The 68,854-nt window shown below is 48.2% G+C and overlaps 1 protein-coding gene across 1 annotated transcript; it reads left to right on the top strand.

Moving 5' to 3' along the window:
• Nucleotides 1-16,277: 16,277 nt before the first annotated feature.
• On the top strand, nt 16,278-66,449 carry ANKRD24 (ankyrin repeat domain 24). Its single transcript, XM_029613558.1, has 19 exons — nt 16,278-16,343; nt 17,058-17,188; nt 18,249-18,337; nt 19,036-19,100; nt 20,223-20,280; nt 21,050-21,120; nt 21,798-21,904; nt 22,129-22,316; nt 41,452-41,480; nt 43,901-43,996; nt 44,672-44,782; nt 54,034-54,069; nt 54,249-54,347; nt 54,774-54,846; nt 57,530-57,651; nt 58,002-59,558; nt 63,761-63,940; nt 64,591-64,656; nt 65,057-66,449. Exons 1-19 carry the CDS (start codon nt 16,278-16,280, stop codon nt 65,132-65,134), a joined length of 3,222 nt encoding a protein of 1,073 aa, XP_029469418.1. The 3' UTR covers nt 65,135-66,449.
• The last annotated feature ends 2,405 nt before the right edge of the window (nt 66,450-68,854 follow it).

Below are 68,854 nucleotides of genomic sequence, written 5' to 3'. Positions count from 1 at the left end.
ACATCAGGAAATCAAATAAAATCTCAAGGTGTCAGATTATAACATATAATGTGCCTCTCCATGAGTCAACACAATCTAACAATATCCCGATACATCTCATCTTCCCAACACAATGCAGTATATCCTGACATAGCGCTACATAGCAGCTTGACAAACCTCAATGTATATCCCAAAGTGAATGAGTTGTGACATATTCAGGCACCATCCAATGTGTCTTATAATGAGCTACACTTATCGTGAATGTCCGGCAGCGGTCATGCGTTCCATGAGCTCAGCATTAACCATTCTCTGGGCAGGCGTTAATTTCTGAGCATAAAAATATGTGGGTCGGGCACCATTTTTTTTTTGATTGAGGGAGAATAATTAATAGCCTCATTAACATGAATTTGCATGTGATGAGTGCTATTAGTTTTGCGGGGGGGGGGGGGGGGGGGTTTGTGTGTGTGTAGGGTTGCGCGTCCAACTGCGGGTTAAACAGTGCACACTATATTGGATCGGCCTGTGGGTTTGCCCAGCAGTGAACTGCATATGATTCATGGTGCTGGGGGGGAGAGAGGGCTGTGGCCTCCATTTTTTTTGACCAATTACTGAAAACAAGAAGAACAGGAAAGGAAAGATGCGCTGATATAATTCATTTGGTTTTGTTTCCCTTCATATTGAAAGTGGGGGCCTGTTCCCAGAATGAAGACCTTGAGAACCAAATTTAAGAAGACTGAGGTGAGTGTATCAGTCTAGTCCAGCCCTGCCCTCAACAACCACAAAATGTTTTTTATCTTCCGAGTCTTGACTGTTACTGTCAGCTTGTTATTAACAACACTGATGCAGGCCCTTTTTCCTCTGGGGTCACCTTCCCAGCTTTGGGGAGCACTGGGGTAGCTCTCCCAAGGTGGGGGAAAGTGTCTCTCGGGCCATGAGCTGGGGGCAGGATAAACTGCAGGGCCAAACCAGGCAATGGACAACACTAGCAAATAAAGAAAACTGTGCTTCAGAAATATACAGCTCACTGATAGAAGTAGATTTAAAGTCCACAACAGAAGGATCAGTTCACAGATCTCAGTTTAGGATAACAATACATAAATAAATAACTTTTCCTCCTCTGCTCGTTCTCAGTTTGCCTGCCCACACAGGCCCTTATTCGCAGTTTCAGTTCAGTTTTGCAGTACTCATAGATCATCCAGAACGGCTGCAGGCAGAAACCTCCCGGGCCCTGCACTGAGCCCCAGACAGGCACAGCTTCCCTCCTGGTCCTGTCAGTCCCCAGCTTCAGTATTTCTCTACTTCTTGCCCTCACAGGTATCCAGCACAGCTCTAGGCAGATTCACACCGTTTCTCTTCAGCCACGAACTCCTCCGAGCCCCATGAGAAGTTCCAGTCAGGCACAGTTTACTTGCTGATCCTTGCCAGTTCCCTCCTCGGTTACAGATCCTTCTCCAACTGCTTCCCACTTCCATTCACCACTTGGGCACCTCACTCTCAGGACTCCGGGATACTTGGGGGAAAATCCCAACTGGCTTCCCTAGCTGTCACTCCCCGGGAGGGGGTAGCAGCTACATCTTTCTCTTACTTGGTCACTCTGGAGAAGCCCAGGTTCCACTGTAATCCTATTCTAAACCATGCCCAAAGGGACTGTGCCAGGCTGACACTCACTCTCTGTCCTCAGATTGAACCACACTCGCTGGAACCTTCCCATAAACACAATGACACAACCCTTACAGGACTGCACTACTTTAATATAACACATCCTCTTTACCTTAACCCTTGCATTCACTTTGTGGCACACAGGTGCCACACTGAAACCTCTCTTCCTCTGTCTTCCCCCCATCTAGAAATGTACTTACAAAATTTGGAGGAGGGTGGGCTTTGAGTGCTGCTTTTGCAATTGTACTCCAGGGAGCCAAACTAGCAAGGCCCAGTTCATATGAATCCAAAATCTTCATGTATTTATTGATTGATGGAGATTAATGTCTTGCTCCATTCAAAACTGATGCTTGAAGCGAGTCACAAAGTGGGAATTTATTATACCAAAAGACCCATGAAATAAGACAAAAAAACAAAACAAAACTGGCAACCATTTACAAATATTTAAAAGCCAGCACCCAATGGGGCTGATGCAATACAGTGTGCTCAGCAGAGCGCACTGTATAACCCACAGTCGGACACGGGATAAGTAGGCGCTAATCCACCCCCTAATGCAATAGGGAGATTAGCGCCTATTTAATGTGCATCCGACACGGAGTGAATGAGATAGCGCTCATTCACATGCAAATGCATGTGAATGAGACTGTTACTCATTCACTCCGAATGCAAAAAGATAAATGTGCGTCTCAGATGCACATTTATTGCTCAGCTATTAACGCCTGCCTGGAGCAGGTGAAACCCACCAGAATTACATGGCTGTTCACAGTAAAGGCAAGCAGGAACAGAAATGTTTTTGCTGATTTTCCTAGACGTCAGATCTTTTAGTATCCTAACCTCCCCAGAAAGATCACTTCAAGATTTAAGGCCTGCATAACAGAAGGCCTATTTCCTAGTGCTTTGCAGTTTAACTACCTTAACTGGCAGCAGCTCTAACATGGCATCTTGGGATGAGCGCAGGCTTCTGGCTGGCTCATACAGGGATAGTTACTCCCTCAAATCATGGAAAACCTTGAAGACTAGTGTCAGTGACTTGAACAGCGTGTGAAACCGGTCCGGGAGCCAATGCAAAGCTTTTAGTGTTGGGGTGATGTGCTTGTAATTAACCTGACAGTGCTATCTGCGGTCAGTGGAACATTCGCTTAGGCAGGTCCATAATGCAGCGCATTGCAGTAATTTCTTTTTTAAACAACAAAGGGTTAGATCCATAGATCATCTGCAGGCAGAAACTTGCAAATGTGCCTAATCTGATGCAGGGCAAAGTAGCAAGCAACCTTATTCGACAGAGGAGATGCAGTATGTGAGTCCAGGATTAGACAGGAGCACTTTTCCAGCAATTCATCAGACTCTTGGACTACAGATCTGGGACATAGCCAGAGCGCTGCACCTGTAGCATAATATACCTTAAAACTCAGAGAATCCCAGAATCTGCCAGCATATAATAACTCTATGGACATAGTAACTGTTGTCTTCGTGGACCTTAGACTGAGGTGGGATTGGCGCAACCTGCAGGGAGGAGCCCTGCAGGTTCCCACCATCAGCAGGCGGATCCAGACAAAGCAGAGACCTAGCTGGAGCTTCACCTATCCAGCCCTCGTTTCCCTTGGGTTGAACTTTCAGGTGCCGGGACTGGCAGGTCTTAGGTGGGGTCTCTGCTGTGGGCTGGAGAGGGGTCCTTGGAAAGCAGGGTCGTAGGCGGGCAGCAACCAGGTGGATCAATTGGCAGGTACTGACTGGTGGCAGGCAGTGGTCGGTGGCAGTCAAGCATGATGAGAAGCAGGCAGTGGTTGGTGGCAGGCAGTGGACAAACATATTTCAAGGTCAGTCTGAGGTCAATTCAGGTATCCATCTGAAGGGAAGAAGGGACAGATAGGCAGGGAAGTCAGTTCAGGAGAAGCATAGAAAGCAAGGAGCACTGAAGACAACACTGAACCTGAGGATGAGACACTGAAGACAAGGTTGGGCTGAAGACAAGACACTGAAGACGCTGTGGCAACATGCACTACACTTGGTAGTGAGACCTGTTACTGAGGCATATTGTAACAGGAACGATGTCCTTATACAGGGCTCTGCCATTGACGTCATCAAGAGGGGCCATGGGAGATTTCCTGCTGGGGTCCCTTTAAATGCAGAGGAGAGAGGCTTGTGCCTAAAAAGGACACGTCATGCAGGGGTTTGTTGGCGGCATCCCTGCTGTGAATGCCCCCTAGTCCTTCTATTATCCGTTCTAGATCTCTCATGATTTTAAAGACCTCTATCATATCCCCCTCAGCCGACTCTTCTCCAATCTGAACAGCCCTAACCTCTTTAGTCTTTCTTCATAGGGGAACTGTTCCATCCCATTTATCATTTTGGTTGCCCTTCTCTGTGCCTTCTCCATTGCAACTATATCTTTTTTGAGATGCGGCGACCAGAACTGTACACAGTATTCAAGGTGTGGTCTCACCATGTGTTGGATTCGTGGACCCTTGGACCGATCGGAACCGGATGGCGAGCCGCTGAGTGAGGTGGCAGCGGAGGTCCCGATCGGAAGGCGGCAAGGACCGAGTTCTGAGTGGCTGAAGTGGGATCCCGGAAAGCCCTATGCGACCAAGGGCTGTGGCAAGGAAGGACGAAACGGTGAAGCCGGTACGATGGTGAGAAGATCTTCGCCCTGGAAGCCGAGCCTCCCCCAAGAGGAGCTTGTAGGAGTTCGGCCGCTGGGACTTAGGAGATTCACCCTGGAAGCCGGCGTCCCCCCAGGAGGAGCCCGTAGGGACCCGGCCGCTGGGACTTAGGAGAGCCCACGGGGGCGGAGTCGGATGGAGTCCAAGGTAGTCGCTCACCAGTCCAGAGTCGGGTGCCAGGGAATCGTCGCTTGCCAGTCCGAGATCTGAAGCCAAAGGATCACTGTAAGCCACACCGGGGTCCGAGAGCCGGGAGTCGTCCGAGATCAGAAGCACAGGAAATCAAGAGGATCAGGAAACGCAGCAACTGGAGACAGGGTAAACCTGGGAACCTCGTTGCAAGGCAATGTCTCGGCTGGACTGCAGGGTATAAATACCCTGCAGCGTCTGACGTCACCCGGAGGCTTCCCCTGCCATTTTCCCGTGCTGGCCCCTTTAAATTTAGCTTAGAGACGCGCGCGTGCGTCTAGGGGGCGGGGCCAGCCGCCGAGGAACGCCGACGGAGCAGCAGAGGCTGGGACGCGGTGCCAGAGGGCCCTGCAGGCCCGAGCGAGGTCGGGACGCGCCGGGGACGCAGCACCCGCGGTCCCTGCACCCCTGGGAGACCGGAGCCCGAGACGCTACCGCCGCGGGGTGAGTGCCGATCCCGGGAGCGCCCCGGGATCGCAACACCATGGAGCGATACAGAGGCATTATGACATTTTCCGCTTTATTCACCATTTCCTTCCTAATAATTCCTTACATTCTGTTTGCTTTTTTGACTGCCGCAGCACACTGAGCCGACGATCTCAATGTATTATCCAGTATCCACTATGATGCCTAGATCTTTTTCTGGGTGGTAACTCCTAATATGGAACCTAACATTATGTAACTATGCATGGGTTATTTTTCCCTATATGCATTATCTTGCACTTATCCACATTAAATTTCATCTGCCATTTGGAAACCCAATTTTCCAGTCTCAGAAGGTCCTCCTACAATTTATCACAATCTGCTTGTGATTTAACTACTCTGAACAATTTTGTATCATCTGTAGATTTGATTACCTCACTCATCATATTCCTTTCCAGATCATTTATAAATATATTGAAAAGATCTGGTTGACGTACAGATCCCCGAGGCACTCCACTGTTTACCCTTTTCCACTGAGAAAATTGACCATTTAATCCTACTCTGTTTCCTGTCTTTTAACCAGCTGGTAATCCACGAAAAGGACATCGCCTCCTATCCCATGACTTTTTAGTTTTCTTAGAAGCCTCTCATGAGGGACTTTGTCAAACGCCTTCTGAAAATCCAAATACACTACATCTACTGGTTCACCTTTATCCTCATGTTTATTAGTCCTTCAAAAAAATGAAGCAGATTTGACTATGTTACATTAAACCATGTCTTTCTATATGCTCTATGATTTTGATCTGGAGAATAGTTTCCACTATTTTTTCCGGCATTGACGTCAGGCTCACTGGTCTATCGTTACCCGGTTCGCCCCTGGAGCCTTTTTTAAATATTGGGGTTACATTGGCCACCCTCCAGACTTCAGGTACAATGGATGATTTTAATGATAGGTTACAACTTTTAACTAATAGATCAGAAATTTCATTTTTTAGTTCCTTCAGAACCCTGGGGTGCATACCATCTGGTCCAGGTGATTTGCTACTCTTTAGTTTGTCAATCTGGCCTACTACATCTTTCCAGTTCACAGTGATTTGGTTCAGTTCGTCTGACTCATCACCACTGAAAACCATCTCCGGAACTGGTATCTCCCCAACATCCTCATTAGTAAACACGGAAGCAAAGAATTAATTTAGTCTTTCTGCAATGGCCTTATCTTCCCTAAGAGTCTCCTTGGTATACTATTATCTCATTTATGGGTTATTCATAAATTATTTGCTGATGATGTACAATTATTTATCCCTAGTATGACCCTTGGAGAGGGCTCGTTAGAACAGTTTAATGTCTGTTAGGTCAAGTTCAATCATGGCTGACAGAAAATAGGCTGCTTCTTAATTGCAGCAAAACTTCATTGGGTGGTTAGAACCCCCCCTCCCCCCCAACCGAGCATGCACTGAATATTTCTGTAGACAATTCTACTGTTGAGATTAAAAAGGAATCTATTACACTGGTGGTGATTAGATTATTGGTTGTCATTAAAGGCTCAGATCTCTTAAAGTGGCTAGGACAGCCTTCTATAAGTTGCAAACTGTTAGGCACCTAAAGAACTTGCTGTCATTTAAAATGATTTTAAATTAGTGGTACAAGCAGGTGGAAAATTCTCTAAAGATCAAAATCGTAGAGCATATAGAAAGACATGGTTTAATGGAACACAGTCAACATGGATTTACCCAAGCGAAGTTTGCCTCACAAATCTGCTTCATTTTTTTGAAGGGGTTAATAAACATGTGGATACAGGTGAACCAGTAGATGTAGTGTATTTGGATTTTCAGAAGGCGTTTGACAAAGTCCCTCATGAGAGGCTTCTAAGAAAACTAAAAAGTCATGGGATAGGAGGCGATGTCCTTTCGTGGATTACAAACTGGCTAAAAGACAGGAAACAGAGTAGGATTAAATGGTCAGTTTTCTCAGTGGAAAAGGGTAAACAGTGGAGTGCCTCAGGAGTGCCTTGGACCGGTGCTTTTCAATATATATATATATACATGGAAAGGAATACGACGAGTGAGGTTATCAAATTTGCGGATGATACAAAATTATTCAGAGTAGTTTATTTATTTATTTAATTAAATCACAATGTTGCGTCTGTCGGTCTCAGACGGCTTCGCCCCGTATGCCTCACCTTGTTCTCGGCTCCTCCCGCATACCTTAGGAAAATGGCTACCTCCGCATCTGCAAGCCGCTCTTTCCGGTGTCCCCGGAACGGCTATGGCGTTGCCTCCCGCCATGTTCCTCCCAAGGGCCTACTAGGGTGCGCGCGCAAGAGCTACCCACGTCTTTATTCCAGCAATGGCGCGAACCTCGGAGGCATCCCCCTCAAGTGACATCACGCCATCCGGGTATATAGCCTGTACTTGTTTGCTAGCTCATTGAGTTAACAAGGATTGGAATCGTCCGGTCTAAGCTACTCTGCCACTTCCTTCCTGTCACTGGAAGCTCTCTCTCTACCCTTCGGGGTATTGTCTAACCTGGGTGCCTGCTCCTTGGGGGCCCTCTGCTTTATTTCAGGTGCCTTACTGAGATCAGGTACTCACTCCTCGAGGGCCTGCTCTCCCAGCCTCGCTGCCAGTACCATCTACTTCAGCCTGGTGGAATCGCCAACCTACAGCTACCATCCAGTGAGTAATCTAACTCTCAGTCTTCTCATCTACATCATTGCCTTGCCTGGGAAACCTACACTGGAATCCCCTATACCAACGTGGTGAGAAGGGTTCCCTCTGCCGAGGGTCCCGGGACTGCTACCTCTTGATAACCTCAAGCTGTATAATAAAAGACCTAAATTCTGTGTTTGTGCATCCTGACTCTAGCCCAGTACTGTGACTCCCCACGGGGCTCCTCCCCATGGGCGTGGTCATCTGCCACAGTACCCAAGAATCCACCCAAACACCACGCAAGCGGATTGTGATACATTACAGGAGGACCTTGAAAGACTGGAACATTGGGCATCCAAATGACAGATGAAATTTAATGTGAACAAGTGCAAGCTGCTGCATATAGGGAAAAATAACCCTTGCTGTAGTTACACCATGTTAGGTTCCATACTAGGAACTACCACCCAGGAAAAAGATCTAGGCATCATAGTGGATAATACTTTAAAATCATCAGCTCAGTGTGCTGCAGCAGTCAAAAAAGCAAACAGAATGTTAGGAATTATTAGGAAAGGAATGGTGAATAAAATGGAAAATGTCATAATGCCTCTGTATCGCTCCATGTTGAGACCGCACCTTGAATACTGTGTACAATTCTGGTCGCCGCATCTCAAAAAAGACATAGTTCTGCTCTTATCAAAGAGAATGGGTACAAAGTGTTATACCGATGGTACCTGGCTCCGACCCGTATGCATAGGATGAACCCCAAATTTAGTGATCTATGTGGGAGACACTGTGGCGAGAAAGGGACATTTTTCCATATGTGGTGGCTGTGTCCCAGGATACAAGGGGTTTGGGAGCTGGCATCGGGTTTTGGGACTGCAGTACTGGGTACCACTATTCCATTGAGCCCCAAGGGTTGTTTGCTTAATTTAATAGAAGGAGAGCTCAACGACAAGCAGCGTATGTTAGCTCTACAGATCTTTATAGCCACACGGTGCGAAATAGCTTACCGGTGGAATAAGACAGATGTGACCACCTTACTAGATATTCGTACCAGACTTGATAAGGTGTATCGCATGGGGTATCTTACCGCGCTCCGGCAAGATCGGATTCGTAATTTTCAATCCATCTGGGAACCATATTGTTCGTGGAAAGGCAAGCAGATATGATGATGAACAGGGGACTTCGAAGGTAAATGAAGCATGAGTACAGGGGGGGGGAGGGGGGGGAAGAGGTGATGAGCCTCATGGGAAATTATAACTTATAAACATATTGTACTACGCTACTGTCATTCTGGAGGGAAATTTTTGGCATTTTGTTCCATGGCCACTGTTTATAGGTGGATAGCCATATGCTGTACTAGAGATGTACTAGTCACGGATGATGGTGATTTGTGTCTTTTCAGTCTGTGACGTGATCAATTACAAGTTACTTCATTTGTATTAAGAGTTTTCAATATGTTTCAATAAATAAAAAATTTCAAAAAAAAAAAAAGACATAGTTGCGATGGAGAAGGTACAGAGAAGGGCAACCAAACTGATAAAGGGATGGAACAGCTCCCCTATGACGAAAGGCTGAAGAGGTTAGGACTGTTCAGCTTGGAGAAGAGATGGCTGAGGGGGGATATGATAGAGGTCTTTAAAATCATGAGAGGTCTTGAACAAGTAGATGTGAATCGGTTATTTACACTTTCGGATAATAGAAGGACAAGGGGGCACTCCATGAAGTTAGCAAGTAGCATATTTAAGACTAATCGGAGAAAATTCTTTTTCACTCAACGAACAATTAAACTCTGGAATTTGTTGCCAGAGGATGTGGTTAGTGCAGTTAGTGTAGCTGGGTTCAAAAAAGGTTTGGATAAGTTCTTGGAGGAGAAGTCCATTAACTGCTATTAATCAAGTTTACTTAGGGAATAACCACTGCTATTAATTGCATCAGTACATCAACCAACCTCTTCCCTCCAATAGTAATTCTTCAACATACTCCGATACAAGGGACCACTTGTGCTCTGGTGTTACTTATGTACGGTGGCTATGTTAAAGGACAGCCCATTTGGTGGGTGCCCTTGTGTTTCGCCCCGTCTATTATTCTTTATTATCTTAATTCTGTGAAACCTTTTTTTTAAATTTCTGCAACGTCAGTCATTTTCTTGAAAAACCCCCAATTGCCCGTTTTCCGAGGCGACCCGTCAGACGCGTACCCGTGAGAAGAAGCTGAGATGGTTGCCTTGATAAGTATATATACATCAATAGCGGGTCGCCTCGGAAAACGGGCAATTGGGGGTTTTTCAAGAAAATGACTGACGTTGCAGAAAATTAAAAAAAAGGTTTCACAGAATTAAGATAATAAAGAATAATAGACGGGGCGAAACACAAGGGCACCCACCAAATGGGCTGTCCTTTAACATAGCCACCGTACATAAGTAACACCAGAGCACAAGTGGTCCCTTGTATCGGAGTATGTTGAAGAATTAATTGCATCAGTAGCATGGGATCTTCTTAGTGTTTGGGTAATTGCCAGGTTCTTGTGGTCTGGTTTGGCCTCTGTTGGATACAGGATGCTGGGCTTGATGGACCCTTGGTCTGACCCAGCATGGCAATTTCTTATGTTCTTTAAGCCATTTAGATTATGGCAATGCTGTTTATTTGGGGTTACCTGCTTATTTGTTAAAAGCTTTGGAGCTTGTGCAATATGTCTCTGTTCAGACCAGTTTTGGTCTGCGGTGGGGGTGAGAGTTTGATGCCTTCTATGAAGGAACTTCGCTGGCTACCAGTATCACAGAGGAAACAATTCAAGATGTTTTCTCTGGTTTATAAGGCTATTAATTTCAAGTCCCAATCCTTGCGGGGAAATCTGAATGGTATAAGCCTTCTTTACTTTTTTCTTCATAAATGTTGCTATATGTTCCCTCTATTCATTATTACCATTTTCAAGGCACTAGGTTAAGAGCTTTTTCAATCGCTGCACCCCTGCTTTTGAATACATTATCTTTAGAGTAAGGCAAGAGCATGGATTATTTAAAATTTCAGAAACAAGTGAAAACAGTTTTGTTTAACCAGACATTTGGAGAAACAAAGAGTACATTTTGAGTACATTTGGAAGGACATTATGGGTCTTATTAATATATGGATATATTTGTTTTGTTTGTATATCTGAGTTTTTATATTTTGCTTATATATATTTTATGTAAAATTTTATGCATCTGGAGTTCTAATCTGCATTGAGTGTTTAGGATTTGTGGAATGTAAATTGTTTTAAATAAAATAAAATAAAATAAATAAATGGTCCATCCAGTCTGCCCAGCAAATTTTGTATTTATTTATTTATTAATATCTTAGTTTTGATTTATGGTAGCAGCAGCTGCCGGTTCACGCAGGCCACCCCAAGTCTTCTTTAAGGGTAATAGCAACCTCCACTCCATACAGGCCACCCACAAGTCTAAATGTAAGTTATAGATATAGCAGAAAAGTTACCCCAATCCTTCATGTTCATTCTCAAGCCAGCAGGGATCCTCTGAAATTTGTCCCTCGCCCTTTTGAATTCCATTACCGTTCTCATCTTCGCCATGTTTTCCAGGAGGGCATGTCATATACGACCACCACCCCTTTGGTAAAGGAATATTTCCTGACATTGTTCCTGAGTCTTCCCCCTTAGAGTTTCATATTCTGACCTCTAATTTTACAGCTCCCTTCCCATCGGAAAAGATTTGATTTTTGCACATCATTAATTCCTTTCAGGTGTTTGAAGGCCTGTGTCATATCTTCCCTGTCTCGCCTCTCTCTTCCGAGGTGTACATGTTAAGCTCCTTTAGTCTCATCTCATAAGGCTTTCCGTACAGAGCCCACACCGTCTTGGTTGCCTTTCTCTGGACCGCTTCCATTCTGTCCTTATCCTCTTTGAGATGAGGTCTCCAGAACTGAACGCAGAACTCAGGCGAGGCCTCACCAAGGACCTGTACAGAAGTATCTCCTCCTCCCTCTTCCTGCTGGCTATGCCTCTTTCTGTGCAGAATCAGCATCCCTCTGGCCTGAGCCACCCCCTTGTCACATTGCTTCGCCACCTTCAGATCATCAGACCCTCTCACCCCGAGGTCTCTCTCCCACTCCATGCCCTCCCAGTACATACAGCTCTTTTGGATCTCTGTACTTCAGAGGCATGGCTCAACGCTTCTTGGCAGTGAATCCCAGCTGCCAAACCTTCAGTCACTCCTCGAGCTTTCCTAGGTCACTTCTCATTCTCTCGACACCTTCATGTGTGTCCACTCTGTTGCAGATCTTTGTGTTATCCGCAAAAAGACAAATGTTACCTTCTAATCCCTCTGCAATATTACTCCCAAAGATATTGAACAGAACCAGTCCCAGAACCGATCCCTGAAGAATTCCACTTAGCACTCTTCTTTCTTCAGGATAGGTTCCATGTACCATTACTGCTGATACCCGTCAGTCAGCCATAAGAAAAGCTTTACTGAAATCCAGGAAAAACTACATTGAGTGCTCTTCCTTGATCCAGTTCTCTAGTCACCCAATCGAAAAAAAAAATAGATTTGTTTGACAGGGACCTTCCTCTGATAACCATGTTGTCTGGGATCCTGTAACCCATGGGATTTCAGACAGTTTCTTATCCTTTCCTTAACCATCTAGTCTGCTCAATTTACTTCCTGTTGCAAATAGCAGAGACCCCACTTGCTCTCTAGTTTTTCCCTCAGTTCTTCGCAGCTAAGGATCCTCTCTGCTTAGCCCAGGCTTTCCTGAATTCTGTTCCCGTTTTGGCCTCCACCACCCTGTCCGTGTTCTCTGAGGTTACTCCTGAATCTACTCCCCTTTGAGAGGCCGATGCAGTAAAACGCATGCTGAAAACAGGTGCTAAGTATCGAGCGCCCTGCGTAGTGAGCGCAGCCACATCCCCTGGGCGCCCGATGCAATATTTAAATGAGAGGCAGCGTTAAAGAAGGTGCGGTAAAGGAGAATTACGCGTCCATAGCGCTCAATAGTTTATTGCATCGGGTGCCCAGCTGCAACGGGCATTCAGTACTAGTGTCTTTTTTCATCCTGTTTCCTTTTTTTGTTATAATACACTTCAGGAACCTCAGCCAAAATATTAGGCGTCCCTTGCTATGGACATCTAAATTGTGTGGCCTAGAAGAAAAGTGTTTTGGGGGTTTTTTTGTAATCAAGTCACAATATACAATTATTTTTCTCCACCGCAAGCAGCAAATTAAAGTGGCACAACGATTCTAAGGAGAAGGAAAAACCTATCACAACACAGAGAATCCTATTTTTTGAATTTTTTTTCGGGCGAGCTGACTGTACTCCACCTCCAAGGCTGGGGTTAAATTTGCCGCGTTATAAAAGTGTGCGTTGGGCGTCCAGTGCTTTCCTGCATGGGGAGGTAATAGGTAATGCCCTCATCTACATGGAATTTACATCTGACGGGTGCTATCAGGTACGCATTTGTTAGGGCGCACTTTTTGGAAGCGCTAATCTCCTTACTGCATCGGGCGCGAGTCTAGCGCGTCCAAACAGCGTGCCCAACCGCATGGAAACCCCCGCGCGCGCTTGGCTGGGCGCACTTTATCGCCTCGGCCCCTGAGCCTCTTGTTATGATCTCTGGCTCTGGCCTAGAGCATTCGTTCCACTGGAAAATGTTTGCTGGAAAAGGGCAGCCAATACTGGGACCAGAAGTGGGATGGGGGTCTATGGTAACTGCACGTGTTCCTCGTCATAAAGGACGTAGCAAACGTCATCTCTTAGGGAAAATCCAAAGTGCACTACTAGCAAGTGGACAGAAATGAGATGTCCAGGTCAGACGCCGCTGCGGTGTGACCTATCATCCTGACTAGCGCACACCGCGCATGTAGTCACCCAGCTTAATGACAAAGCTGACAAGGAAACAAAAGCAAGATGGGTCCACCCCCTCGTCCCCCCCCCTTTCAATCCTAAATAAGTGAATGCTGTGGGAAGCTATGGGTAAAAGTGAGTACAATTCTTTGTTAGAAACCAGACAGTCGCGGAGTAGCGAGGGACTCTTGTCTTGACCCTCGGTGTCTAGCCCTGATGGGTCTCAGAACTCGCGCCCTCCTTCCTGCAGCATCTCACGTTCCCATCCTGAATACATGTCCCAGAAAGAATCACATTTCCAGAGAGAGTTAGATTTCCATTAGGGCTGAATTAGCCCTGGGAGAGAGAAGGCAGATCCAGCACTGAATTATTTACCAGCCAGGGCCCTACAGCCAACCTTCGCCTGCTGTGTGCTCCGTGTTTATATTGGATACTGACAATTTAGAAGCTGAAAGGAGATAATGTAAAGAGCTCTCCAGGAGAGCGAGGGCAAGGGAGGAGGGAGGCTGCTGAGAAGCTGCAGGGTGGGGGTCTCCGGGGTCCTTCCCAGCCTGCAGGTACCCACTCCTCCTCTCTCTGTCTCCCATTCCATCCTTCGCTCCTTCATCCTTCATCACTCTCACTCCCTTCCTTCTGTAGAGAGATATAGATAGATATTTAAAAAATACTCAGGCACTCTCTCTCTAATGCCTCTTTCTTTCTTCCTTTCTCACCTTTCTTCGATCCCTCATCCTCCAGCATTGTGTCTCACCCTTTGTTGTGTCTCTGGTACTGTTCTCTCTCTCTCGCTCTCTCTCTTTGAGTTCAAGGTTTTCGGTCTGCTCATGATTGGTACTAAAGATTTGTTTCTTGGCTGAGCTATTATTGTCAGGGTTTTAGACCGACCCAGGGCTGTACACCAGCATTTACTGAAGCAGCATGAAAGCACAGATCACCCAGCAACACATCAGCAAGCAGATTCAGGAGGCCATGGTATCCCCAGGCTATATGTCTTGCAGACTATAAAAGACAGGAACAAGTGGCAGTTCCTGCGCCAAAGAGCTTACAGTCACAATCTAGACAGAGTGATGCGCCTTCTCCACAGGGCTGGCCTAATAAGGGTGCAGCGGCCCAGGGTAAATTAACTGCAGCGGGGCCCTGGCCCACGGGCTGAGAGGAAATTAAAGTGTTAAGCGTGAGGCTACCATGGCCGTGTGAGGCTCAGGGTGGTTGCCCCTGTTCATCCCCCACCCAAGGACAGCTCTGCTTCTCCATTGCAGACGCATTTAGTACAATATCCAGAGACTGGAGGCTCTTGACAGAGAGCAGAACCTCCTCCTGCTGACAGAGAGAAAAAGTAGGGCCCACACCCATTAAACCCAACACTGAACCTGGGTGCTGTACTGGTCCTTTAAAATAAGATTCTAAGAACAATTCAGTCCATAAAACTGACATAGGACTGAAGTCTATACAGGGGTCAGATGATCCATTTCTGTATTAAGATACAATATTACTTAGTCCCAGCTCACTCTGAGCTTCTCCCTGAAGCAGTATTGGCCACATGGTGTTATAGTTCAATGCTTGAGACATTGTGATGTTATTTAGGATTCTCATATGAAAGGAAGAAAGTAAACCAGAGGTTCCCAAACCTGTTCTGGTTCCCCTGCAGCCAGTGTGGTTCTCACTAGGGATATGCATTCGTTGGCTTTCGTTTCATTCATTTCATTGTACATACTTATCTGTGGCACAGATGTGCATTCGTTGGCATTCGTTTCGCTGTACATGCTTATCTGTGCTTGTATAATGCCATTATACAAACACAGATAAGCATGTACTGCGAAACGAATGCACATCCCTAGTTCTCACCATAGCTACAATTATTATGCATGAAATACATTTGCATATTCTGGTTTTCTACTATATGCCATTGTGGATATCCTGAAAACCAGGCTGACAGGAGAGGTAGGAAATGTCATCAGGGCAGGCTTGGCTTGGGAAGCCTCAGGGGAAGCAAAGGTATATTCCTGCTAAGCTCAACTACAGAAACTTAGTAACTTAGTAATGACAGTAGATACAGATCAAATGGTCCATCCAGTCTGCCCAGCAAGCTGCTTAAGGTAGTAACTGCCAATCCATGCAGGTTATCCCATGCCTTCTGTTAAGGATAGTAACTGCCGCTCTGTGCAGGTTATCCCCATGCCTTTGGATAAGGGTAGTAAGTGCAGCTCCATGCAGGTTATCCCCATGCATTCTATTAAAGGTAGTAACTGCCATTCCATTCAAGATACCCTGATGCATTCTGTTAAGAGTAGTAACTGCCGCTCCATGCAGGTTACCCCATTCTGTTAACAGTATTAACTGTCGCTCTGTGGATATTACCCCATGCCTTTTGTTAAGGATAGTAACTGCTGCTCTGTGCAAGTTATCCCATGCGTTTTGTTAAGGATAGTAACTGCCGCTCCATGCAGGTTACCCCATTCTGTTAAGAATATTAACTGTCGCTCTGTGGGTGTTATCCCATGCCTTCTGTTAAGGATGATGAGTTCTCTGTAATAACCCAATTAAACTGAAAAAGTCTACATAAACCCTGATGGAGAAAAGGAGAGGGAACAAGAAGAAGGAAGAGAGATGTAAAGGAGAGATGGAGGCAGATTCACCAGTCGGAAGGTGGGGGCTGGGTAGAGAGGGGAGTTAGGTCAGGGAGAGAAGGAGGAGGAAAAGAGAGACAGATAGAGAAGGCAGATATAAAAAGATGTAGAGAGAAAGAGAACAGAGACTGATTTGCAGCCAGAAAGGCATTGGCTGCAGTCCTGATTGCAGAGAGTGAGAGAGAGGAGGGGCAGGGGGTGATCTAGCTAGAGGAAGGCTCAGGGAAGGAACCACAGCCCCAGCTGGAGAGGATGGCAGCAAGTCAGGAGTTTCTGAGGAGCCTGAGGAAGGTCTGCCTCTGTGCCTCCCATGACTCGGTATGTGTGCCCACCTCTCTCACTAACCTCTTCTCTTTATGCCTGCGAGCAAGACTGGGACAGGGCAGAACCACACATGCCTGGTTCCAACATTTGGCTAACTTCTGAGTCACCGGAGGCTAGAGACATTCAGATAGCTCATGTGCCACCGTCCTAAGGGTGTGCTGGGACTGGAGGAGAATATGGGTGCAGGAGGAGGGAATATGGGCGCATGCACGTTTTTCCTTCCCCTCCCCTCACAGGTCCACAGGCTGTCCTGTATCTACTGGCTGTAATTGCTGATGCTGTAGGTAGAGCAATTACTGACTTTAAAATAATCTTTTAGACTTGTTTAATTATCTTTAACCACGTGGCCCAGGTGATACCACGCGAAAAATCTCATCCTTCCACAGTGATTTATCCTTCCTCCCTTTCTCTCTCCCCAGCTGTTTCTCTCTCCTGTCTGTCTCCTTGTCTTTATCTTTCTCGCTTTTCTTCTTTTTCTCATACTGTTCACCTCTCTCTCTTTCTCCATTTCTCTCCCTCTCTGCTGTCCTATGCCTTTCATCCCTTCTCCTAATACGGCATGGTCAGTGGGTCTGGAGTCCCAGCTCGCCATCGGTAGAGGTTACAAGTGCTGCCTTCCTCCAAGCATGGGCCCTCTCTCTGGCTTGAGGCTCCCACATGAATGTCTCTTTGTTGTTTACTGTTCCCGTCTCCCTGTCTGGGCTCCAGAGCCAGGACTGGAGTAAGTACGATGAGAAGCTGATGCAAGCTGTGGATTATAACGACCCTCCGAGGGTGTCCTCACTGCTCAGGAAGAAGAACCTGGTACCCACCAAGCTCGACTCGGAGGGCAAAGCTGCGTAAGTTCTCTTCCCCCACATCCCGTCCCTTGCCATTCTCTCTGATAGCCTGTGTAGTTAACTTTCCCCAGATCAGCACGGATGCTAAGGTTCCTTGCCATGCATGCTAAACCATTTTAATATTCATAAGCTACTGTGTATGCATTTGCATGTGACTTAGCTCAGGAATGTTTTACTTGCGTTGTACCATATTGTCAACACTCATGAGCATTTCCAACACGGTATGTTAATTCAGCATTTAACACATTATTACATTACTGCAGCTTAATAAATAGGCCCTATTGTAACACAGTACTTGATGGCAGAGAAAGACCAACTGACCCATCCAGTCTTCCCAGTTATCTCTGTCCACACTAATAAGGATATATCCCAGCTATCAGCCATAGAGATGGCCACATGTAAGATCCTACTCCTTATAATTTATTAATAGTAATAATTTATTATTGGTATTCTACTACCTTTTGTGACACTTCAAAATGGAACACATTCAGTTACTTTTGGTATTTCCCTTTCCCTAGAGGGTTTACAATCTAAGAGGATTATTTATTAAAGTTTTTTCCTCATTTTACATCTATGGGAAAAATGCTTAGTAAATAGGGCTGTAAGTTTGTACCTGGCTAAATTCCTGGCTTCCCAGGTTCGCACTCTAACCATTAGGTGAATGTATATAGCCACGTGTTTTGTGCACATGGTATATACACCTAGGATATTGCATACCTGCAATGTACAATGTACCTTCGTCACCTGCATGAGGCACATGAAGCAGATATGGACTGGAGACCCAGTGTGCCAGAGTGATGCTCTGTTAGGGTTGCCAACTGGCTCCAGATTTTCAGGACAGTTTGATCCAGTCTTGGTTTTACTCCCCTGCATGCAGGCACTTATAGTCTTGCTTTTCTTAGGGAATACAATAGGGAAATCAGAATAAGTTCCAGAATGCAATGGGGCAAAACCAGGACTGGATCAACCTGTCCTGAAAATCTGGAGCCAGCTGGCAACCCTATGCTCTGTCTCTGGCCTGGTGTCAATGCTGCTGCTGCTGGTGTCTGGCTATTGACAGGTTTCACTTGGCGGCAATGAGAGGGAACCTGGAATGCATGGAAGTGATTCTTGCTCACAGGGCGGACATGATGGTCACCGATAGCTCAGGTAAGAAACACCAGCTCAAGGTAAGCGTTTCCACCAGTCTCCTGTGAACACATTAATGCCGCTAGTCCCTGTCCCAGGTGATGCCCACTGTTGAGCTGCAACAGAATCAGAAAGTTCACTGCCGTCTTAGAACAATCCCCAATTGGATGCTCACATACCAAAATCCAACATCATGGCTGGCTCCAGTGCCACACACTGCCATGTAGAGGGACCTGAGTTAGGTTCTTGAACTGGGTCCTCAGCTCCAGTTGGACCAGGGCTTGGAATGCTGCGGAGGAAGCATTCACAGCCCCTGGGGGAGGAGAAGGATTTACAGTCACCTCACAATGGCGACACCTAGAGGCTGGATTCAGGGCCTGTGATTGACCCTGGCTGAGCACTGTTGCTACAATGACGGGGCTAAGCGAGTTGGAAGGGGGAGAATCAAATAGATGCAAATAAAAGCTTGTGACACCAGATCCAGGTTCCAATTAAGCTGGAATCCCAAAGAAGCACGAGGATACTGCTGGGGGGAAAAATCCAGAATCCCTATCTAATTAATTGGTAATGTTGGCAGAACGGCGAGGGATTTGTGTCTCACTTTTTACAGAGGAGGAAGTTGGCACAGGCACTGCTTTCACTGTATCTGTCCTGTGGTTTACTTTTCCACCAAGCTCTGTCTGCGTGTGCCCTGATATGGCTGTCTTGTTACTCCCCAGGCCTCAATGTTCTGCATCTGGCAGCCAAGCATGGCCACCCTCCATGTGTCAGGAGACTGCTTCAGGTAAGCTGAGTTCATGGCCACCCTCCATGTGTCAGGAGACTGCTCTAGGTAAGCTGAGTTCATGGCCACCCTCCATGTGTCAGGAGACTGCTTCAGGTAAGCTGAGTTCATGGCCACCCTCCATGTGTCAGGAGACTGCTTCAGGTAAGCTGAGTTCATGGCCACCCTCCATGTGTCAGGAGACTGCTCTAGGTAAGCTGAGTTCATGGCCACTCTCCATGTGTCAGGAGACTGCTCCCGGTAAGCTGAGTGCATTGCCACCCTCAGTGTGTCAGGAGACTGCTCCAAATACATGGCCACCCTCCAGGTAAGTGCATGGCTAGTCTGAGCGTGTCAGGAGGCTGCTCAGTGGCGGCTCCAGAAATATTTTTATGGGGAGGCATAGATAGGGCACAGTGAAGTAAAGGATGGGCAAGCACCAACTGCCTTTCCCTCCAACAGCCAGACTGGTGGGGGCAGCTGAGGAGGTTAAGCTCCTTTTCGGGGGGGGTTGCCCTTCTGCCCCCCTCCCCAGGAGCTACCCCTGAGACTGCTCCAGGTAAACTGAGTGCATGGCTAAAGGTTGGTGTGGTAGATAATATACTGGTAGTAATATGTGGCCAGAATACAGCAAATAATGCACTACACAGTGACATACTGTACCTTAGTTTTTCTATAATTAACTGTAATTTGCTGTTCTTAGACCTTTCCAGCTAAGCTCAGAGGTCACCTGCTGTTAGCACAGAATACAGCAGCAAGCATAGACATATGGGAATGACAAACATTTCCCATTTCCCTGCGTTAGTCCAGTTATGCAGCAGAGGGCTTCCAGGTTCTGCTCATAGCACCAGAGGTATTAAGCATTGTTCCCATAGGCCCAAAATGGGAACAAAACCCTTTTTAGTGCATCAGTTCCTTTATTAGTTCCTTTTTAAATTATTCTCACTGCACGGTGACAGTGAAATAGGAGGGCTGTCTCTGCAGAGGTCGCCCGGCCGTGGCCAGGGAGAATATTAGGATCTCAAGGCGGACTCTTGTCTAAGACTGTGCCTCCATCAGGCCAATCCTAGCAGGATGATAGCGAGGCTGGTACAGGAGGTAAAAGATGTGGTAACCTCTCTCTGTGGGTATTTTATTTTTCAGGAAGCCTGCCCGGTCAATGTGGCGGACTGCGATGGGAGGACAGCTTTACACCATGCAGGTTGGCAGAAACATTGAACTCTGAACAGAAGAGAGAGAGAGAGAAAACTGTAAAATAATATTATATATTACAGTATGTTGCACCCCCTGCACATGATGAAATAGACATATGGCCTCTTGGAAGGCCTAATTTATATATAGTGTCACAGTGTTGATGTTACAGGTGCGAAAGACCAATGAAAGCAAACTCAAGCTGGCACCGACAGCCACTTCCATGGGCACAGCACCCAGTTGTAAAGGATGGATGCCCCATCGAGGCACCTGCCAACCTGGTAGTTATCAGTGTTTGCCCCCCCCCCCCCCGATGGCTCCTGAGCTCCAGCGGTTGGCTTTCACTGGGATAGACTGAGAATGGATCTGGGAAGCATGATTTTGCTTGGCTCACTTAAGTTCCCCCCTCAGTCTCCCAAATCTCTCTTGCTCCCACCCTATGGGGATCTCATGCTGCTGCTGAATCTCTGCAAGCAGCCCATGGAGCTGTCAAAGAGCTCTGGTGAGCATGAGGAAAACTCTGATAGAAATAATCCTAGATTTTGAATGAGATCCTTGCATGGGCTCAGAGACCTACAGAGGCCTGGGATTCCGCCTGCCACTGATTCTGTTTTCAATATATTCTCTTTCTTTTCTCCTTCCATCATCTTCCTTGTGCCTTCTCACTCTCCCTCCCTCTTCTCTTTCCCTTTCTCATGCTTTCTTCCTCCTTTCATGTTCATCTTGGGCTGTCTCGCTCATGGATTGGCCCACTGGACCTCCCTGGTGTCACTCCTTAGCTCTGAGCGGCTGCATCTCGTGCACAGAGCTCCTGTGTGATTTCAAGGCAGCGCTGAACAGCAAAGACCGAGTAAGAATCCTTTAGGACTTTAAAAAATAAAGTTATGCCTAAGTAACTGCTGTCGAAGCAGCAAGAGGGCAGGCTTCTGCTAGTTCTCGGTATAATGTGTTCTTGTTTCGTTACAAGAGAAACCTTTGGAAACTGGAAAAATAATCCAAGGACAGATGCATTTAGACTGCTGGGGTGTTGACTGTACTGGCAGATTCTTGGTGAGGTACAAGGAAAGAAGGGAGCAGGTCTTATTTCAGAAAAATAACGGCTCCCACATCGCTTCCTCTTCTGTTCCTTTCTCTTCTTTTTTTTGTTAGGATCTGTTTGTCCGATCTCCTGGCTGCATCATCTTCCTAGAGATGCCCTCATGGAGTGAGGCAAAGGAGAACTTTCTACACTTACAGTGTTTACAGTGGCAGAGACCCCGCTCAGTCTTGTGTTTGAAAATCTAACATGTTAAATAGTTTAAGAAATATCGCCTGGGGAATATCAGCTGCTAGGCTCAGAGAATCAAGAGCAAAAGCTTCCTCTCCCTTGGTTCTCTGCCTTCAAATGCTGTTGAGTTCAGAGAGAGGTCTCTGGTTTCAGCCTTCCCGAGCTTTGCAATCCCCTTGCCACCCTATCTTTTCTCTTCTCCTTTCCTTCTTGTCACCATTATTCTCTCTGTCCGTATGGCTTACTTTCTCTCTCTGTAGGATGGATCCACCCCTTTGATTCTTGCAGCCCAGATGAGCCATTCAGAGTTATGTCATTATCTGCTGCATAGAGGAGCCAAAGTGAATGCTAGAGATCTTCAGGGTCGGTGAGTTCCATCATAAAGAAGCATGTGGGCCCCAGAAGGTACGTGAAGCATAAAGGAATCCTCCTATTAGGATTCCCTGGAGCACAGACGATCCCTCCCTTCTGTAAAGAGGGAAAAGATCATGTCTGCAGATGGTTAAAGGCCAGAGGGCCAACCATGGTTTGTACAGCAGGTCCTGCATCTCCTGTCACACTGGACCTTAAACATGTGCACTTGTGTTTTAGAACAGCACTGATGTTGGCCTGTGAGAATGACAGTGTGGAGACAGTGGAGGTCCTGGTCCACAGTGGAGCCAGAGTGAGCATTGTGGACTCCCTTGGACATGATGCAGTTCACTACAGCATTGCTTCAGGAAATGCCCTTATCCAGCATTTCCTGCAGGACACATCCCATCGGAAGTCCTGGGCTAGCGGTAAGTAAAAACCATGTCTGTTTTTGTCAGAATGGTGTCCTTATTTATTTATTTTGAAAATTTGTATTCCACTAATCCACAGATATCAGTGAATAACAAACTCACATGCATAACAGAGTACAGCAATAATTTAAAAACAAAATAAAAATAATGTACAGTTACAGTAAAACAATCAGTATATAAAACTTAACACATCAGGAAAAACACACAACACTGTGACACTTATACCATCTGCAGACTTCAGTCTAAGCTGGACATCCTTAAAGCAATGATTCTTCAAAGTTATTAGAACCCATGATCGTTAGGGAAAGAAGAATGCACTTTAGTAACCTAATCCCTGACATCAGAACATCAATCAAAATAATAAGTACAAAGTCATGTTATTTGGCAATCAAGTGGACATAATATGGAGACCCTATACTTTTGGGTTAATATACATATTAATAGCACATACAGGCTACTGAAGATAATTTTTAGCATATGTGCTAAAAACAATTAGTACGATACACTTTAAGTGACATTTAAGCCTGGAAGTTAACAGGTTGATTTTAAATGCATTCCTTGCACAAAAATGCCTACAGTTTTAGGCCGTGCACAAGCAATATGGACTTTAAAAAGCCACAAAATGCACACGTATGGACCTGTGCGCATATAAGGAATAAGGGGGCAGAATAGGGGCGGCGTATAGGTGAGGCATGTGTGTTCCGGGATGGGGCTGTTACGCTTGCCGGCCGCGGCAGCCCCGCGGCGCGGCCCTCTCACCTTTTCAGACGGACTCCAGTTCCTGACTCCTCTTCCCTGGTGGCAATGGGCCGCCAGCTCTGACCTCGGGTTCCCTCCAGTGCCTCTGGCCCTGCCATGCTACCCAGTGTTGCCAGCCAAGATGTCCCTGCTCATCAGGCCTCTCCGCGTGGCCTGCAGAGAGACGCCGCCATCAGCACCATGCCTCTTCCTAGGTGTGCACGCGCATCACTTGTTCTTTTACAGGGCCCGCGGCGGGAACCTGGCCGCGAACCCGGATGCTGACATCAGACTCTTAAGCGTATAAAAGCTCAGGCCTCGCTCTATAGCATTGCCTTTGCAACAGGTCTCTTTGTACTCCGAGTACTCGTTGCTGATCTGAGAATCGTCTCTTTGTTGTGTTCCTGTTTCCTGTGGTTCTCGGTTCCTGTTCTCCTTGTTCCTGTTTCGTCTATGTGTTGGACTGACTCTTTGGATTTGACCACCGCTATGCCTGACTACTCTTCAGCCTCTCTCCAGCCCCTGACCTTTGCTACACCTGACTACTCTTCAGCTTCTCTCCAGCCCTGGACCTTAGCTACGCCTAACCACGCCTGCCTTCTCCTTGTCCTGACCATTGCATTGATTGACCATGCCTGCCTTCTCCGTGCCCTGACTGTTGCCTTGATTGACTACGCCTGCCTTCGCCATGTCCAGACCCTTGCTTTGAACGACTAATGCTACAGACTTTCCTGTGTCCAGTGCTCTACATTGCTTGCCACAACTTCCTCTTGCTGCTGGCTCTGATCTTCGCCTGTCAGTAACGCCTCCCCTCGCCTGTCCTCTGGACTTACAAGGCTTAGGCCTTCTTTTGCTTAATCACCTCCAGTTACTTATTGTTCCTTTGGTGCCTGAGTTCTAGTACCAAATCCTGTCCAGGATAAGACTACACCATCTACTGGCTGCTGTCTCTGGGCTGAATCACCTTCTATCTCTAGCTAACCTCGAGGCCCACCTAAGTCCTGCCGGCCCCAGCACCCAAATGCTCAACCCGAGGGGAACGAAGGCTGGTACAGGTGAAGCTTCAGCTCACTCCACCTGCTGACGGTGGGGACCCGTAGGTCCTTGCCTACAGGTTGCGTCAACCCCACCTCAGCCCAAGGGTCCACCTCCGTTGCGACAGATTGCAAAGGCCATGGACTCGGTGGAGCCGTGTGCCATCCAGGCCATCCCAGGCCTGGCATCCAAGGTACAAGAACAGCAGCAGTTCCTTGAGGCATTGGCCTCCTCCATGGATCGCCTTCACACCCGGCTTAATGCCGCGGGCGGCAAGCGTAACAGCCCCATCCCGGAACACACATGCCTCACCTATACGCCGCCCCTATTCTGCCCCCTTATTCCTTATATGCGCACAGGTCCATATGTGTGCATTTTGTGGCTTTTTTAAGTCCACGTTGCTTGTGCACGGCCTAAATATGCCCCCACGTTTCAATGGCGACTCCAGACTCTGCAGAGGGTTTATAAACCAATGCTACATGCAATTTGCTCTGCAGCCTTCCGTCTTCTAGGACGAGTTGACGAACGTCACGTTCATCCTATCCCAACTTGAAGGGAAAGTGCTGGCCTAGGCTTCTCCCCTGAGGGAACACTCAGATTCCTTGTTGAAGGAACTGGCTCAGTTTGTGGCTGTTTTCAGACAGACTTTTGATGATCCTGGGTGACATGCCGTGGCAAGCACCAGTTTACTTCACCTCCATCAAGGACAAAGAAGTCTTTTTGATTATACCTTTGAGTTTCGGACTTTGGCCTCCAAGCTCGCTTGGCAGGAAGACTGCCTCCGAGCTATCTACCTGGATGGACTCTCTCCACAGCTAAAAGATGAGTTGGCTGCACGAGAAATCCCTTCCTCTCTGGAGGACCAACGTCTTCAAGAGCATCACCGGGAGAGTCGGATGCCCAAGAAGCATTAGCGGAGCACCTGGCCACCATCTACAGACTTGCCCAATCCATCCGGGAAACTCCTTGGCCCGATGTTACGACTGTCGCTGCCCGATGTCTCCACTCCACCCTCCTTACCTCTTTGGTGACTCTTCCTGTGGTTGACGGATGTTTGGCTGCGTCTGCCTGCCGTCCTCTCCGGTGTCCACGGTCCGGCTTGGGCGCTGCCTCCTGCCATGCTGTCCAGTTGCCTTAGGGCGTGCGCACCGCGTGGCTCTGCTTCAAGTACCTTCTTTGGCGCGAACCTCAGGGGCGTCCCCCTGTAATGACATCACGCATCCCGAATACAGATAGCCTACGCGATTGCTAGCCATCGAGTTAGCAAAGGTTTCTATCGGATGGGATTCGCTCTCCGTACCTAGCTACTCTGCCTCCACCTTGGACTACTCTATTTGGGGTACCCGCTCCCCAAGGGCCTCTCTCTCTTCTCTTTCAGGTCGCTGTCTGGAACCGGTACTCTCTCCTCGAGGGCCCATGTTCCTGGACTTCTCTTCTGCCTGGAAGACACCGCTGCCTATACCATCAGTGAGTTACCATCTACTTCTCTCAGAGTCCCCAGACTGGCCTCACACTGCGGATCCGCCATGTTCCTGATGACGTAAGGGCGTGCGCGCTCCAGAGTTTGTACTGGGAAGGGCGCGAACCTCGGGGGCGTCCCCCTCAGGTGACGTCATCAGCTTCTAACTTAAAAGGTCTTTGCTTGCAACTACGAATCGAGATAGCAAGGGGAATTATTTCTCTACGGCTCTGCCTCCACGAACTTACCAAGGGGAATCCGCTCCTCGGGGGGCCCCGCTCTCTCTTCTTGATTTCAGACTGCTAAGACAGGATCCGGTACTCACTCCTCGAGGGCCTATGTCCCTGAATGCTCAGAATGCTCCTAACTGCCTGGAAGCGATCACAGACGTGAACACTGTGAGTTCTATTACAGATAGGAACTGGTACTCGCTCCACGAGGGCCTATGTTCCTAATCTCGGAAGACTTTCTTCTGTCTAAGACATTATCGCAGGTACGGAGATCGTGAGTTATTATTGCAAATAAAAGACAGGAACTGGTACTTGCTCCACGAGGACCCATGTTCCTAAAACCCTTCAAAACTCTCTTCTATCTCAGAAGCTATCGCATACCTATATCTTGTGAATTATATGTTCCTAAAACTCTATGTTCCTAAAACCCTCCAAAGACTCTCTTCTATTCCAGAAGACATCTCATACACAGATATTGTTAGTTCCTATTCCAGACTGCATATAGGAACCAATACTCGCCTACTGCTCCTGTTCCTGAATATACTGAAGACTCTGTTGCATAGAAGCCATTACAGATATCTACAATTTTGAGTGTATCACCTACTACTGGTTATGTATCCAGCATACCCTGTCTACTCACTACCTATAGTCTCTCTCTAAAGCTCAGCAACCCAGAGATCGCAACTCCAGTATCTGAGGGACTTCAGCCCTGCTGGGCACATCAGCTCACTACTGCCACCTATGATGGTTCTACTTCTTGTCTAATTAAGAACTATCTGTGTTTGTCTCCATACTCCAGCCAGGCCGGTGGTCCCTCTCAGGATACCCCCTTTCTTTTAGTGCCCCCCAGCACACTCTAACGGGGAAACTAAAAGAAAGAGGCCACAGGTTTCCCTGTGACACTAAACCCACTCTACCACTTACCTGCAGGCAGTCCACCTTGGTTCTGTTGCTTGAGTTCCATTCTAGAATCTTCAGGTCCTTCAGCCTTCTGAGAGCTAAAGCCAGCAGATGCTCACTGCTTGCTGCCCTCCTGTGAAATGACACTGAGCCCAGGCAGCTCTGCCTTTTATAAGCCTCCTGCTGTCATTATGACCTCACTGGCTGGTGGGAGAGACCATTTGAGGATGATGGAGGCAGAGGAAGAGACTGGGAGGCAGAAGGGACCTATTTTCAAGACCCAGGAAGGGGGCGGGGCAGCAAAAGGCTGCCCCACCTCCCTAAAGGAGAAGAGAACAAAAAGGGATTTTCTTTCCCCCAGGCACATTCTAGCGGGGGCACTAAAAGAAAGTGGCCACAGGTTCCCCTGTGACCTAAACCCACCCTTCACCACTACACCACTTACCTGCAGGTAGTCCACCTTGGTTCTGTTGCTTGAGTTCCATTCTAGAATCTTCAGGTCCTTCAGTCTTCTGAGAGCCAAAGCCAGCAGAGATGCTCACTGCTTTCTGCCCTCCTGTGAAATGACACTTAGCCCAGGCAGCTCTGCCTTTTATAAGCCTCCTGCTTTCATTATGACCTCACTGGCTGGTGGAAGACCATTTGAGGATGATGGAGGGAGAGGAGGAGACTGGGAGGGAGGAGGAACCTATTTTCAAGACCCAGGAAGGGGGCGGGGCAGCCAAAGGCTGCCCCACCTCCCTAAAGGAAAAGAGAACAAAAAGGGATTTTCTTTCCCCCAGACACATTCTAGGGGGCACTAAAAGAAAGTGGCCACAGGTTCCCCTGTCACCTAAACCCACCCTTCACCACTTACCTGCAGGTAGTCCACCTTGGTTCTGTTGCTTGAATTCCTTTCTAGAATCTTCAGGTCCTTCAGTCTTCTGAGAGCCAAAGCCAGCAGATGCTCACTGCTTGCTGCCCTCCTGTGAAATGACACTGAGCCCAGGCAGCTCTGCCTTTTATAAGCCTCCTGCTGTCATTATGACCTCACTGGCTGGTGGGAGAGACCATTTGAGGATGATGGAGGCAGAGGAGGAGACTGGGAGGGAGGACGGACCTATTTTCAAGACCCAGGAAGGGGGGCGGGGCAGCAAAAGGCTGCCCCACCTCCCTAAAAGAAAAGAGAACAAAAAGGGATTTTCTTTCCCCCAGGCACATTCTAGTGGGGGCACTAAAAGAAAGAGGCCACAGGTTCCCCTGTGACTAAACCCACTCTTCACCACTACACCACTTACCTGCAGGTTGTCCACCTTGGTTCTGTTGCTTGAGTTCCATTCTAGAATCTTCAGGTCCTTCAGTCTTCTGAGAGCCAAAGCCAGCAGAGATGCTCACTGCTTGCTGCCCTCCTGTGAAATGACACTGAGCCCAGGCAGCTCTGCCTTTTATAAGCCTCCTGCTGTCATGACCTCACTGGCTGGTGGGAGAGACCATTTGAGGATGACGGAGGCAGAGGAGGAGACTGGGAGGGAGGAGGGACCTATTTTCAAGACCCAGGAAGGGGGCGGGGCAGCAAAAGGCTGCCCCACCTCCCTAAAGGAAAAGAGAAAAAGGGATTTTCTTTCCCCCAGGCACATTCTAGCGGGGCACTAAAAGAAAGTGGCCACAGGTTCCCCTGTCACCTAAACCCACCCTTCACCACTTACCTGCAGGTAGTCCACCTTGGTTCTGTTGCTTGAGTTCCTTTCTAGAATCTTCAGGTCCTTCAGTCTTCTGAGAGCCAAAGCCAGCAGAGATGCTCACTGCTTGCTGCCCTCCTGTGAAATGACACTGAGCCCAGGCAGCTCTGCCTTTTATAAGCCTCCTGCTTTCATTATGACCTCACTGGCTGGTGGGAGACCATTTGAGGATGATGGAGGCAGAGGAGGAAACTGGGAGGGAGGAGGGACCTATTTTCAAGACCCAGGAAGGGGGCGGGGCAGCAAAAGGCTGCCCCACCTCCCTAAAGGAAAAGAGAACAAAAAGGGATTTTCTTTCCCCCAGGCACATTCTAGCGGGGGCACTAAAAGAAAGTGGCCACAGGTTCCCCTGTGACCTAAACCCACCCTTCACCACTACACCACTTACCTGCAGGTAGTCCACCTTGGTTTTGTTGCCTGAGTTCCATTCTAGAACCTTCAGGTCCTTCAGTCTTCTGAGAGCCAAAGCCAGCAGAGATGCTCACTGCTTGCTGCCCTCCTGTGAAATGACACTGAGCCCAGGCAGCTCTGCATTTTATAAGCCTCCTACTGTCATTATGACCTCACTGGCTGGTGGGAGAGACCATTTGAGGCTGATGGAGGCAGAGGAGGAGACTGGGATAGAGGATGGACCTATTTTCAAGACCCAGGAAGGGGGCGGGGCAGCCAAAGGCTGCCCGACCTCCCTAAAGGAAAAGAGTACAAAAAGGGATTTTCTTTCCCCCAGGCACATTCTAGCGGGGGCACTAAAAGAAACTTGCCACAGGTTCCCCTGTGACTAAACCCACTCTTCACCACTACCCCACTTACCTGCAGGTAGTCCACCTTGGTTCTGTTGCTTGAGTTCCATTCTAGAATCTTCAGGTCCTTCAGTCTTCTGAGAGCCAAAGCCAGCAGAGATGCTCACTGCTTGCTGCCCTCCTGTGAAATGATACTGAGCCCAGGCAGCTCTGCCTTTTATAAGCATCCTGCTGTCATTATGACCTCACTGGCTGGTGGGAGAGACCATTTGAGGATGATGGAGGCAGAGGAGGAGACTGGGAGGGAGGACGGACCTATTTTCAAGACCCAGGAAGGGGGGCGGGGCAGCAAAAGGCTGCCCCACCTCCCTAAAAGAAAAGAGAACAAAAAGGGATTTTCTTTCCCCCAGGCACATTCTAGTGGGGGCACTAAAAGAAAGAGGCCACAGGTTCCCCTGTGACTAAACCCACTCTTCACCACTACACCACTTACCTGCAGGTTGTCCACCTTGGTTCTGTTGCTTGAGTTCCATTCTAGAATCTTCAGGTCCTTCAGTCTTCTGAGAGCCAAAGCCAGCAGAGATGCTCACTGCTTGCTGCCCTCCTGTGAAATGACACTGAGCCCAGGCAGCTCTGCCTTTTATAAGCCTCCTGCTGTCATGACCTCACTGGCTGGTGGGAGAGACCATTTGAGGATGACGGAGGCAGAGGAGGAGACTGGGAGGGAGGAGGGACCTATTTTCAAGACCCAGGAAGGGGGCGGGGCAGCAAAAGGCTGCCCCACCTCCCTAAAGGAAAAGAGAAAAAGGGATTTTCTTTCCCCCAGGCACATTCTAGCGGGGCACTAAAAGAAAGTGGCCACAGGTTCCCCTGTCACCTAAACCCACCCTTCACCACTTACCTGCAGGTAGTCCACCTTGGTTCTGTTGCTTGAGTTCCTTTCTAGAATCTTCAGGTCCTTCAGTCTTCTGAGAGCCAAAGCCAGCAGAGATGCTCACTGCTTGCTGCCCTCCTGTGAAATGACACTGAGCCCAGGCAGCTCTGCCTTTTATAAGCCTCCTGCTTTCATTATGACCTCACTGGCTGGTGGGAGACCATTTGAGGATGATGGAGGCAGAGGAGGAAACTGGGAGGGAGGAGGGACCTATTTTCAAGACCCAGGAAGGGGGCGGGGCAGCAAAAGGCTGCCCCACCTCCCTAAAGGAAAAGAGAACAAAAAGGGATTTTCTTTCCCCCAGGCACATTCTAGCGGGGGCACTAAAAGAAAGTGGCCACAGGTTCCCCTGTGACCTAAACCCACCCTTCACCACTACACCACTTACCTGCAGGTAGTCCACCTTGGTTTTGTTGCCTGAGTTCCATTCTAGAACCTTCAGGTCCTTCAGTCTTCTGAGAGCCAAAGCCAGCAGAGATGCTCACTGCTTGCTGCCCTCCTGTGAAATGACACTGAGCCCAGGCAGCTCTGCATTTTATAAGCCTCCTACTGTCATTATGACCTCACTGGCTGGTGGGAGAGACCATTTGAGGCTGATGGAGGCAGAGGAGGAGACTGGGATAGAGGATGGACCTATTTTCAAGACCCAGGAAGGGGGCGGGGCAGCCAAAGGCTGCCCGACCTCCCTAAAGGAAAAGAGTACAAAAAGGGATTTTCTTTCCCCCAGGCACATTCTAGCGGGGGCACTAAAAGAAACTTGCCACAGGTTCCCCTGTGACTAAACCCACTCTTCACCACTACCCCACTTACCTGCAGGTAGTCCACCTTGGTTCTGTTGCTTGAGTTCCATTCTAGAATCTTCAGGTCCTTCAGTCTTCTGAGAGCCAAAGCCAGCAGAGATGCTCACTGCTTGCTGCCCTCCTGTGAAATGATACTGAGCCCAGGCAGCTCTGCCTTTTATAAGCATCCTGCTGTCATTATGACCTCACTGGCTGGTGGGAGAGACCATTTGAGGATGATGGAGGCAGAGGAGGAGACTGGGAGGGAGGACGGACCTATTTTCAAGACCCAGGAAGGGGGGCGGGGCAGCAAAAGGCTGCCCCACCTCCCTAAAAGAAAAGAGAACAAAAAGGGATTTTCTTTCCCCCAGGCACATTCTAGTGGGGGCACTAAAAGAAAGAGGCCACAGGTTCCCCTGTGACTAAACCCACTCTTCACCACTACACCACTTACCTGCAGGTTGTCCACCTTGGTTCTGTTGCTTGAGTTCCATTCTAGAATCTTCAGGTCCTTCAGTCTTCTGAGAGCCAAAGCCAGCAGAGATGCTCACTGCTTGCTGCCCTCCTGTGAAATGACACTGAGCCCAGGCAGCTCTGCCTTTTATAAGCCTCCTGCTGTCATGACCTCACTGGCTGGTGGGACAGACCATTTGAGGATGACGGAGGCAGAGGAGGAGACTGGGAGGGAGGAGGGACCTATTTTCAAGACCCAGGAAGGGGGCGGGGCAGCAAAAGGCTGCCCCACCTCCCTAAAGGAAAAGAGAAAAAGGGATTTTCTTTCCCCCAGGCACATTCTAGCGGGGGCACTAAAAGAAACTTGCCACAGGTTCCCCTGTGACTAAACCCACTCTTCACCACTACCCCACTTACCTGCAGGTAGTCCACCTTGGTTCTGTTGCTTGAGTTCCATTCTAGAATCTTCAGGTCCTTCAGTCTTCTGAGAGCCAAAGCCAGCAGAGATGCTCACTGCTTGCTGCCCTCCTGTGAAATGATACTGAGCCCAGGCAGCTCTGCCTTTTATAAGCATCCTGCTGTCATTATGACCTCACTGGCTGGTGGGAGAGACCATTTGAGGATGATGGAGGCAGAGGAGGAGACTGGGAGGGAGGACGGACCTATTTTCAAGACCCAGGAAGGGGGGCGGGGCAGCAAAAGGCTGCCCCACCTCCCTAAAAGAAAAGAGAACAAAAAGGGATTTTCTTTCCCCCAGGCACATTCTAGCGGGGGCACTAAAAGAAACTTGCCACAGGTTCCCCTGTGACTAAACCCACTCTTCACCACTACCCCACTTACCTGCAGGTAGTCCACCTTGGTTCTGTTGCTTGAGTTCCATTCTAGAATCTTCAGGTCCTTCAGTCTTCTGAGAGCCAAAGCCAGCAGAGATGCTCACTGCTTGCTGCCCTCCTGTGAAATGATACTGAGCCCAGGCAGCTCTGCCTTTTATAAGCATCCTGCTGTCATTATGACCTCACTGGCTGGTGGGAGAGACCATTTGAGGATGATGGAGGCAGAGGAGGAGACTGGGAGGGAGGACGGACCTATTTTCAAGACCCAGGAAGGGGGGCGGGGCAGCAAAAGGCTGCCCCACCTCCCTAAAAGAAAAGAGAACAAAAAGGGATTTTCTTTCCCCCAGGCACATTCTAGTGGGGGCACTAAAAGAAAGAGGCCACAGGTTCCCCTGTGACTAAACCCACTCTTCACCACTACACCACTTACCTGCAGGTTGTCCACCTTGGTTCTGTTGCTTGAGTTCCATTCTAGAATCTTCAGGTCCTTCAGTCTTCTGAGAGCCAAAGCCAGCAGAGATGCTCACTGCTTGCTGCCCTCCTGTGAAATGACACTGAGCCCAGGCAGCTCTGCCTTTTATAAGCCTCCTGCTGTCATGACCTCACTGGCTGGTGGGACAGACCATTTGAGGATGACGGAGGCAGAGGAGGAGACTGGGAGGGAGGAGGGACCTATTTTCAAGACCCAGGAAGGGGGCGGGGCAGCAAAAGGCTGCCCCACCTCCCTAAAGGAAAAGAGAAAAAGGGATTTTCTTTCCCCCAGGCACATTCTAGCGGGGCACTAAAAGAAAGTGGCCACAGGTTCCCCTGTCACCTAAACCCACCCTTCACCACTTACCTGCAGGTAGTCCACCTTGGTTCTGTTGCTTGAGTTCCTTTCTAGAATCTTCAGGTCCTTCAGTCTTCTGAGAGCCAAAGCCAGCAGAGATGCTCACTGCTTGCTGCCCTCCTGTGAAATGACACTGAGCCCAGGCAGCTCTGCCTTTTATAAGCCTCCTGCTTTCATTATGACCTCACTGGCTGGTGGGAGACCATTTGAGGATGATGGAGGCAGAGGAGGAAACTGGGAGGGAGGAGAGACCTATTTTCAAGACCCAGGAAGGGGGCGGGGCAGCCAAAGGCTGCCCCACCTCCCTAAAGGAAAAGAGAACAAAAAGGGATTTTCTTTCCCCCAGGCACATTCTAGCGGGGGCACTAAAAGAAAGTGGCCACAGGTTCCCCTGTGACCTAAACCCACCCTTCACCACTACACCACTTACCTGCAGGTAGTCCACCTTGGTTTTGTTGCCTGAGTTCCATTCTAGAACCTTCAGGTCCTTCAGTCTTCTGAGAGCCAAAGCCAGCAGAGATGCTCACTGCTTGCTGCCCTCCTGTGAAATGACACTGAGCCCAGGCAGCTCTGCATTTTATAAGCCTCCTACTGTCATTATGACCTCACTGGCTGGTGGGAGAGACCATTTGAGGCTGATGGAGGCAGAGGAGGAGACTGGGATAGAGGATGGACCTATTTTCAAGACCCAGGAAGGGGGCGGGGCAGCCAAAGGCTGCCCGACCTCCCTAAAGGAAAAGAGTACAAAAAGGGATTTTCTTTCCCCCAGGCACATTCTAGCGGGGGCACTAAAAGAAACTTGCCACAGGTTCCCCTGTGACTAAACCCACTCTTCACCACTACCCCACTTACCTGCAGGTAGTCCACCTTGGTTCTGTTGCTTGAGTTCCATTCTAGAATCTTCAGGTCCTTCAGTCTTCTGAGAGCCAAAGCCAGCAGAGATGCTCACTGCTTGCTGCCCTCCTGTGAAATGATACTGAGCCCAGGCAGCTCTGCCTTTTATAAGCATCCTGCTGTCATTATGACCTCACTGGCTGGTGGGAGAGACCATTTGAGGATGATGGAGGCAGAGGAGGAGACTGGGAGGGAGGACGGACCTATTTTCAAGACCCAGGAAGGGGGGCGGGGCAGCAAAAGGCTGCCCCACCTCCCTAAAAGAAAAGAGAACAAAAAGGGATTTTCTTTCCCCCAGGCACATTCTAGTGGGGGCACTAAAAGAAAGAGGCCACAGGTTCCCCTGTGACTAAACCCACTCTTCACCACTACACCACTTACCTGCAGGTTGTCCACCTTGGTTCTGTTGCTTGAGTTCCATTCTAGAATCTTCAGGTCCTTCAGTCTTCTGAGAGCCAAAGCCAGCAGAGATGCTCACTGCTTGCTGCCCTCCTGTGAAATGACACTGAGCCCAGGCAGCTCTGCCTTTTATAAGCCTCCTGCTGTCATGACCTCACTGGCTGGTGGGACAGACCATTTGAGGATGACGGAGGCAGAGGAGGAGACTGGGAGGGAGGAGGGACCTATTTTCAAGACCCAGGAAGGGGGCGGGGCAGCAAAAGGCTGCCCCACCTCCCTAAAGGAAAAGAGAAAAAGGGATTTTCTTTCCCCCAGGCACATTCTAGCGGGGCACTAAAAGAAAGTGGCCACAGGTTCCCCTGTCACCTAAACCCACCCTTCACCACTTACCTGCAGGTAGTCCACCTTGGTTCTGTTGCTTGAGTTCCTTTCTAGAATCTTCAGGTCCTTCAGTCTTCTGAGAGCCAAAGCCAGCAGAGATGCTCACTGCTTGCTGCCCTCCTGTGAAATGACACTGAGCCCAGGCAGCTCTGCCTTTTATAAGCCTCCTGCTTTCATTATGACCTCACTGGCTGGTGGGAGACCATTTGAGGATGATGGAGGCAGAGGAGGAAACTGGGAGGGAGGAGAGACCTATTTTCAAGACCCAGGAAGGGGGCGGGGCAGCCAAAGGCTGCCCCACCTCCCTAAAGGAAAAGAGAACAAAAAGGGATTTTCTTTCCCCCAGGCACATTCTAGCGGGGGCACTAAAAGAAAGTGGCCACAGGTTCCCCTGTGACCTAAACCCACTCTTCACCACTACACCACTTAACTGCAGGCAGTCTACCTTGGTTCTGTTGCTTGAGTTCCATTCTAGAATTTTCAGGACCTTCAGTCTTCTGAGAGCCAAAGCCAGCAGAGATGCTCACTGCTTGCTGCCCTCCTGTGAAATGACACTGAGCCCAGGCAGCTCTGCCTTTTATAAGCCTCCTGCTGTCATTATGACCTCACTGGCTATTGGGAGAGACCATTTGAGGCTGATGGAGACAGAGGAGGAGACTAGGAGGGAGGAGGGACCTATTTTCAAGAAACAGCTAGGGGGCGGGGCAGCCAAATGCTGCCCCACCTCCCTAAAGGAAAAGAGAACAAAAAGGGATTTTCCTTCCCCCAGAGGAGGAACCTGATGGAGGCAGAGGAGGGTCATCTGCCATCGGCGCAAGGATTCACCAATTTCCATTAAGTGTTTATTCCTTACACTATTAGAGCGGTATCATACAGACTGCCACTCTGTGGGAGCCAAGCCACAACAGATCACTAACTCTGCCTACGGAGTATTACAAATTGCTAGCTTCTCCCCTTAGGGGAGCAGCATTGAACAGATTGCTAACTCCTAGCAGAGACGATAACAGATTGCTAACTCCGCACGGAAATTCATAACAAATTGCTAGCTCCTCCCCTTGGGGGAGCATTATTTAACAGATTGCTAACTCCTCCCCTCTGGAAGAGCTGATCGATAACACTTACATATCGAGGAACTTGAATTACTAGTATTGGATAATTCTATCCATCCCATCATACTTGGGCTCCCCTGGCTACAGAAGCATTCCCCCCAATTCAACTGGGCCTCATTGCAATTGGTAGAGTGGGGCTCCGCCTGCCATCAGTCCTGTCTCCAGAAAGTGATACCAACTCCTGTGGTTCCCCTGGCTACTACGTCCTCTGGCATACCTGCTCCATGTGCTGTCTATGAGGACGTGTTCTCTAAACAGAAGGCCAACCTCCTTCCGCCTCTCCGAAGGTTTTATTGTCCAATTGATCTCCTTCCTGGAACCACGCCTCCTCATGGATGCACCTATCCTTTGTCGTTACCTGAGACAAAGTCAATGACTGAATATATTCAGGAGAATCTTGCAAAAGGATTTATTCGCCCATCTACATCACCTGCTGGGGCGGGATTCTTTTTTGTGACCAAAAAAGACGGGTCACTTAGACCGTGTATTGACTACCGCGGCCTAAATGCCATCACTCGTAAGGATAAATATCCCTTACCGCTGATTTCTGAATTGTTCGACCGCCTTCAAGGTGCTTCCATCTTCACGAAGCTGGATTTACGCGGGGCGTATAACCTGATGAGTATCCGCCCCGATGACATTTTGAAAACTGCCTTTAACACCAGGGATGATCACTATGAATACTTGGTGATGCCCTTTGGCCTCTGTAACGCACCCGCTGTATTTCAACGAATGATGAATTAAATTTTTAGAGATCTATTGTACACCAAAGTCGTGGCTTATCTCGACGATATCCTCATCTTTTCCAGAGATCTTGACACTCATCATGCCGACGTACGAACTGTCCTCCAGCATCTTCGTGAAAACCATCTGTTTGCAAAATTGGACAATTGCCTGTTCGAAAAGTCCAGTTTACCTTTCCTTGGCTATGTAATCTCTCAGCAAGGCTTCTCCATGGACACAGCTAAATTAAAGGGAATCCAGGATTGGCCGCAGCCAGTGGGACTCAAAGCGCTCCAGCACCTTTTGGGATTTCTTAACTACTATCGCCACTTCATCCCACATTATGTGACACTGGCTGCTCCTCTGACAGCCTTGACCCGAAAAGGCCAAAACATACGAAACTGGCTGCCTGAGGCCATTGCCACCTTCCATCGTTTGAAAAAAGCCTTCCAGAAGGGGTTCTGTATGCATCACCCAGATCCGACTCGTCCATTTCTAGTCGAAGTTGACGCTTCCGCCATAGGGGCTGGGGCCGTCCTAAGACAACGCACCGCCTCTGGTACCGTAGTTCCTTTTTCTTTTTACTCCCGTAAATTCTCATTAGCAGAGCAAAATTACAGCATCGGGCCCGTGAATTGCTCGCCATACAGTTGTCTCTCGAAGAGTGGCGCCCGTGGCTAGAGGGCGTACAACATAAATTTACGGTGTTCACTGATCATAAGAATCTGGAACTTTTGAGTCAAGCACAACGCCTCAATGCCCGCCAAGCTCGATGGGCCTTGTTTTTCTCTAGATTTGATTTTGAACTCCGCTATCGCCCAGCTGACAAGAATCCCTGGGCAGACGCCCTATCACGGTCCTTTGAGCCTGAAGACATTCCGGAAGAGCCAACCCATATAATCAACCCAGCTTGTATCTCTTTGTCTGCCACCCATCCAGTTCCTACTAGAAAAATGGTAGTGCCCTGACGACTCTGAGAAAGAGTTCTTCACTGGGCACACAATTCCAAATTTGCCGGTCATCCAGGACAAGCACGAACCAAGGCACTGCTCCAACGGTTCTTCTGGTGGCCTACCTTGGTCTCCGACATGAAAGCATATGTCGAATCCTGTAATGTTTGTGCACAGCAGAAACCTCCGGTCGGGCGACCTTGGGGTCTTCTACAATCACTTCCAGCATCCGAAGAACCATGGACTTACCTGTCTATGGATTTCATCGTGGATCTGCCACCTTCTAAGGGTCACACCGTAATATGGGTCACCATAGACCGCTTTTCTAAAATGGCCCATTTCGTACCTTTACCGGGCCTACCATCTGCTCCAGAGCTAGCATGATTATTCTTCCATCATATTTTCAGATTGCATGGTTTACCCACGGATATCGTTTCAGATCGAGGTCCTCAATTCAACGCCAGGTATTGGTGCTCTCTCTGCGGAAAATTTGGTATTAACATCAGCCTTACGACCGCCTATCATCCTCCGGCCAATGGGCAAGCCGAATAGATGAACCACTCTTTTGAAGGCTTTCCTGTGCGCTTACATCAATAACCGTCAAGATAACTGGTCAGACCTCTTATCCTGGGTAGAGTTTTCTCACAACTCTCACATCGCCACAGCTACTGGAACATACCCATTTTCAATCGTCTATGGGAAATATCCACGACCACCATTACCCATAGCTCTATCTGTGCCATCCCCTGCGGCACAGGCCACTGTGGATACCCTTAAGACGCTATAGGAACAGACAAACCTTCGCCTGCGTCAGGCCGCCTCCCGGGCCAAGAGAACTGCTGACAGTCGACGCCATTTGGCTCCTGAATTCCTTCCTGGCCAGAAAGTCTGGTTAAATACCAGATACATCTGACTTTGCATTCCGTCGCAGAGATTTGCTCCTAGATTCATTGGGCCTTGCAGTGTTACTCGACACATAGGACCTGTTACATACCAGCTTTGGCTGCCTCCTACACTAGGTATAACCACGACCACCATTACCCATAGCTCTATGTATCATTTTTAAAGCCTGTGATTTTGTCTTGGCCTGCCCGGAAGGCCCCGAGCCACCTCCTTTGGTGGCAGAAATCAACATGACGTACAAGGACCACGAAGTCCTAGACGTCCGTTGTAGGGGCCGCCGATGGAAATACCTCCTTTCCTGGGAGGGATACGGACCCAAAGAGAATTAGTGGGAGCCAGCTCGAAACTTCCTGGATAAAACCCTCCTCTTGAATTTCCACCGTGCCCATCCAGGCAAACCCCGACCTCCAAGAGGGGGGTGTAAAGGGGGTATTGTTTCACGTGCTGCCCGCGGCAGCCCCGCGGTGCGGCCTCTCACCTTTTCAGACAGATTCCAGCTCCTGGCTCCTCTTCACTGGCAGCGGTGGGCCACCAGCTCCGACCTCGGGTTCCCTCCAGTGCCTCTGGCCCTGCCACGCTACCCAGTGTTGCCAGCCAAGATGTCGCTGCTCGTCGGGCCTCTCCCCGTGGCCCGTGGAGAGACGCTGCCATCAGCACCATGCCCCTTCATAGGTGCGTGCGCACGCATCACTAGTTCTTTTAAAGGGCCCGCAGTGGGAACCTAGCCGCAGACCCGGATGCTGATGTCTGACTCTTCAGCGTATAAAAGCTCAGGCCTCGCTCCATAGCGTTGCCTTTACAACAGATCTCCTCGTACTCTGAGTATTCGTTGCTGATCTGAGAATCGTCTCTTCGTTGTGTTCCTGTTTCCTGTGGTTCCCGGTTGCAGTTCTCCTTGTTCCTGTTTTGTGTATGTGTTGGACTGACTCTTTGGATTTGACCTCCGCTACGCCTGACTACTCTTCAGCCTCTCTCCAGCCCTGGACCTTTGCTACGCCTGACTACTCTTCAGCTTCTCGCCAGCCCCGGACCTCCGCTATGCCTGACTACTCTTCAGCTTCTCTCCAGCCCCGGACCTCCGCTACGCCTGACTACTCTTCAGCTTCTCTCCAGCCCCGGACCTCCGCTACGCCCAACAACTTTTCAGCTTCTCTCCAGCCCCGGACCTCCGCTACGCCCGACTACTCTTTAGCTTCTCTCCAGCCCCGGACCTCCGCTACGCCTGACTACTCTTCAGCTTCTCTCCAGCCCCGGACCTCTGCTACGCCCAACAACTTTTCAGCTTCTCTCCAGCCCCGGACCTCCGCTACGCCCGACTACTCTTTAGCTTCTCTCCAGCCCCGGACCTCTGCTACGCCCAACAACTTTTCAGCTTCTCTCCAGTCCTGGACCTTCGCTACACCTGACCATGCCTGCCTTCTCCGTGTCCTGACCATTGCCTTGATTGACCCTGCCTCCCTTCTCCGTGTCCTGACCATTGCCTTGATTGACTATGCCTGCCTTCCCCATGCCCTGACCGTTGCCTTGATTGACTATGCCTGCCTTCTCTGTGTCCTGACCATTGCCTTGATTGACTATGCCTGCCTTCTCCGTGTCCTGACCATTGCCTTGATTGACTATGCCTGCCTTCTCCATGCCCTGACCGTTGCCTTAATTGACTATGCCTGCCTTCTCTGTGTCCTGACCATTGCCTTGATTGACGATGCCTGCTTTCTCCGTGCCCTGACCATTGCCTTGATTGACTACACCTGCCTTCTCTGTGTCCAGACCCTTGCTTTGAACGACTACGCTACAGATTTCTATGTCCAGAGATCTATGTTGCTTGCCACAACTTCCACTTGCCGCTGGCTCTGATCCTCGCCTCGTGGACTTACAAGGCTTAAGCCTTCTTTTGCTTGAGCGCCTCCAGTTACTTATTGTTCCTTTGGTGCCTGAGTTCTAGTACCGAATCCTGTCCAGGATAGGACTATGCCATCTACCGGCTGCTGTCTCTGGGCTGAATCGCTTTCCATCTCTAGCTAACCTCGAGGCCCACCTAAGTCCTGCCAGCCCCGGCACCCAAAGGTTCAACCCGAGGGGAAAGAGGGCTGGTATAGGTGAAGCTCCAGCGGCCTCTAGCTTTAGCCCACTCTACCTGCTGACGGTGGGGACCCATAGATCCTTGCCTATGGGTTGCATCAACCCCACCTCAGCCCAAGTTTCCACCTCCGATGCAACAGGGGCCAAGATGTATGCACCTAACTCCGAAACTTTAAAACCAAAACACACAGCACATGCATGCTAGACATCTGCATAACTTTACTGCTGCTCCTGATGAGGACCAACTCTGTAGATCTTGAGTTTTAGTGCTTATAAAACAGGGGGAGGGGTCTGGGTCAGCTGAGGAGGGGAATGTAAGATGAAGGTCCAGAGAGCTCGGGAAGACCTTGCTATTTACTGGAAAAACTGGTGGACTAATTGCAAAACTGGGAATGTGTCTGACCCAGTATGGCAAAACTGGGAATGTGTCTGACCCAGTATGGCATTTTCTTATGTTCTTATACACACGTAGAAGCCGACAAGGGCCTTTGGAAGTCACATGCGTGCTAGCTGTGTTCAAGTAATCTCTTAAAATTAGGAGCATACTTATGAGCAGTTGGTATATTTTAAAACATCCGCGTATAAGTGTGCATACGATTACAAATTTTAGCGTATCCTCACTCATGCACTGACATTCGTCTCTATGGGTGCATGCATGCTCATTTTAAAATCGACCTGTAAGGCACACAGGCTAAAATATTTTTTTATTCAAGATGTAGTCTTTGAAAATTGACCCCAATAAAATTTCCGCAAACTTGACCAGCTTTGCTGGACATTATATCAACCTTATAGAAAAATGACTTCTCTGACAATATCTATATGCATATGTGTAATTCTGTGTATTCAAGTGGACTAACACGGCAGCCACACTGCTTTATCCATCTATTTATTTATTGTAAGGTAGGATAATTTAGTTATCTGTAGATGCCATATAATTTAGATGTTTTAAGGGATGATCTAGTAGTTTATTGGCATGGCAATAATGATGATGCAAACTCTCTTGTGTCCTGTTTCTTTCTATGTCAATCTTGGACTGCTTCCCACAGAAGAAGATGTGGCAGAAAAGCTAGCCCAGGTAAAGACCCTGATATGCTGCCATGATGGTGCATTTTCTATACTACAGCAGTGTAGGAGAAAGAATATAAAGCAATTACTGGGAACCATCTCTGACTCAAACATTAGATCCTTTCCACATCCACAGATAAAAGGGAGGTGTTGGGGAGATGTGAGGAACAACAAGAGATGGGGTGCCTGGCTGTAGAGCCACATAACTCATGTACAGGCCTCACAGCCTTCAGGGAAGTACAGGCATGAAGAGACAGCATGGGGCCAAGCGTCAGACGGATTTGGGCTTTGTATGAAAGTCTATCGGTTGCCTTGTTGTATTGGGGAGATCTTAGAAATGCCAGGGAGCCTCATCGCAAACCCAGAGTTGTTACCCAGAATTCATGGGCCAGAAAGGATTACCAACAGCACAGGGATTGATAAGGTGGGATATGAATGTAATATAGCATGACAAGGAAGCGGCAGGGCCACAGGATGGGAAAGCTTGTTCAATTCAGAAGGTTTGCTGAAGACACGTCACAGGGCATCAAGCGTGACAACATTAGGCATCTTCTGAAGTCTGCCTTAATGAACAGAGCTAGCATAAGGGTCACCAATTAATGGAGAGATATCATCCTCTATCACTCAGCTTAAAGGCAAATTTTAAAAACCTTTTACATGACAAAACTGGGATATACGTGCACAAGTTGGGCCAGCGCATGCCGAGCGGATTTTATAAGCCGCCCACGGAAATGACACTGAGCCCAGGCAGCTCTGCCTTTTATAAGCCTCCTGCTGTCATTATGACCTCACTGGCTGGTGGGAGAGACCATTTGAGGATGATGGAGGCAGAAGAGGAGACTGGGAGGGAGGAGGGACCTATTTTCAAGACCCAGGAAGGGGGCGGGGCAGCCAAAGGCTGCCCCACCTCCCTAAAGGAAAAGAGAACAAAAAGGGATTTTCTTTTCCCCAGGCACATTCTAGCGGGGGCACTAAAAGAAAGTGGCCACAGGTTCCCCTGTGACCTAAACCCACTCTTTACCACTACACCACTTACCTGCAGGTTGTCCACCTTGGTTCTGTTGCTTGAGTTCCATTCTAGAATGTTCAGGTCCTTCAGTCTGCTAAGAGCCAAAGCCAGCAGAGATGCTCACTGCTTGCTGCCCTCCTGTGAAATGACACTGAGCCCAGGCAGCTCTGCCTTTTATAAGCCTCCTGCTTTCATTATGACCTCACTGGCTGGTGGGAGACCATTTGAGGATGATGGAGGGAGAGGAGGAGACTTGGAGGGAGGAGGGACCTATTTTCAAGACCCAGGAAGGGGGCGGGGCAGCCAAAGGCTGCCCCACCTCCCTAAAGGAAAAGAGAACAAAAAGGGATTTTCTTTTCCCCAGGCACATTCTAGCGGGGGCACTAAAAGAAAGTGGCCACAGGTTCCCCTGTGACCTAAACCCACTCTTTACCACTACACCACTTACCTGCAGGTTGTCCACCTTGGTTCTGTTGCTTGAGTTCCATTCTAGAATGTTCAGGTCCTTCAGTCTGCTGAGAGCCAAAGCCAGCAGAGATGCTCACTGCTTGCTGCCCTCCTGTGAAATGACACTGAGCCCAGGCAGCTCTGCCTTTTATAAGCCTCCTGCTTTCATTATGACCTCACTGGCTGGTGGGAGACCATTTGAGGATGATGGAGGGAGAGGAGGAGACTTGGAGGGAGGAGGGACCTATTTTCAAGACCCAGGAAGGGGGCGGGGCAGCCAAAGGCTGCCCCACCTCCCTAAAGGAAAAGAGAACAAAAAGGGATTTTCTTTCCCCCAGGCACATTCTAGCGGGGGCACTAAAAGAAAGTGGCCACAGGTTCCCCTGTGACCTAAACCCACTCTTCACCACTACACCACAAGTGAAAAGATTCTAAAAAGGGGCGGAGCTTGGGTGTGGTCTGAGCAGGGCGTGGGTCTGTCAGGGGAAGGCCAAGAGATGTGTGCGTAAATACCTACATGCACAGGTGCGCACCAGGGTCCCCTGCTACGTAACTTTACTGCTGTTATGGATGGTGTGTAAGAAATAAAACAAAATAAATCTAGGCTAGTCAGCAGGATTTTAAGGGTCAGGGCTAACAGGGGAACGGGTGACTGTTAAATTAGTGGGATTTGGAAGTCCTATCCCTTAATTGGACAAATTGTGAGTGAACTGGTAAAATGGCAAAGGGCGTTGGCATGCATCCCTTATAAAATTCCCCCGCTTATGTGGTTGACGTGGTATTTGTGTGCACATACGCGCATCCATTTAAAACTGTGCGCATATGTACGCACATCCAGGCTATTTCATAACATGCCTGCATATGTTATAAAATGGATGTCTCTGGACATGAGCCGGCAAACGCTCACGCACGTGCACCCGTGCACACGTTTTTAAAAGTTACCGTCCCTTTGACTGTCCTGTGTTCCCCTGCAGCCAGCATCATCCAGACAGTCCCCAGCATATCCCAAAGAGAAGAGCAGCAGACAGCGAAAAAGAAAAGCACCTCCACCCCCCAGCCCTCCAAACCAGGTAAAGAGCGGAACATGGTCCTCTCCCAACCCCTCGTCATGCCGCAATGGGATTCTGTGGGCGCATCGCCACAGAGAGGCTCTCTAGCCGTGCCATCTCACTGAAGTCTCCATAGTGACTTTCCAGACACATGAGGAGGAAGTCGCCACACTCAAGGCCCTGCAGACAGTCGGTATAGTCCCACTTCCATAGAGAAGCCCGGCAACCCCAGCCTTATGGGCCTGCACTCACATGGAAGGGAGGTCTTTGCAAGCAAACGCACGCTTACCGGGCAGAATCCCTGGAGAATCTCCACAGCTTTTACTTCACAGGGAGCCTGCACAGGAGGGAAGATTATCACCTTTTAGTCTGTCTTTGCATGCCTGTGGGTTTTCAGTCAGGATTGCAGTCAGGCTAGGAGACATATGGCCAGTGCCAGGAAGCAGCATCCACTGAAGCTTGAAAACATTCCCTTCTTTGCAGAGTGTTCTACAAACCCAAGACCACAGTTCACTTTCCATGGACAAAAATAACTCCATGGCCCCTGAACAAGGCACGGAGGTCCAGCCCAGCAAAGTAAGGTTTATCTTTGGAGTGGATGGGGGTATATACAGCAAGTTTCCCTCCTTGAGAGAGAGAGAGCAGGATTTAGGACACTCTCCCATCCCAACCATTCCTTTTTGGGTTCCCCCACAGGACGAGCAAGAAGTCTACGAGGAAATAAAGCTTCTCAGGCAAGAACGGGCTAATCTCCTACAGAAAATCAGAAGTCTGGAGCAGCAGCTAAAGCAGCAGCAGCAGCTGGAGGTAACTCGGGCAGCACCCAGGCCTCTCCAAGCACAGATCCAGGGCTCGTGGAGGGAGTCTGCATTTTTAATTTGGAAGCCAGAGGAATGAAAGGGAACCCAGTAGATCAGTCACAATGCTTAAGTAACATTTATAATAAGATGCAGCTCTTAAAGGATGTTTTGGTTATGATCATGGCTCCAAACCCTGCCTGCTGAGTGTTTCACTCTGACTTCCCTTGACACGGAGCAAACTCAGTCTTCATGCCCATTTCATCCTGTTTTTTTTTTCCTTCACTGAATCTCCAACACCTTCCCAAAGAGACTGAGATCCCTGTCTGATGCAGTACCTTAAAGGTGAATTTTAAAAGCCAGACGCGCACATTAATTAGGGGATGCGCGAATATGTCAGGCTCGCATGGGCCACGCGGATTTTAAAAGCCTCCTGGATAGGCGCGTAAATGCTTTGCGCACACCTCAGAGCTTCTCAAAAGGGGCGGGGCATGGGCGTTTCGAGACGTGAACCAGAAATGAGTGCATAAATACTTATGCGATCTGACACGCACCAAGGTCCCCTGACTCGTCACTTTACTTCTGCTACGGATGGCGCGTACGTTTAAAAAAACCCCAACATAACGCGCCACATCTGAGGAGTGTAAAGGGTCTGGGGTAACTGGGGGGTGTACAGGCTATCAAAACTGGGAGGGGGGGTTTGGAGGACCTAGCTGTTAACTGGGCAAACTGGGGAGGAACTGCTAAAAAAGGCAATGGCGTCACCACGTGTACCTTTAAAATTTCCCCCGTTATGCAGTAGAAGTGACTACTCGCCCTGACATGCATCCATTTAAAATTAGGAGGCGCTTGTCCATGCAGCCAGGCTATTTTATAACTTACGAGCATATGTTCTAAAATAGCGGCGTCCCTGGGCGCAGGCTGATTAACATGCCCACATGTGCGCCCGCCGCGCCGCTTTGAAAGTTACCGTGCCGGTGAGTGGTTGATGAGTTAGTTCTATGGTAATTGTTTTAAATAATTTTAAAAATTTGCAATCTGCCTTTGAAGGCACTTTAAAGCAGATTACATTCAGGTACTGTAGGTTTTTCCCTGTCCCCAGAGGGCTCACAATCTAAGGGGCTGATTCATTAAGCTGCAGTATTTCTCCCAGAGTGAAACAAATTTGTGAATTCTACGGTAATTTTCCTGGGGGTAAAATACCGCCGTGAAAAATACCGCAGTGGGAAATGGTCCCCAAAGAAAGCAGGATGGCAGCCCCAGACTGAGGCACCGCCATCACAAAGGGTCCATGTGGTCCCAAGTAAGCCCACCCCCAAAGTGACACATAGACCCCCATCCAGCCTCCCCCCCACCTCCCCTACAGGCTGCTGTGCTGTAAAATTATTATTAAAACAAAATAAAAAGTCTGGTGTTGGTACAACCCTCAACCTCTCTACTTCAAGTAAAAAAACTTATAATTTGTCCTTGATACTGCAGTGAGGGCCTGGAGTGCCCCTGAGGCTCCAGGCCCAGCGGCGACCATTTTTCAAAATGATGCCGGCTGCTCCTATCGTAATAGGGCAAAGGCCAGACCTGACCAGCTGGCTGGCGCCAGGGACCTATATAGGGGCAATATCACCTCCCTTTTTCTGCTGACCATTCCTCTCCATATGTGGCCAGGCATCTTTCTGGATTTTTTTGTCACTTTATCCACCTTTTTGGTCACCTTAAGATCATCAAATACAGCTAACCCCAGATCCCGAACATATGCTCTCTCTTTCCCTCACACACACACACACACACACACACACACACACACTTAATGAAAGAGAAAAAGACTGTGTGTGTGTTGTGTGTATGAGGGACAGAGAGCCTATGTATGTGAGAGAGGGAATGTATGTGAGAGCATGAGCATGTGAATGAGAGAGGGAATGTGTCAGAGAATGACATGTATAAGTGTGTCTGTGTGTGTGTGAGAGAGAGAGAGGATAAAGTTTGTGCAGCCCCCCTTCCTCAATCCACAACAATTTCAGGGTGACTGGAAATCAAAAGATCCCAGATATGGCGAGCAGGAGATTTTTAAAATCCTTATTAGTTTAATAATTGAGTATTATTTGATGTTTCTGCTGTTTTGAAATATTTTATTGGTGTTTATGGAAGTTTATAACATTTTTTAGTTATTGGATGTTCAGTAGATTAGATATTTTGACATATTTATTCTTTTTATTAGTATGAGTGAGCATGTGTGTGTGTGAGCATGAGTGAATGAGAGGGAGCATGTGAGTTTGTGAGCATGAGGGAGTGAGAGGGAGCATGTGCTTATGTTTATGTGAGTGTGAAATGAGAAAAAAAAGGAGAGATTTTGTGCACCCCTCCCAGCCCACTATTCTATAGTAATCTAAGGGTGAATGTAAATCAAAAGTACACAGGTATGGAGAACAGGGGATTTTTTTTCCTTATTAATTTTAATTATTGGGTGTTATTTGATGTTTGGAAAATTTTTTTTATTTTTATGAGTTTTTAATTATTGGATATTCTATTCATCAGCTGTTTTGAAAGACTTGTTCTTTTAATTAGTATGGTTTTACTATTGATGATTTGTATTCTTTGATTTTATTCTTTGATGTTTTGTAAGGAATGGTAATGTTTCTGTTTTTCCATTGATGCACTATATACAGGGTCTGACTTGTGGTTTCCAGTCTTTGTCAGCACATTTCTAATTATACTTTATGCTTTCTTTATTCTGTATTTAGATTTATTTCTATTTTATTTAGATTTTTATATTCTGCTTTTCACACTTTTTTTTCAGCACTTCAAAGTGATTTACATTCAGGTACTGTAGGTATTTCCCTATCCTCAGAGGGCTTACAATCTAAGTTTTAGTGAGGGTCTGTACATGTGTGACTGAGGTAAGGTATTCTTCTACCACGTAGGATCTGTGTAGGAATCTATAGCAGCCTGTTTTGTTCTGTTTACCAACTGTTATGGTTAAGCAGTGTTTGGGTGGATCGTTGGATATTGTGGGAGATGACCCCGCCCATGGGGAGAAGCCCCGTGAGGAGCCACAGTACTGGGCTAGACTCAGGACGCACAAACACAGAGTTAGTTCTTTATTATTCAGCTTGAAGAGTACCACCAGAGGTGGCAGTAGTGAGGCAGTCTGGATGTAGCAGTCTCAGAGCCATCAGCAGAGGGAGCCCTTTCTCACCCCATTGGTATAAGGAGGTTCCGATGCAGGTTTCCTAGCAAGGCAGTACTGTAGATGAGATAGACTGAGAGTTAGATTACTCACTAGATGTTTGCTGTAGGTATGCGATTCCACCAGGTAGCAGAAGATAGTACAGGCACAGAGGCAGGGAGAGCAGGCCCTCGAGAAGTGAGTACTGATCCCTGTAAGGCACATGAAATAAAGCAGAGGGCCCCTGAGGAGCGGGTACCCAGGTTAGCAGTTACCCCGAAGGGCAGAGAGAGAGCTTGCAGCGGCAGCACGGAAGCAGCAGAGTAGTGTAGACAGGAACGGATTCAAGTCCTTGCTAACTCAACGAGCTAGCAAATTAGTGCAGGCTATATGCCCAGATGGCATGACGTCAGCAAAGGGGAACGCCCCCGAGGTTCGTGCCAAGGTTGGAATAAAGACATGGGTGGCGCGCGCGCACACACCCTAGTAGGTACCTGGGAGGAGCATGGCGGGAGGCAGCTGTTGCAGTCGGACACTGCAGGCGAGGTAGTGGACCCTTGGGCCGGCCTACCTAGGGTGACGGGGTAGGCCGGGAGGCGGAGCCACAGGCAGGAGGTGTTCACCAGGAACCCCCCGGGAGGAGCCTGTAGGGCACTGGGACCTCAGGACTTGGAGCATAGGCAGAGAGTCCAGAGGCAGAGATGGGCTAGGCCGGGACCAGAGTAAACAGGAAGGATAGGAAGTCCAAGGTACCCGGGAAGCAGGGAACCGGCTGTACAGGGCCGAGGGCCAGCTGAAGACAGGGCAGCGGGCAGCAGCGGAGTCTATAGCAAAACCGGAGGCTGAAGCAGGCTGTAGTCTGAAGCGGAGTCTGTAGCAAACCGGAGGCTGAAGCAGGCTGTAAGCTGAAGCGGAGTCTGTAGCAAACCGGAGGCTGAAGTAGGCTGTAAGCTGAAGCAGAGTCTGTAGCAAAACCAGAGGCTGAAGTAGGCTGTAAGCTGAAATGGACTCTGTAGCAAAACCGGAGGCTGAAGCAGGCTGTAAGCTGAAGCGGAGTCTGTAGCAAAACCGGAGGCTGAAGTAGGCTGTAAGCTGAAGCGGAGTCTGTAGCAAAACCGGAGGCTGAAGCAGGCTGTAGGCTGAAGCGGAGTCTGTAGCAAACCGGAGGCTGAAGTAGGCTGTAAGCTGAAGCAGAGTCTGTAGCAAACCGGAGCTGAAGCAGGCTGAGGTCAGAGGCTGGCTGCAGGCTGAAGCGGAGTTGGAAGCAAACCGGAGTCAGAGGCAGGCAGCAGGCTGAAGCGGAGTCAGAAGCAAACCGGGGTCAGAGGCAGGCAGCAGGCTGAAGCGGAGTCGGAAGCAAACCGGAGTCAGAAGCAGGAAACGTGGAGATCACCAGGAACGCAACTAAGAACAACTATGCAGTTGTGAACCTCGTTGCAAGGCAATGAGAGAGAGTTTGAGCGCCGGTTATATCGGGACTTGGGCGTGACGTCAGCAGTACGGGCGGGGCCAGGCTTCCGGGAGTTGAGTGCGAGACGGAGGAGAAGCAGGCACATAATGGCGGCCGCCACGTGGAGTGAGAGAAGCCCCCGGGGTCCAGAGCGGGCGGAACGCGGCGATTCCTGAAGCGGAGGTAGGCAGGGTTGAGCCCTAAGCGGGGGGAAGCGGTGGAGACCGCAACAGGCAGCACCATAGCCGTTCCTGGGACGCTGGAGAGGTCGGCTTGTAGACGTGGCGGTAGCCATCTTCCCAAGGTAGGCGGTAGAAGCCGTGAAGAAGGTGAGGCAAATGGGGCGAAGCCGTCTAGCACCGACGGACACAACACCAACTAGGAAGTGTAGTGGTGTTTTAGAGCCTGGGGTAATATTTGCAGTATTGCCTTCTCATAAGTACGGTTGTTACTGATTGATTGCTGGCAGTAAATCTCACTCTTTGGGATGTGGGTAAGGAGGGAGAAGGCAAAGTTAGGGGATTATGCCAGACGGTGAGGAGGGGAGGGAAAGGAATGTGAGAATGCCAGAGAGGGAAGGGGAGGGTGGGGTGGCAGAGGGGGAAGGAGAAGGGAAGGTAATATGCATTTATTGACTTCCCTACTTTGAATGTTACTGCATGACACTGCTCACCACAGAGGCTTGTACTTCTCCGACTCCTCCTCACTTCCACTTTTATGAATAAGAACCACATTTGCCCATCTCCAGTCCCCTGGAACTTCTCCCGACTCTAAAGAAGCATTAAAAAGGTCAGCCAGTGCAACTGCCAGGACTTCTCTAAGTTCCCTGAGTACCCTTGGATGTATCTCGTCCGGCCTCGTCACTTTATCTATGAGGAGGCCAATATTCAGTTGGCCGTTTATTTGAGAAATTATCCGGCTACAGACAATCAGATAACTTGTTCTGTATATTCAGCTGGATAAATGTCTGCTTAAAGTTATCCAACTACATATAGCCAGATAACTTCAAAACCTAACCGGCTATGTTTGAAATAGCCAGTTAGGTTTCTAAGTTATCCAGCCTTGTGTGACCAGGTAACTTGCTACTTATCTGGATATCTTTAAAAGATACCCGGGTAAGTAGTGCTAGGAAACTTTGAAATCAATTGAAGTAGAGGGCCCTGTCACTCGATTTCCTCCCGCCCCCATCATCAATTTTTACAGAGCCATAGTGATCTTGCACTCCCCACCTCACAGCACCTTGCACGCTGTGGACCTTCCCCGCCCTCCCGCTGAGTTGCAATGATCCCGTCGCACCACAACCCCCAGCCCCACCATCTTCATTAACTGTCTGACACATCCCCACCCCCTTTGGACCCTCCCCCCATCCCCCTGAACCCTTAAAATCCCTACCGGGAGTGGGAGCATAAACTACACGCAGCTCTCACACTTATACACATGCCCACAGGCTTAAACAGTCCTCTTGCTCACACATGCTCATTAGTTCACTCACTCTCGCTCACATTAGAGATGTGAATCATGTCCTCGATCGTCTTAATGATCGATTTCGGCTGGGAGGGGGAGGGAATCGTATCGTCGCCGTTTGGGTGTTTAGAGTATCGTGAAAATTGTTAAAATCGTGAACCGGCACACTAAAACCCCCTAAAACCCACCCCCGACCCTTTAAATTAAATCCCCCACCCTCCCGAACCCTCCCCCAAATGCCTTAAATTACCTGGGGGTCCAGCGGCGGTCCGTAGCTAAATCGGGGGAAGGGGGAGGGCAGGAAAACCGGCACACTAAAACACCCTAAAACCCACCCCCGACCCTTTAAATTAAATCCCCCACCCTCCCGAACCTCCCCCCAAATGCCTTAAATTACCTGGGGGTCCAGCGGCGGTCCAGAACGGCCCCCTGCAATTGAATTGTGTTGTCTTCAGCCGGCGCCATTCTGCACCGCCATTTTGCAAAATGGCGGTGCAAAATGGCGGCGGCCATAGACCAACACGATTCGACTGCAGGAGGTCGTTCCGGACCCCCGCTGGACTTTTGGCAAGTCTTGTGGGGGTCAGGAGGCCCCCCCAAGCTGGCCAAAAGTCCCTGGGGGTCCAGCGGGAGTCCGGGAGCGATTTACTGCCGCGAATCGTTTTCCGTACGGAAAATGGCGCCGGCAGGAGATCGACTGCAGGAGGTCGTTCAGCGGGGGTTCCGGACCCCAGGCTGAACGACCTCCTGCAGTCGATCTCCTGCCGGTGCCATTTTCCGTACGGAAAACGATTCGCGGCAGGAAATCGCTCCCGGACTCCCGCTGGACCCCCAGGGACTTTTGGCCAGCTTGGGGGGGGCCTCTTGACCCCCACAAGACTTGCCAAAAGTCCAGCAGGGGTCCGGAACGACCTCCTGCAGTCGAATCGTGTTGGTCTATGGCCGCCGCCATTTTGCAAAATGGCAGCGCAGAATGGCGCCGGCTGAAGACAACACGATTCAATTGCAGGAGACCGTTCCGGACCGCCGCTGGACCCCCAGGTAATTTAAGGCATTTGGGGGGGGGTTCGGGAGGGTGGGGGATTTAATTTAAAGGGTTGGGGGTGGGTTTTAGGGTGTTTTAGTGTGCCGGTTTTCCTGCCCTCCCCCTTCCCCCGATTTACGATTTTTTGACGATAAATCGGGGGAATTGGTATTGTATCGTGGCCCTAACGATTTTTGACGATTAAAATATATCGGACGATATTTTAAATCGTCAAAAAACGATTCACATCCCTAGCTCACATATATGCTCTGGAAACCACAGCAAGCCTGTCTGTATTATGCAGTGCAACAATGGAAAAACAGAAGCATCATCATTCCTCACAAAACATCAATCAATAAAATAAAAAAATATAAACATGATTCATAATATAAAACCATACTAATAAAAAGAATAAATATGTAAAAAAATGCAACAGGCGATGAATATTCAATAATTTAAAAAACAAACATACATTTTTTTCTATTTCTCAAATACCAAATATTTCAACATAGCAGACACATGAAATACCCCAAATTTTAAAATAATAGGATTAAAAATCTCCATCTCTCTATACCTGGGATCTTTTGAATTCCAGTCACCCACAGATTGTTGTGAATTAGGGGGAGGGGTGGCCCTCACAAACTTTATACTCTCTTTCTCTCCCTCACACATAGCTGTCACATACACAGGTTCTCTCACTCACATATATGGTGTTACATAAAAGCCTCTCTTGCTCTTACACACACATACAGTCTCTCTTGCTTTCACAAACATGCAGGTGCTCTTGCTCTCTCAAACACACAGACTCTCACACACATGTGGAGGCTCTCTCACTTTCTCATAAACAGACTTTCACATGCACATGCAGGCTCTCTCTCTCATACACATGCAGGTGCTCTCCCTCTCTCACACACATATGCAGGCTGTCTCAGATATACAAGCAGGCACCCTTTCTCACATATGCAGACACACACACACACACACACATAGTTTTCAGGCTTCCTTCTTTCTTCTGGGCCTTGTCTTAGGCCACTGTGGGTTAGTTGCGCTGCTCTTCACTATAGGAGGGGAGGAGGGAGAAAACTATAACTACCTCGCTGCTTCTGCGAGGGAGGAGGGGACCATGCAGCTCTGCAGGCCTCTCTTCCAGCCACGCAGGATGGGCTCTGCCATGGAACCGCAGGCCTCTCTTCTGGCCATGGCAGGATGAGCTTTCCTTTGGGCTACAGACCAGGAAGCTGAGGAGAGAAAGCACGTGATCAGAGCAACCAGCCCACCAGAGGATGCCCAATCCCTCAATAGGCCAATCCTCCCCTCTTCCTCACTACTTTCCTAACTTCTTGTAGCTTTTCCAAATATTGTCACCTGTCTTCTTTCTATCATCTCTTGAGGTTTATAAACGCTAACCTTTTCTCCCTTACCTTTTAGAAAACCATAGTGGTTTCTTTTTTCCTCTTTTCTTTATTTACTTTCCTAACAAAAAAGTTAGTTGCCCTTACAATAGCTCCTTTTAGTTTTGCCCACTGCTCTTCTACTTGTAGCTCATTTCACATCAAATAATGTGACTTGCAATTTTTGAGGCAAGCCGTGTTATTTGATTTGCATAGTTTAAGCTAGTAATAAGCTGATTAAGAACATAAGAACTCGCTATACTGGGTCAGGCCAGTATGGAAACCATTTGCCTGCTAATTGGCTCATTTTAATACACATGGTGCCAGCAGCATAATAATGTGACATATTTGAAATGTATTTGCCGCCTGGGAAACGGCCTAACACAGATGTATGAACGAGCCCTTCAATTTTTACCTGAGGCAATGGAGGATGAAGTGACTTGCTCAAGGTCACAAGGAATGTCGCTGGGATTTGCACGCTGGCTTCCCTGATTCGCAGCCTTCTGCGCTAACCATGGGGTTACTGCTCCACTCCCACCACTCCTCTAGCCACTCCCACCACTCCTCTAGCCTTAGTGATCAGCAGGGTGCACTGGTGGTCAGTCTGGAGCATGACTGACACTGTGGTTAGTATCTTGTTGATCCATTGGGGGAGTGACTCAAAGGGTTGGTTTGACATCTTGGGTCCAAATATAATAGATCAATGATGGGCTATGGTATATGGAGAAATAATCCATGGCATTAATCTACTCTGGCTCTTTCTTCCTACCAGCAGCATGACTTGGATGGGAGCTCCATGGAGAAACAGGTACACACACCGAAAGCAAAAATGACTCACCTACAGGCATTTGCTCATAGCAAGTGCATTTGCATTGAGCTGGCGATGTAATAGAAGTCATTCCAGCTTTGCATTAGTGCGTGTACTTTGAAGGATGGAGAATCATTGCCTGACTTAGTTGCCTCTCTCTGGATTTTCTGACCTGCTAGATTAGGGATCTCCAGAAGCAGCTAGCAGACAAAGAAGAAGAGAGTGACCGTTTCAGCAAGGAGGTGTCAACCCTGCAAAGCCAGCTGTCACTGCTAGAGGTAGTGCTGAAGAATGTGCGTGAGTGAAGGGAGGGTGGCATCACGCAGGTAGGGGGTCACCTCATTCTAAAACATAAGTCCTCAGCATATCACAAAGAGAAAAGCAGTACACACTGAACGTTAAAGACACCTACACCATATGTCTTGAATCTGACCGGAGTCAGATCGACCATATATTTTATTACTATTCAGCACTCAGATGCAGTGGAAGATGCACTAAAAGTTCAACCTTCTTATCATTCTCATTGCTTTGGGGGAGGGGGTCATCCATAGGAGGATACATTAAGATGAGCAGATCAGTAAGGACAGTCTCTGGAAGGTCATGTGGGTGACCAGGGTCTCAGTAGTAGTTAAGGATAGACACTTGTGGGGGGAGAAGTACATCTGGGCGGCAGGAGCATTGATTTTCTGTTCTGTTTGACCTAGAATGAAAAAGAGAATACCAGCTATGACATCGAGACCTTACAGGATGAGGAGGGAGAACTTCTTGAGTTCCCAGGTACTTCGGTTCTCTCCTTATTGTACACTAGCTTCAGACCCTCTCTACTAGTGGAGTGAAAATTCCTGCCACCTGGGATGAAAGAGCAGAATCGTCCAGGATCCACATCCCTGCATTCTTGACACGGGTTGAGATGGGCTAAATTTCTCAGGGTGGGTGGAAACCCATTTCTTCTCCACCCATTCTCAGGTCAGACCCGATTTTTAGCACAGTGCAGCCATTAAGAAGCAATTTTCAAATAGTGTTTTCTAGGAAATTTTCAAAGAGAAACCACTCAGGAAGTTTCCCTTTGAAAATGAACCGGCGTAAAGTTTGCACACTATAACAAGTCGATTTTAGAAGCGTTGCTTGCGCAAAAATGCCCACATACGTGCATACGTGGGCCGAGCGCGAGCAACGCAGATTTTAAAAAGCCACACAATATGCACACATGTACCTGTGTGCTTGTAAGGAATAAGGGAGCAGGGCGGGGCCAAGGCTTATGCGAATAACTCCAAATTTTAAAACTGAAAATCGCAGCGAGCGTACGCTAGATATCCACAGAAATTTACCACTGCTCTTGATGAGGAGCGAGACTGCAGATCTCGAATTTTAGGGCTTATAGAACAGGGTGAGGGGTCTGCGTCAACTGGGGGGGGGGGCGTGCAGGATGAAGAACTAGAGAGGTCTGAAAGGCTCGATATTAACTGAATAGACTGGTGAACTAACTGGAAAACTGGGTATGTGCCTCGCGTGAGCATGTTTTAAAATTCGCTGATGTACGCGTGTAAAAGCTGACAAGGTCCTCTGGAAGTCACACGCGCGCTGGCTGTGCTCGAGTAACCTCTTAAAATTAGGAGCATGCTTATGCGCGATTGGTGCATTTTGAAATATACGTGCACACACAATGAAAAAAACTCTAGCGTATCCTCGCTCGCGTGCCGATATATGCGAGTATGGGCGCATGCGTGTTTGATTTAAAATTGATCTCTATGTGTCCATGTGCTGTGCACCTGCTATTTTTGCGGGGGTTGAAGGGGAGAGGGTACTAAAATAGCGTGCATACTTATGGAACTCTGATGCGCACATGATGTTTCACTTCCCCAATATGAACACCCCCCCCCCCCCACCCCCGTTCTTATGTTCTCAAAATGCCTCTGTTTAAGCTGGCGAGCAGTCCGCATGCTATAGAAGCCCCCATATGCTTTTAGCTGGCAAAGAACAGGGATTTTCACACAGGACGACTGACGGTGTTTACCCGGCTGCATGCCTTTGAAAATTCTCTTGAAAGCGCTCACTCTCTGCTTTGGGGAAGGTCTGGGGCCACCTGCCGTTATCCTGTGTGCACTAGGGGGTAGATTTTCAAAGGGTTACACGCGTAACCCTGAAAACCTGCCCCTGCGCGCGCTGAGCCTATTTTGCATAGGCTCGGTGGCATGCGCAAGCCCCGGGACGCACGTATGTCCTGGGCTTTGAAAAAGGGGCGGGAAGGAGGCAGGGCCGGGGGCGGGGCGGCGGGCCAGAGGCGGTCCCGAGTCCTCCGGCACAGCGGCCGTGCCGGGGGATGGCACGCCGGCCCACAAGATACACCTGCCTCAAGCAGGCATAAAGAAGATAACGAAGGTAGGGGGGATTGAGGAAGAGCTGGTGGGCGGTTTAGATAGGGGAAGGGAGAGGAAGGTGGGGGGGGAGCGAAAAGAAAGTTCCCTCCGAGGCCACTCTGATTTCGGAGCGGCCTCGGAGGGAACGGGGAAAGTCATCGGGGCTCCCCTAGGGCTCGGCGCGCACAAGGTGCACAAGTGTGCACCCCCTTGTGTGCGCCGCCCCCGGATTTTATAACATGCGCATGGCAGCGCGCGCATGTTATAAAATCGGGTGTACATTTGTGCGCGCTACCCAGCGCGCACAAATGTACCCCGCGTGCACTGTTTTAAAAATCCACCCCTAATTGCACAACTGGAGCTCCCAGGTGCTGAGTCCTCTGAGGTTTCAGGCTCTGCTAACACAAGCCACAAATCTTTTCAGGTTTCAAGATTGGCTTTATTCATTATGGCAACAGAGTATTAATGTGCTGGCTTCCATGTCACAGGTTTCAGTATAACAACAAGTCCAATTGCTTGAATGGACTTTACGCAACAGGGTTTCAGTTCCATGCAGATAAATACAAGTTCAGTTCATGCTGCTCGCATGCAAGTATTAAGTTCTTTCGCTTCAACAAGTGTACATACCTCTTCAATATCAAACCTTCATAGATCTCCCTCTGGCTTTTCCTGCACAACTCAGCAGCCCTCACACTGTGGGGAACAAGGTGTTGTTTCCAGAGATTCCTTTTGTAAGCACTAAAGACCAGACTGGTTCCTCAGCAGTGAGGTTGCAGCTCTTAGCCTCAGATTCTATGCAAACCCTCCTGGTGTGCTCAACCTTCAACTTACCAAAGCCACCCGATGGTTCAGAGGCAGAGCACCTGCTTCTCCTCGCAGCAGACTGCCAGTTCCAGGCCAGCAAGAGAGGGGCTAAAGTTCTCCATATACAGAACGCTTCTGTCCGCCCCAGTGCGGCCCAGAGCTATGTTGCTAGAGGCCATTCTCCACTTTCTGATTCCCCACTTTGGGCACCACCTAGGAAGGTTCTGCAGGAATCTGTAGGAAAGCAATCCCTGGATAAAGGGTGGCAGAGTCCATGGTCTCATTGTGTTTTCTTTCAGGTGCAGAAATATTGCTCTCAAAGAAATCTCAGGATCCATCACTGGAAGGGCTACTAGCCGCCCTGCAGGGACAGGTGGGGTCCCTTACAGCACAGAACAAGGAGCTGCAGGAAAAGATCCAGGTAGCTCTGAAGCTTTACCTCCTTTCTCTTTTGCCATTCTCCTGAAGTCTTCCCAGCCCCATCTCACCAGCTGCAATATGGCAGGATTGACCTTCACAGCAGTGTGATACCGTTCTTCATAGAACTCAGCATAGAAGGTGACAGAAAATGTGAACATGTTCCTTTTGAATACTAATGTACTGTACATGCCAATCATAAAATGCTGCATTCCTCCAATCTATTAAATCTCACAGTGTCTTGCGTTTGGTGGAGAAACTTCCCTGTTCCAAACGAATCAATAGCCTGCTAGTAAATAAGTACTTTATGGTGTAAAGTTCCAGCCAACTGGTTTCTTCTTCTTATCTCTACAGATTCTAGAAAACTATGAGAAGGATGACATGGAAGCCTCAGCAGACTTCATCCCCATTATTCTGTATGACTCCCTCAAGACGGAGTTTGACAGGCTGAAGGAGCAATACCTAGAGGCTCAGGCTGCATTAAAGACCCCTCAGGGAGTGACAGCAGAGGACACCTCAGCTTCCTGCAAGTTAGTGCCCATAGAGGCTTATGAGCAGCTGAAGGAAGAGTATGAGCAGAAGATCCAGGCTATGAAGATAACTCTAAATGAAACAGAACTTGGGACTTCAAGCCCAGACAAAGTGGGAACTGAAGATTTTGAAGGAGAAGCTGAAGATGCAGACTTAGAAGCGCAAGACAAGGAAGAGCTGATCAGAAAGTTAATTGATAGCCAAGCTAAGTACAAGAAGGCCATGGCAGAGGTAGGGATGCTTCAAGAACAGATTCAGCTGGGTGTCTTGTCAGTGGAGGAGACTGAAGGCCTGATGAGTCACAAGGCAGAGGCAGAGAGCCTCAGTGGTGATCTAGAAAAGGTTAGGATGGACCTGCAGAGAGCTCTAGAAGATCTAATACAAAAGGACACCAGGGTGAAAGAACTGGAAGGCAAGCTAAAGACTGAAGAAGGACTATCAGCTGAACATCCTTCTCCAGAAGAGAACGAACTGACTGTGTCCCTCAGAAGCTCCTTGGAAGAAGTCACAAAAGAGAGGACTTTGCTACTTGACAAATATAATAAGGCAGAAGAGGAACTGAAAAACTTGAGAAAGTCTCTGGAAGAGAGGAAGTGCAGTTTGGATGGCACATCAGAGCCATCCAGAGAGACTGATGAGTCCGAGAAACTTCAGACCCAGCTGAGCGAACAGAGCAAAAGACATGACAAAGTTAAAAAAAAGTATGACAAGCTTAAAGCAGACCATGAGAAAATCCAGCAGGAGCTGCGGTCCTTGAAGGAGCAGTTAAGTTCCACTTTTATTTCTAAACAAGAACACAGTCAAATTGTAGAGACACTGAATGGGTCATTAACTGAAGCCAACACAAAGCTGCTGGAACTTCAGAAAAGCCACAGTGCAGATCAACAGGAATTGGCCCAGCTACGAAAAGATGCAGACAGATATCAACAGGAAGTGATCCCACTTATGGAACACACAAAGGTGAAGGAATCCCTTCAGGTCAGCAGCCAAGAGCTGAAATCAAAAGTCAACAAGCTAGAGCAAGAGCTGGCCAAGAAGAACAAGGAACTATCTCAGGTGCAAAAAGAGCTTGAGGCCAGGAAAGAAGGGGCAACTACCTTTGAGGAGCATGAGCAGATCAGGTGCACCTTGCAGGCAGAGGTAAACACACTAAACCTGAAGCTCAATGACATGATGAGGAAGCATGAGAAGACCTGCACAGAGGTGTTCCAGGTGCAGAGAGAGGCCCTCTTCATGAAGAGTGAAAAACATGCAGCTGAGGACCAATTGGTTGCTGTGCAGAAGCAGCTGGAGAACCTTAGATCGGAGTCGCAGAGGATCCAGGAGCTCCACAGTCATATTGAAGACTCGGCCAATTTGGTCAGGGAAAAGGACAAAAAGGTTGGCAGTAATCCTTACCTCACATGGGTTTGTATGGGAGTAGAGGAGCAGGGAACATAAGAACATAAGAAAATGCCATACTGGGTCAGACCAAGGGTCCATCAAGCCCAGCATCCTGTTTCCAACAGTGGCCAGTCCAGGCCATAAGAACCTGGCAAGTACCCAAAAACTAAGTCTATTCCATGTAACCATTGCTAATGGCAGTGGCTATTCTCTAAGTGAACTTAATAGCAGGTAATGGACTTCTCCTCCAAGAACATATCCAATCCTTTTTTAAACACAGCTATACTAACTGCACGAACCACATTCTCTGGCAACAAATTCCAGAGTTTAATTGTGCGTTGATTAAAAAAGAACTTTCTCCGATTAGTTTTAAATGTGCCCCATGCTAACTTCATGGAGTGTCCCCTAGTCTTTCTACTATCCGAAAGAGTAAATAACCGATTCACATCTACCCGTTCTAGACCTCTCATGATTTTAAACACCTCTATCATATCCCCCCTCAGTCGTCTCTTCTCCAAGCTGAAAAGTCCTAACCTCTTTAGTCTTTCCTCATAGGGGAGTTGTTCCATTCCCCTTATCATTTTGGTAGCCCTTCTCTGTACCTTCTCCATCGCAATTATATCTTTTTTGAGATGCGGCGACCAGAATTGTACACAGTATTCAAGGTGCGGTCTCACCATGGAGCGATACAGAGGCATTATGACATTTTCCGTTTTATTCATCATTCCTTTTCTAATAATTCCCAACATTCTGTTTGCTTTTTTGACTGCCGCAGCACACTGAACCGACGATTTCAATGTGTTATCCACTATGACACCTAGATCTCTTTCTTGGGTTGTAGCACCTAATATGGAACCCAACATCGTGTAATTATAGCATGGGTTATTTTTCCCTATATGCATCACCTTGCACTTATCCACATTAAATTTCATCTGCCATTTGGATGCCCAATTTTCCAGTCTCACAAGGTCTTCCTGCAATTTATCACAATCTGCTTGTGATTTAACTACTCTGAACAATTTTGTGTCATCTGCAAATTTGATTATCTCACTCGTCGTATTTCTTTCCAGATCATTTATAAATATATTGAACAGTAAGGGTCCCAATACAGATCCCTGAGGCACTCCACTGTCCACTCCCTTCCACTGAGAAAATTGCCCATTTAATCCTACTCTCTGTTTCCTGTCTTTTAGCCAGTTTGCAATCCATGAAAGGACATCGCCACCTATCCCATGACTTCTCACTTTTCCCAGAAGCCTCTCATGAGGAACCTTGTCAAACGCCTTCTGAAAATCCAAGTATACTATATCTACCGGTTCACCTTTATCCACATGTTTATTAACTCCTTCAAAAAAGTGAAGCAGATTTGTGAGGCAAGACTTGCCCTGGGTAAAGCCATGCTGACTTTGTTCCATTAACTGGATCGCATTATCCCTGACAGTCCGAGACATTTGATGAAGCTGTAGAAGCTCTGTTGCCATAGAAGAGTCCTGACCTGGTTCCTCAAATACAAGCCAAAACTGACAAAGGAAGACTGGGAGGCTCTGGAGCAGGGGATTATCACGCTCCCACAAGGGAGAGGCCCAAGCTAAGGCTGTGCCACCCAGTAAGGAGAGAATGTATGTTACTTTGGTCTGATTCATGGGGAATGAGGCCAGTTGTAACTCAAAGTGCATGCAGCACTGATTTATGAAGCTGCGACTCTCCTTGGAATCCCCAAGACAACACGGTGGAGGTGAAGCTGAGGAGGCCTGGGAGGAGAAGCCAGCTTGGGTGGAGGTGGAACTGCTGGAAGAAGAGCCTGTGTGTCCATATGGGTGGCCAATCCCTCGGGGAGCTTCATTACCTGGTCAAGGACACCCTGCTGTTGTTGGATCCATTGTGCAAGGCCCGAGATGGCTTGGAGTGAGCTGAGCTGAGCTGTGGTTGGCGCTGCCTAGTGAGCAAGCCCACTAGGCTCACACCAACAGCTGTCGCAGGTGCCCTGTGACGGGACTGACTGGAACTTCGCCTAAACCACCACCTCCCCCGCAGGCTGAGCCCTTGGGTTCTGATGGCCAGCAGGTCTTAGGTGGATCCCCAGGCCAGTCCAAAGGCAAGGATCCAAGACTGAGCATAAGTCGGGGAAAGCGGCAGAAGGCAATAATGGAGAACAGGCTGGATCTTGGGGCAGGCAGCAGAAAGCAACAATAGAGAACAGGCAGCAGACAGAGCAAGGTCAGGTCCAGGTAGCGAATAAGGGAGGTCTGGATCCAGGTCAGGGTCAGAGTCCAGGAAGTCAAGTTGAGGGGACAAGGAACAGAGAACAAAACAGATAAGACAAGACAGGACACAACGGAGGCACAAACAAGGCAAGGGAACTTGGCAAGGAAACAAAGCAAGGATGGACAGGCATGGAAACAGGCAAGGCAAGGAACACCACACAACTAGCAACACAAATTGGGACTCAAGGCACACTAGGGGACTTGAGGCTGAAGAAAAGTGGAAGTGTCCCAGGAGCCTTAAATAGGTCTGAGGCTAGGTGGGTGCCACAGCTCTTCCTGCTGTGGGCTCTTTAAGCGAAGGCATTGGGCATGCGTGCACCTAGGAGAACAGCTGAGAGTGGCAGGTGATGGCAGTGACCTGTCGCGCAGCTTGGTGGAATCCTGTTACAAAGTTTGTCAGTGTTGGGGGTGAGTGCAGTGGCTTGCGGGCCCATCCCATGAGCTATCAAATGTGACATCTAGGCTTTATACTTGATTCCTCCTTGTCTTGTTGCCCTCAAATAGACACGTAGTGATGAAATCATTTTTTAAACTGTATGTGCTATGTCAACTAAAACCTTTTTAATCTAATGTGAATCTCAGATCTGTTATGCATGCCCTAGTCACTTCACCTTTGGACTATTGTAATGCTTTGTGTATTGATCTCTCTTACTCTACTTTAAGGGCCCTCCAGATCAGTCAGAACATGGCGGCAAGAGATGTATCTGGAGTTGGAATTCGGGATCATGTAACTCCAGTTTTCAAACTTCATTGGTTACCAGTCTGTTGGTGTATTAAAGTTAAAATTGTGATGCTGGCAATTAAACCTACTAATGGAATAGTACCTAATTGTATTAATTCAGTCCTTGAAGTTTATACACGAGTTCAAATTTTAAGATCTTCTGCTCGTAATCTTCTGGAGGTCTTCCCTATGAATAGACTAGTACATCCTTCAGAGTCAAGGGAGAAATTGTTTGGGATGGTTGGTCCACTATTGTGGAATTCCTTACCAGAGGATTTGAAAGCAGAGTCTTCTGTAGTGTAGTTCTGGAAGTTATTAAAGGCCTTTTTATTTGAGCAGGTGTCCAGTGAGTTGTTGTAACTGCATTGAAGATATTTTGCACTTGAAGCAGAGATTTTATTTGTGATTTTAGTTACTGTGTTTTTAGTTATTGGATTGTTTTATGTTGATTTTGTTATTTGTATTATGTATGTTGATTTATAGGCTGCCTAGAATCATAGATATTGCAGATTATAAATGTTTTAAATAAATAAGGCAGCTAGGAAGCCAGCAGGAAACACATGCTATAGGCCTTTCCCTGAGCACATCTTTCTCTTAAGAGAAGCTCCACTCTCGATTAAGATATCCATCTCAGGAAAGGCAGCGGACAGATCCAGGCTTTCCAGCTTTCATCCCAATACATTCTGGTGCTTGTAGAAGTGCTTTTCAATTTAAAAACACAAGACCACAAGACTACAAGAAGCTTGTGTGCAAAGGATTAAGAGTTGAAACAGCAGACTGCCTGGACATTTACCAGAGCTGGAGCTGCACTGTGGCTGGAAGCCAGTGATAGCTGACCTTCAAATCAATATCAATGATCAGCTAATGAAACTTCCAGAGGTAGCTATGTTAGGGCTTGATTTACTAAGGCTTTTCTCCCATTCTGTGTCTATGGGAAAAATACTTAGTAAAAGAGGCCCTTAGTTTGTAGTAGCAAAAATGACATAGAGGCTGGTGGCATCTCATAGACTAACAGATTTATTGAAATGTAATCTTACAAGGACAAGTGTTCACTTTGTTAGGTGTATCAGAATCAGTGGTCTTTTGTCCTCAAAACCTCATGCCTCAATAAATCTATTTCTGTAAGGTGCCACTAGCCTCTTTGTTGATTCTGCAGTAGTTGAAACACACTCAAATACAGCCTTCAGACTTGCTTGCCCTGATTAAATCTGCAGATCACGGAGCTCTCAAAGGAGATCTTCAGACTGAAAGAGGCCCTGAACAGCTTGTCCCAGCTCTCTAGCCAAGCAGGGGTCCTTCCTAAAGCAATGGGCCACCCCCAGCACCAGACCCAACTCCAGGGAGAGGCAGAGGCACTGCAGAAGAGAGCAATGGCCCTGCAGCAGCAGCTGGCAGTGAGTAAAGCAACTTCCTACTCGCACATAGACAGATGACTACCCAGGAAGCCATTCACCAGTGTTATAGCAGATTTGTCATTGGCAGTTAGAGTGCAAGTGAAAGAAAGGTGATATGTTAGGGACACCTGTTTCTATGTCAGAGACTCTGGCTTTTTTTTATCAGGGTGAGGGACACATGTTCTCTGTCAGCTGTAGCAGAGGCCAGTTGATAATCAGGGCCGGTGCTTCCATTAGGCAAATTAGGCAGTTGCCTGGAAAAGGGGTGCTCAAACCAGTCTTACGGACTCCCCCAGCCAGTTGGGTTTTCAGGATGTCCCTGGTGAATATTCATGAGATTTGCAGTAGTGCATGCAAATAAATCTCATGCATATTCATTAGGGATATCCTGAAAACCCACCTGGCTGGGGGAGGGCTCGTAGGACCAGTTTGAGCACCCCTGGCCTAGAGCACCAAAATTATGGGGGTGGCAAACTCCCAGCAGCATGAGGCCCAGAGGGGGAAAGCCAATACTGCCAAAGACGGGAGCACTGTGATGGAGCCGCCAGTAGGTAAGTTGGGGGTGGGGAGTGCATAACAGAGGTTTGCCTAGGGTGCCAAAATACTCTTGCACCGGCCCAGTTAGTAATACCTGTGTCCTTTGACTGCAGGAAGCTGAAAGGAAGTACAATTCTACCATCCTCTTTTATCGGACTCACCTGTTGAACGCTGTACAGGTAAGTCAGAATCTTTGATGATGATGAGGTGCATGGAGGCGTTTGCAGATTGTCCATCACCTTATTTGAGGGATTCTCCTTTTGCTGCACATTTCCTAATGGTCACACTGTGTTTGAGGGCGCAGGAGATTTCACGTAGGGATCTTAAACCTCTAGGTGTCCTGTGTTTGAGCCTGTGGAGGGTTTCATGCATATGTCCTGTCTGTGGGGAGGTGGGTCTTGAGTGTGTCCTATTTGTTCTTTGGGGAGCAGGGTTCTTGGGTGTGTTCGCTTTGTGCACTGGAGGGGTACGCATCCTGTTTGTGCATGGAAAGAGTGGGAGAGGGGGATTCAAGCATAGTGTGTACAGAGTTCCTTCCCACTTTGAGATTTTCTGACCCTCCCTTACCTTGTGTTACAGGGCCAGATGGGCGAAGATATGATGGGACTCTTACAGCAGATTCTAACCATGCAGCGATTGGTGGCACAAGGCAGATAAGCCTGTCAAGATCCAGCCCCTTGTGTCACTGCTGTGAGACCATTAGGACATCGCCACAGAACTTTCAATTCAAAACGGAGCTGTTACTGCAGCTTCTGATGGCTTGTTGATCTTTTGGGATTGTTGACTTTGTAACAAAACACATTATTTGCCGAACAGTCAATGCCACTGTGAGCACCGTTTAGCTGTCTGTCCTGCACTGCGCCAGTATGTTGCCTTTTTCTAAGTCTTTTTCACAGGTCTTGTTCCACGTGGTTTCTCTTGGGGGTGACCTAGGCTGGGAGGGGGTCTCTCTCCTCTACTCAGAAATAATGCATATTCCTTTTTCTTATTTTCTTTCATTGGAGGGGGAGGATGACTAAAACTCTTTCATGGAATGTGTGTGGTATTGGTAATGTGGTGAAACGCTTCAAGCTCTTACAGGCCATGCAGCGCTTCCAAGCTGACTTAGCTCTCCTTCAAGAAACACATTTAACTGCTATTGAACATACTAAATTGCAGAAACAATGGGTTCGGCGAGTGTATCAGGCCTCCACTACTGCTCTTAAAGCAGGTGTAGCAATGCTGATGTATAAATCCTTGCATTTCCAACAGCTAAAAAGGATGCAAGATCCCAAGTGTCATTATATATTTGGGGAGGGTCATATACTTCTGGGGAGTATTTATGTACCTAATATCTATTCTCATGCTTTCTTTGCCCAGATTGTTAACCTATTGGCCCTTTATTCTCATATACCTATCCTTCTTGGTGAGGATTTCAATATGGTTTCTGACCCCCAAATAGATCGATGCCTGGCTTGACCCCTCCAGTAGGAGTTCTCAGAGAAGAGGTATCCCATATATATGTGAACATCTCTGTCTTGTAGATGTTTGGAGGTGTCTTCATCCTCTAGAGCAGCGGTTCTCAACCGGTGTGTCACGAAGCACATTCAGGTGTATTGCTACACTTCCCGGTCCCCCGCCGGCCCAGAGCTCCCCCTGCCCCAGCGAAATAGAAATTCATATAGCCCGGGCGGAATGCAGCAGGAGATCTGGAGTCAGCGGCACCAGCATGGTCTCTTCTTCCTGTCCCCCATGGTCCGGAAGAGGAAGTGGAATGCAGTGGCCGTGCGCACGGGAAGAAGAGACCATGCCAGTGCTAGCAGTGTGACCCGAAGAAGAAAGACGTGGCCTTAAGAATGAACAGTCGGCACAGAGCACAAGAGGAACAACGTCAGCCCCCGCAGCCGATGGGAGTCCTTTCTCGAGACCGCGAGGACTGGAAGTGGAGGAGGCTGTTGCTGCCGCTAGTTAGGTGGGGGGAGAGAGTGAGCAAGCAAGCATGCATATGTGTTTGAGATCCTGTGTGTGTGTGTGTGTGAGAGAGAGAGAGAGAGACAGCATGTATGTAAGTGAGTGAGTGACTGAGAGCCTGTATGTGTAAGTGTGTGTTTGAAAACCTGTTTGTGTAAAAGAGAGTATGTGTGTGTGATTGAGATCCTTTGTGTGTGAGAGAGATAGCATGAATGTAAGTGTATGACTGAGAACCTGTATGTGTGTGCGAGAATATGTGATTGACAGCCTGTGTGTGAGAGAAAGAGAGAAAGCATGTTTGTGTGTGAATGAGAGTCCATGTGTGAGTGAAAGACACAGCATGTATGTGTGTGACTGAAAGCCTGTGTGTGTGTGTGAAAAGACAGCATGTGTGTAAATATGTGATTAAGAGCGTATATAAGTGAGAGAGAAAAAGCATGTGTAAATGTGCATGATTGAGAGCCAGTGTGAGAGAGAGCGCTTGTGTGTGAGAGAGGAGAATGTGATGCTCCTCCTGCTAACTCAAAACAATCTCAGGGCACCTGGATATCAAATGTTCCCAGGTATGCAGAGCAAAGCATTTTTTAATCATTATTATTTTTCATTATTGGGTCTTTGTGCCTGCTATTTGGAAATATTTTATTGGTCTCTAGAAATTTTTGGTATGAGTTTTTAATTATTGGATATTTCATTCATCAGCTGGTTTTACTGCTAATGATGTTATATTTCTTGATTTGTTTTATGACACTGGTGATGTTTCTCTTTTTCCTTTGTTACACCGCACACAGAATCTCTGGTTTGTTGCGGTTTCCAGTACAGTTTTCATTGGCATGTTTCTATTTATACTTTATGATCTCTTTATTCTTTGTTAGGTGAGGATCTGAACATGTGACTGAGGTGAGGTATTCTGCTGGCGTGTAGTTTCTGTGTAGGACTCTATAGCAGCCTGGCTTGGTCCATTTTCCTAATAGGAGGAATATTGAAGTTTTCCGGCCTGGTGTAATATTTTCAGTTTTGCCTTGTAAGTGTGAGTGCTGGAAATTGGCGCTGTTTTGGTATGGGATGTTTATGCAATTTCTGTTCAGACAGAGTACTTATCTTTCCCTTGTGTCATTCTTAACAATAACAATAATACTGGGCCTTTATTTTTTATTTCCACCATGAATTGTAATGAGCAGTGTGTCACAGATGTGAACGTGGTCTATCAGGTGTGTCACGATGGGAAAAAGGTTGAGAACCACTGCTCTAGAGAAGGACTTTACCCACTATTCCAGGGCACACGACACGAAGTCCCGACTTGATTATATATTATTGTCTGAGATTTCCTTCTCACAAGTACAGGGTGCAGACATTAGACTTTTGGCAACATCAGACCATGCACCAGTGTGGGTTACTTTGGAGGGGTTTACCAACGCAGTCTTCGAGATCTTGGAAATTCCCTCCTTACCTATATTCTGATAAGGTTTTTCACTCCTATCTCATTGATCCTTGGAAAGAGTATATGGAATTTAATAGTATTCACTCTGATACCCTTTTATTATATTGGGACGCTGCTAAAGCTGTACTGGGGGCTATTATTTCTTATGTAGCCAGCTCTTAACTGATCTCGGCCTCAAATTCTATCTTTATGCTGATGACGTGCAAATCATTATACCCATTCAAGGCTCACTATCTAACGCCCTTGAATTCTGGGGAAATTGCCTTGCAGCTATCAATACCTTACTCAAAAACCTCCATCTGGCTCTAAACACTTCCAAAACAGAACTGCTCCTCATCTCTCAACATCTACCTATCAAACCCGCTCTTGCTAACGATCCTGCCTATAAAACAATCCACTCACAACCTTGTGCCAGAAACCTCGGAGTACAGATCGACCAGCAATTGAACCTAAAAAAACACATCAACACAATCCTCAAGGAGGGATTCTACAAACTCAATGTCATGAAAAAACTGAAGCCTTTACTTCATGCTAATGACTTCCGTACTGTCATTCAGGCCACACTCTCTTCTAAAATGGACTATTGTAACTCCCTCCTCCTTGGCCTACCCTACTCCTCCATAAAACCCCTCCAAATGCTGCAGAATGCAGTAGCCAGAACCATCTCCAATACACGTAAATACGATCATATCACCCCCGTCCTTAAAGACCTTCACTGGCTCCCTGTCCCATCCCGCATCCTCTATAAAACCCTCACCACTATCCGCAAAGTCATTTACACACACAATTCCAACTGGCTTGATGACCCCTTCCGCCTCTCATGCTCTAACCGACCCACTAAAACCTCCAACAAAGCGACCCTCCAAGTGCCATCCTTAAAGAAGGCACACCTCTCATCCACGAGAGAGTGGGCCCTCTCCATTGCTGGCCCCATGCATTGGAACTCACTACCGACCAACCTTAGGCTAGAGTCATGCACTGTGAAATTT

The sequence above is a fragment of the Rhinatrema bivittatum genome, chromosome 8, assembly GCF_901001135.1.
Source record: "Rhinatrema bivittatum chromosome 8, aRhiBiv1.1, whole genome shotgun sequence".
NCBI classification, from domain to species: domain Eukaryota; kingdom Metazoa; phylum Chordata; class Amphibia; order Gymnophiona; family Rhinatrematidae; genus Rhinatrema; species Rhinatrema bivittatum.
The sequence above is the reverse complement of the archived record's forward strand: the minus strand, read 5'-3'. Positions and strand labels throughout refer to the sequence as shown.

Bases quoted from the DNA above. Each gene is read 5' to 3' on its own strand.
- ANKRD24 (XM_029613558.1), top strand. From the start codon at position 16,278: ATGGCAGCAAGTCAGGAGTTTCTGAGGAGCCTGAGGAAGGTCTGCCTC. The intron at 17,189-18,248 runs GTAAGTTCTCTT...GGCTATTGACAG, and splicing joins GACTCGGAGGGCAAAGCTGC to GTTTCACTTGGCGGCAATGA. The intron at 54,070-54,248 runs GTACACACACCG...CTGACCTGCTAG, and splicing joins GGAGCTCCATGGAGAAACAG to ATTAGGGATCTCCAGAAGCA.